At 41.0% G+C, this 70,329-nt stretch overlaps 2 protein-coding genes across 2 annotated transcripts; both read left to right on the plus strand.

Annotated features, from left to right (window-relative positions):
* The first annotated feature begins 1,982 nt into the window (after window positions 1–1,982).
* LOC306703969 (interferon alpha/beta receptor 1b-like) lies at window positions 1,983–29,063 on the plus strand. The gene is made up of 8 exons (XM_079170180.1): window positions 1,983–2,114; window positions 13,697–13,826; window positions 16,296–16,486; window positions 18,871–19,031; window positions 22,175–22,328; window positions 26,072–26,226; window positions 26,475–26,647; window positions 26,734–29,063. Exons 1-8 carry the CDS (start codon window positions 2,060–2,062, stop codon window positions 26,960–26,962), a joined length of 1,248 nt encoding a protein of 415 aa, XP_079026306.1. The 5' UTR covers window positions 1,983–2,059; the 3' UTR covers window positions 26,963–29,063.
* Window positions 29,064–32,831: 3,768 nt separating this feature from the next.
* On the plus strand, window positions 32,832–43,301 carry ifngr2 (interferon gamma receptor 2). Its single transcript, XM_079170786.1, has 7 exons — window positions 32,832–32,972; window positions 34,304–34,433; window positions 34,696–34,865; window positions 37,102–37,247; window positions 38,689–38,830; window positions 40,670–40,815; window positions 41,853–43,301. The coding sequence occupies exons 1-7, from the start codon at window positions 32,933–32,935 to the stop codon at window positions 41,946–41,948; spliced, it is 870 nt and encodes a 289-aa protein (XP_079026912.1). The 5' UTR covers window positions 32,832–32,932; the 3' UTR covers window positions 41,949–43,301.
* Window positions 43,302–70,329: the final 27,028 nt, after the last annotated feature.

The raw sequence follows: 70,329 nt of genomic DNA on the forward strand, positions 1-70,329 counted from the left end.
ATTCTGGAAAGTTTGGTATTAAAAATGGAACACCTCAAGGTAGTATTGTCAGTCCATTACTATTCTCCATAATGATAAATGATGTGTTCAGTAAAATTGAAAATGGAATGGGACTGTCACTATTTGCAGATGATGGGGCAATTTGGAAGAGGGGGAGAAATGTGGAATTCATAGTAAAGAAACTGCAGAGAACCATTTTGAAGGTAGAAGAGTGGTCATATAAATGGGGTTTTAAATTCTCAGTAGATAAGACTAAGACAAGGAGACAAATGAAGTAAAACTAAAACTATATAATCATGAATTGGAGAGAGTAAAACACTTTGAATATTTAGGTTTGTGGTTTGATGAAAGGATCACATGGGCTGTACATATTAATAAAGTAGAATAAATGTAAAAAAGCATTAAATATAATGAGGTGTTTGATGGGAAGTGAATGGGGGGCAGATAGAACTGCTTTGAAAGCCATATACAGTGGATTAATAAGATCTATATTAGATTATGGTTGTGTGGTGTATGGATCAGCAGCAAGCATATCTCTCAAAAAACTGGATATTATTCAATATCAGGCAATGAGAATATGCACCGGTGCCTTTAAAACAACCCCAACGGCTGCATTACAGATGGAAATGGGTGAAATTCTGCTAGAACTATGAAGAACACAGTTAGCATTGAGTTATTGGGCAAATCTACAGGGACACAGTGAAGTACATCCAACACAAGAAACGTTAAAACCTTGCTGGGAAAAGGAGAAGGGGGAGACAAGAAGCTTTGGATGGACAGTAGCACAGAAAGCAACAGAACTTGGCATAGCTAAATTAAACTTCAGTCCAACAGTCCCATTACCAGCAATAGCACCGTGGATACTTCCTAATGCAACAGTAGACTTTACATTATTAAAAAAGAAGAACAAGGGTAGAGCGGATCGTTTCAGTTGGCATACAATACAGGCACATATCGACAGTTACCACAGTTATATCCAGGTTTTTACAGATGCATCAAAGAATTTAGGAAACAAGGTAGGAGTAGCATTTATTGTCCCAGAATTTAATATTAAAATAGGTAAAATGATCACTGTACACATCGGTGTACACAGGGGAAATGCTGGCAATAATGTTAGCATTACAGTGGATGGAGGACACAAGACCATTGAGGGCAATCATTTGTTCAGACTCAAGTTCATCATTAGCCAGCTTACAGGGCAGCCATTCAGACAGTAGACCAGACATCCTTATAGAAATACAACAAACATTATACAGAATTCAAATGATGGGTCTGACAGTCATATTGCTATGGGTACCAGCACATATCGGGGTGAAAGGAAATGAAATGGCAGATAAAGCTTCAGTAAATCAGAAACAAAAAGTATCATTAAACAGAGGATGAAGGAAAGGTGACAGAAGCAATGGGAGGAAGACAGGAAAGGATGATGGTTTTACTGAGTGCAGAGGAGAGTGGGAGAAATGGGATGTGCAGGAAGGAACAGGAGAGAGGAAACGGTGATATCAAGGCTTAGATTTGGACATACAGGCCTAAACGGTATGCTTAAAAAAATAGGTAAACACAAAACGGGGAAATGTGACTATTATGAGAAGGAGGAAACAATAGAGCATGTAATTGTACAATGTCAGACATATGAGCAGGAAAGAGGGCAGCTGACTGGAGACCTCTGCAAGATGAAGGTACGGTTGGATATAGTGGATATTCTGCAAAAGAACTCAAAAAATGAGTGTTATCAAGTATTATTTCAATATCTTAGATTAATTAATATTATTAAGAACATATGAGCCCGTTGTTTTGTTTTGTTTTTCTTCTCATTTTGAATTTTAATTTGTATATAAGTAGCCTATTAGACATCCTGATCCACACTCCATACCAGTTGGTGGCGGTAATGCACCAATTCATTGTTTGCCAACCGCCAATAAACCTCAAACATGAAGAAGAAAGTCCAACCGGAACACTGTTTCCGACTTCTACTCCAGCTGTGGACACTTAGACCGAGACGACGATGATGAGTGCATGTGAAGAACTGTCAGGACCTCGATGAATATAAGGCTAAACCATGTCTGCTGCTTTTTACGTCTGCCTTCTCTTTTGGTACTTCCAAGCCAACGCTGGTAAGTTGTTAATGCTATCAATGCGGATTTCAACGTTATTCCAAATGAGCGCGTTACATTAACTACTGTGTTCGTGATAGCGTTAGCCAATGCTTGATAGGAATTTCTCTTCAGAAGGTATGAACCGTAACTAGTTCCACCTAGCTAAGCTACACGCCTAACGTTAACTTCAAGCTTCTTTGCCTATGTACAGCATATTTACATGAACAAGGAAAGCCCCTTTTCATACAGTTAGCTTGGTGGCGTATTAGCCTGTTGTTATCTGTGTCTGTCGAAATCAAGCTACTCGCACAATAATGTGCAACCGCTCCACGTTAATATTAATTGGCATGCTCAAAAAGTGGTTAGGTTTGCTGACCTTTAAGCTAGACCCAACTACAATGGCTGCTAACAACAAACTTGACATGCACCAAACATGGCGGTGCTAGCGTGAAGTTTGTTATCGTTTGCTATGCTCAGAGAAACAGAAAGTACTTCTGTGAAATGATATTCTGTGTATCAGGTTCAAACTGAGTAAACCCTTGTGTTGTCCTGTGGTCATTTTTGACCCCATTAGACGTTTAACGTCTCTAAATAAATGAGACATAATTTTTTTTTTTTGCTTCATATTTAATGACTTTTCCTATTTTAATGGGGACAACTGGGTAAACATAAACTCAACATGGTGATATGTAAAGCCATTAAAACACCCAAAAAATATCTCTTTCCAATTTTAGGTCAATCAGTGAGATTTGATGGTGATCTGCATATTTCTCCATAGTCCCGTAACAGGGATTCTGGATGTATACAGGTGTGGGTGTCGAGGGGGTTGTTTTATTTAAAGGGCTATTTAGGCAGTCAACAAAAAACAAAGTACCTGACACATAAACTTAGGTAGCAATTTTAATTATAATAATTTTCTGGAGGTTCAAATTGCGGGGTCAAAAATGACCCCAGGATAACAGGTGTTAGTAAATGTGAAGGTAACAGAAGTTTAAGAAGGTTAAATGTTGCAGAAATGAATGTTGACATGTTTTATATGTCAGGTAATGAGTTGGAATAAAGTTGACTAAAAAGTGTAAACACAGAGGTGGGTGATAATTTATACTGTATGCTTTAAAAACAGTCAAACCAGGCGGGGTCATTTCTGACCCCAGAGGACAACAGGTGTGATTATGTGCTGCCATTAGAAAAATTCAAATGATTCAAAAACAGCATCCTCAACTAAACTTTGATATATACCTCTCTGTGATAAGTCAAATAGTCAAAAATAATATAAAGTCAAAATAATTCATTGTTTCATTGTATTTTCACTCAAAAACAGGGTATACTTTTATGTAAACAAGGTCTATTAGCCCTAAATTCCAAAATGAAGGGAAACATGTGTGCTAATGGGTTGGACTGAAGTAAGATTAAAGGTGTAAAACAGAATTGATTAACAATTTACACTATATGCTTTAAATAACAGTCAAACCAGGTTGGGTCAAGTTTGACCCCAGAGGACAAAAGGTGTATGGCAATCGGGAGGACAACACAGGGTTAAGACGTACCATTTAATAGTTTAGACAATTTGAGCAAAAGCATGTTCTCTAAGCAGTACAGTTAAACAAAATTAATTAACCATATATAGGTCATGTACCAGATGAATATGCCGTTGAAATTTCAAAACCTTTTGATAAAAGTAATTTGCACTATAGGTGATCATAACAATCTTAGTAGTGTGATTGTAGAACTAAATGTAAAAGGTGCATTGACTTAAATGTTTGAGCAACATTGAAAATGAAGCAACTAAACAGTTTCTATCCATTGGTCAGTTGTCTTGGTAGGTACCAGCTCCTGTAATACCCACAATACAGCATGACATGACATTGATCCCTAAGCTGCAATGGAATCATTCACATGTTCATTTGCACATTGACAAATAACTGGTGTTAACAACATTGTTGTGAGAACATTTTGTTTCCACACTCAATTTGGGTTGTCAGTTCACCACAGAAACTGAAAAGTAAAGCCAATGTGCATTCTCTCTGCTGGGGCTCTGAGTAGAGTGGGTCGTCCTTCATTCAGAGGATTGGCCCTCAGGCCATTTACCATCCATTTACCGGTCATTATGCTCTCAATTGCTTGTCAAGTCTTTCGTTCATTTTGTAAATTATTATCACATTTAGCGTGAAATAGACCACCAAGCGTGGCTATTTTGTGTAGGCATGGGACAACATGAACGTTTCATGTCACGATTATCCTGGCCCAAATACTTGCGATTCAGAATATTATCCCGATAATCATCAAAAATATGTTCCAAAATCCTAATATGGCACTAAGACATACAGCAATCAATTTACCTTACATTTATGTAATTCAGTGTTTGCCACAGGATTTTGTAAGACTATGGTGGGTGGACCTCGTGGAGGTCCTCATGCTCCCCCGGAAGAAAGTGTTGTACATTTTAAAGTTAAATGCATCAATATAGTGCACTTTGACAGTCAATTTAAGAGGCTAGATGAAGAACGTGGGGCTCCTGCAAACAATTGTGTGCTCTTGTTTTAGCAGAGGTGGAAGTTAACTAAGTACATTTCTTCAAGTACTGTACTAAAGTACAATTTTGAGGTACTTGTACTTTACTTGAGTATTTCCATTTTATGTAAATTTATCTGTGTAGTCCACTGCATCTCAGTGGGAAATATTGTACTTTTAACTTCACTACATTTATTTGACAATGTTAGTTACAAGTTTGGCTACTATTTAGATTTTTAATAAAAAATATAAATCAACAAAATAAATATGATGTATTATATAGCCTAATTATTAAGTTTATAAAGTAGATGAAATGTGCTCTACTGTTACCATCTACAACATAAAGTGATGACCACTTAAATGCATCAATATTTATGATCCAGTGATATAGACCTACCATAAATGCATGATTTGAAATGATCCATTCTGCATCATCATGACTATGTGTTTACTTTTGGTACTTAAAATATAATTTTTGAAGCCAATGCTTATGTACTTTTACTGAAGTTACATTTTGGAGGACTTTTATACTGTGCTCTAGTAAATAATTGAATCATAAACACATTGGTTGTATTTCTATGAATGGTGATGAAACAGGAAGAGAGTCTCTCTCACAACGCATGGTAAACAATGAGCGTGAGCTAAGAGCACACGCAAAGGAGTTAATGTGCTGTTTGTTATTATTCTCTAACCAACCTCCACAATGCAAAGAAAGAGAGAATTATAATTATCTGTAATCTCATATTCATGGGCTACTTTATGGCCTTTGTAGAAGCCCTGTCAAATATAAAATGCATTATAAAGAAACAAAAATATCCTGTAAACTATTTGATTTGGCTGCAAAATATTTAATCAAATGTAGATTTTAAAGACCTCCGGTTTCTAAAGCATCCGTTTCCATTTGAAAACGCATGTTTTGCTACGTTCACACTACGCCGAAGTTTTAGAACACCAAAAATGGATAAGTTTAAAAAAACGCTCCAGAGGACGGATACGTTTGAAAACTCCGCGGTTACCTCTTCGTGTGGATGTTCGTAAACACATACGTTTGGAAAACAATGACGCCCACACCCTCGTTCACTACTTGATTGGTTCTTAGCAGCCATGATGTGTCCTTCCCTGATTCGTCACGCCCCTATCACGTGACCCTTTCCCGGAAGATCACAAACTACATTGAGTACCGATCGACTACCAGGTTAATTCAACATGGACAACTGATTACAGGTGTTGCTGACCTTGTTGTCTTTACTAGCAGCTGTTGTTCAGTGAAAGTAGTGCTGGGCGGTATGACCAAAAATTTGTATCCCGGTATTTTTTTGACTTTTTATATAGGTTTATAGTGGCTTACTCTACTGTCAGGAGTACATAGAATATAAAAATATGTTAAAGGCTTTGATTACTATAGGGTTTGTTCGTATAATGTTGGGATAGCAGTTCGGCTGAAGTATAAGACATACCTTGAATCCAGTGTTTTAATCATTGCTCTGAGCCCGTGTTTCTCGACTGTCTGTAGCGGGACCATGTCATTGCAGAGGTGGATCGTTATTGCGTTCGTATGTCGCGCCACTGCTTGCTTTTGTTGTCATATGCAGCGCTTCGAGCGATGTCTGACCCTTTGGCTTTACTGTTTCACTTGCGTTAACGTTACTGTTTCCGACAGCCGTAATCACACTCTTGGTATTTCAACTCATGTTTTCTGCTGAGGTGATGGAGCAAGTTACTAGTGTTACCACCAGCGGCAACAACAGTGGCTTGACAGTAGGGCTGCAACTAACGATTATTTTAATAATCAATTAATCTGTCAATTATTTCTTCGATGAATCTGATAAAAAAACAAAGCATTCATTTCCAACCGAAAAAATCGCGTGACGCTGTGGCGCGATAGCCTATCAGTGTTGAGATGTTTCTCCTGTCATCACTGACGTCCTGCCGTTGTTGAATCAGGAAATTAATACTGTAGCCGTCTGTGTTCACCCAGAGCTCTACGATCCCTCATATCAATAGAGACCGGACCAAACTATGTGTATAAATGTGTGTGTAAACCATATAGTGCAAATAATGAATAGACGCTGCCATATTTACGTCTAGATTATGTTATTGTGAGTGTTGTTGGAGCTGCTACAATGTTAGCATTGAATAGCACCGATCGATCCGAGCTCCATTGAGAAAACAAGTACAAATCGGCATCATTACGTAGTTATTTCGGAGTCCCTTTTTGTCGGTTTATTGCCGTTAAATCACAGCCAAATCAGTTTATTTTGTGTTCATACAGCTGTAGTAAACAGCCGACGTGTGGCTTGCTAGACACAGTGAGCTCGATGAAATCCACGGAGCTCCTCTGGACTATGTTATGAACCAGACATGACGGTGTTTAGTTCCCCGTGATATCTGGGACTTCCACAACACGTACTAGGCAGAAATAGAGGTGATTTTTTTTTTTTTTTTTTTTCACGGTTGATGGCGGACAGTTGACTGGCTTTCAGGGCAATAAGCCGCGCCCCCTCTCCAGCGTGATTCACGCGAATGAACACAAATAGTGGACCGGCGGCGCGAATGACGTGATTAACGCGATTCGTGCCACGTTCATCATGTTAGATGTGAACACGGCATTATTGAGTGGCGTAATAATCGCGCGACACAACGAATCGATAATGGAATTCGTTGCCAACTCTTTTAATAATCAATTTTTATCGATTCGTTGTTGCAGCCCTAATTGACAGACTTTGCAATATAAAGTCTTTCGGACGTCGGACTTTTTAAAACCAAAACACTTCCAAACAGCAGACACAGCTCCTCTCTTGGGCACAGACTCTAATGGTGCATCTCTGGCAGGGTAGGAAATTTACATATTTTTTGGGGGGGGCAATTTTTCCCCCCACTGACTGAAATCCAGGGGCATTTAAAAAGAATTGTGGGCACTTTTTGAAACTTGTGAAATAACATTTAATCGTTGTTCAAAATAATAAATATACTTATTTAGGCTTACAGTATATGAGCAATTGTCATCAAAGGGCAATAATAAGACTATTAGGCAGTAGTCTACAGATTCAAAGTTTTTTCTTAGATTTTTTTGAAGAAAAAATTATTACATTTTTTTAAACAACTATTAACAATTATTAAGTCAACGATACCTTGATTACATATTCATCAGTCATTGTATGGAATTATTGAGAAATATTTTTGTAGCGCCTCAAATATTGTGATATTACCCATTTTTAGTTCAGACAGTGTTTACCCTTTTGGTTTCAGTTCTTGAGGAACGGTTTCTGAGTCATGTGTCAGACATGATTCATTCCACCCTAAATCAAACACTCATGGTTTCATCCTGGTATAAACTGCACTGTGGCTGAGACAAAAAAGTGAGAGGAACTGAGTCAATGAAGAAAATATTGTGTAACTTCATCAGCTCAAATCCCACACACACACAAACCCACACACACAACCATACAAACACACACAAGCAGCACTAAGAGGAGCCACCCTCATCTAGAAACTCCCTTTATTCCTCCGTCATATTTCCTGTTTTTGTCATTTAGGTGAACAAAACATCTTTCATCTATTTAGGGCCCGAGCAACCGACAACGTCGGGCCAGCGAGGGCCCTATTGAAATGGTAAGGGTTTTTATAAAAAACAATTCAGATTTTTATTTTTACACTTTGGGCACATTTATGGAGTATTTGCTATACTCCAAAACTCACCAAATGTTGCACTGTTGTCAGGTCTGGTGCAAATAGCCATCTGACATAGGTTGCATATTTGTGTGTAAAAAAATGGCTCTCTAGTGCCCCCTACAAGTTGGACCAGTGACGCTTGGCCAGTATGTCCGATCAGACCCCTAAACTCCGCCTGACGAAATTTGAATTTTGCGAACTCCTCCCACATGCTTGGTCCGATTGACACAAAATTGGCTGTGGGTCATTATTGGATGTAGGTCATCAAAAGTTATCAAAAGCTTTTTGATATCACTTTGCGAACGACTTTAAATTTGGTCAGGATGCTCTTCAGACCTTTGTGATGAAAAGTTATCAAATTTGATGATGCTACTTCAAGCTTAGGCACATTTCCATGCATAAATGTTTGCATCGTCATTGTGCCACCTACTGGCAAAAGGAAATGTCATATTTTATACTTACATTTATTACTCCAGTTGACCAGATCAATTTCAAATTTTGTAAGGACAGCTTTTCTACATTGATGATGCATCCTCATGAATATTGGGAGTTTTCGTTGAACGCTGTTGCCGTGGCAACGCATCATTTGCCATGAAAAAGTAGGCTGATGGTTTAGTGGCTTGGGATGCTCAAAGTCATGGAACATTGTACATGTGTCATAAGTGATGGGAAGACATATTTTATTTGGGTTTTTGGCTTGGCTGTTGTAAATTGCCTCCACAATATTTTAAAAGAGCAGCGCCAGTGCTACGTTTTAGGTACATGTATAAAACTTGGTAGGCACATGTATCCCATGGAGACTTTAAAAAAAAGTATCTTTGGACCATGCACCAAACCATACCGCAAGTCGGCCATTTAGATTTTTGTGTCATTTTTCCACAGATTTCGGCCTATTTCTAGTCGCTATACTTTAAGGGACTTTGTCACATCCACTTAAAATGTTGTCAGTACAATCTCAAGACCGTTGTGATGAAGTTATCAAAAGCTTTATGTTTGATCAAATGGCTTAGCCGTAGTGGGCGGCTACTTTATATGATTCCCCATCAAAAATGCTGATGTAACTCAGCTGGACTCATTCCAAACTGTCCCAAACTTCCCATGCTTGATAACACTCATGGCCTGAGGATGTCTACAAGTTAATGTTCACTAATACCCACAGCGCCACCTGCTGGTGAAAGGAAATCTGCGTTTTGTGACAAACGGCATCCGATTTACATGACTTTTACAAAATGTCGTTTACACTTGATATAGAGCAACATAATGCATGTATGCGCATCAGGCGCAAAAACGTTGGACTCGCGGCCGCACTGTCCGACTGTCACAGAAATTCTCGGCCGTGCAGGCCGGAGTCCTGCCGGCACCCCCGGCGTGCGGGAGGATGTGAGGGCCCGCTCATCGCTGCTCGCAGCTTTAATTTTATTATTATTTTTTTTACAGTTTTTCACCTTTTTGAATCTGCATGTGTTATTGCTTGAGTTTACGACCGTCCTTCATAACAGACTGTGAAACTGATTGCAGGTGTCTAGAAGAGCCAGAATTATTCCGAGTCTTTGGTTTGTTCCTCTTTGTTGAGGTCACAGTGTTATGTAACTGAGATTTCCAGTATGGTTCTTCTTTTCTCAAGTCTCAGGCAGAACTAGCACACTTCCCCTCTGTTCTCATTTCAGTTTTGTTATTTGTTATAGTTTCTTTATTCTTTAGTCTTCTTCTTTTGGCTTTTGAGTTCATTCTGAGCATCAAAGGATTCACATCACAGTTTGCAAAATGTGTATCTTTTTTTAAAGTTATTGTTTTACAAATGGTTCTCTTTTAAAACAAAGAAAAAGAACCAGCTGCCACCTTATTTAGGTTTTTGGAGTGAAATGAGGAGCATCGTATTGTTAAAACTCATCTGAACTTCACAGATCAGCCATCCCTCGTCTGTTGTGGCGCTTTCAACGCAAGTGACAGGAGTAAAGAGAAACAAAATTTCAGCTCAAAAAGCACACTGCACAGTGCTGTGTCGCTCATGGCCTGTTGGGTCATATATATGTATATATATATATATATATATATATATATATATATATATATATATATATATATATAGTGCAAGTTAGATATTATTGTAATGTTCCGGACCTTTGCACGAGGAGATTTTCTCAATATGGACCTTTTGGAAATTTAATTGAATACCCCTGTGATACACCCATTCATACTCTGATGACAGGGCTACCATGCAAGGGGCCACCTAATCATTCATACCCATTTCTACACTGCCTGCACAGCCTGCGGGAGCATTTTGGGGTTAAGTGTAACACGGGTCCTCTGATAGGACAGCCCTGCTCTACCACTGAGCCACAGTCGCCCTGTAGGAGCCTAGCTTTAGGTAAAAGACCCCAAATGATATTATCATATGTAGATAATGTTTATAATACATCTCAGCAACCTGAAGATGGTACACATTGTAGTTTTGTTCAAAATGTTCATTCACTTCATGCTAGTCTTGATTTGAACAAGCCTGTAAATGGATGTTATGTGTAGGGATGGGTGTTACGGTCGGTTTGTTTCTGGACCCAAACGCAGACAGCGAGACGGCAGAGTAGGTGAGAAAAAGGGTTTTATTTGGTTTGTCTTTGAATCCGGTGGAACATGCATGTGTAGCAGCGAGGTGGTGTGAGCGGCGGTGGCGACGTGGCACGGGAATCGCTGAGGCAGAGGGTAAACACAAGTTAGTTGCAAAATCGAAAAAGGGTTAACTTGCACTAAAAAGAGATTAAGCTCAAAGGGGCCGAGGTTGTAGCTACCACTGAGTTTGAAGAAATAATCTGGCGATGAGACTGCAGGAAGCCGGGGTATCTGACTGACTGACTGACTGACTGGAACCAGCTTTCGGGGGGCATCCTTAATTATGTGTCTACCATTGCAGGGATTATCTAACACCTTACTGGAGAAATAATCTCTTCCATTTTCCTGCACTGGCATAAATTACATTGCAGTCATTTAGCAGACGCTTTTATCCAAAGCGACTTACAATAAGTGTATTCAACATAGTATTCAAGAGAACTACTAGTCACCAGAAGTCATAAGTGCATCTCCTTTTTAAACAAGCATCTAAGCGCATAAACCAGAGCAACAGTACAGAAACAAACTAATACAATGAGTACAACAAACTAATATGAATACAATAAATGCTAATAAGTGCTATACAATAAGTGCTGAGTGGAAGGCTCAGGGTAGTACTTCTTGAAGAGGTGAGTCTTCAGCCTGATGAAAGATGGGCAGCGACTCTGCTGTCCTGACGTCAGTGGGGAGTTCATTCCACCATTGTGGGGCCAGGACAGAAAACAGCCGTGACCGGGTCGATCGGCTGCAGGGACCACTGAGTGACAGGGGAACCAATCGCCCAGAGGCAGCAGAGCGAAGTGGTCGGGCGGGGGTGTAGGGCTTGACCATGGCCTGGAGATAGGAAGGAGCTGTTCCTTTCACTGCCCTGTAGGCTAGCACCAGAGTCTTAAACTGGATGCGAGCTCTTACAGGGAGCCAGTGTAGAGAACGGAGGTTGTGTGGGAGAACTTGGGGCGATTGAACACCAGGTGAGCTGCAGCTTTTTGGACAAGCTGAGCTTTTTGGACAAGAGGTCTGATGGCTGAACCCGGGGCTCCGTGAGTTGAAGAACTAGTGAGTTGCAGTAGTCCAGGCGGGAGATGACCAGATAAATGGCACGTAAATACCAATGTGCTCCATGCACCAGCACGGACAGTGAGCAGCTGTTCAGCTCTGCTGTTTCTGTCTTAAGGTGCGTTCACACCAAAAGCGTTTCACGCGTCGCGAATCGCGCCAAACGCAACGCCGGCATCGCCGGGGACTATTTGTGTTCATTCGCGTCCAACGCGCTGGACGCGCCAAAAAGGGGGCGTGGCTTATCGGCCTGAAAGCTGTTCAACTGTCCGCCATCAACCGTAGAAAAATAGCCTCTATTTCTGCTCAGTACGTGTTGTGGAAGTCCCAGATATCACGGGGAACTAAACGCCGTCATGTCTGGTTCATAACATAGTCCGGAGGAGCTCCGTGGATTTCATCGAGCTCACTGTGTCTAGCGAGCCACACGTCGGCTGTTTACTACAGCTGTATGAACACACTATAAACTGACTTGGCTGTGATTTAACGGCAATAAACCGACAAAAAGGGACTCCGAAATAACTACGTAATGATGCCGATTTGTACTTGTTTTATCAATGAAGCTCGGATCGATCGGTGCTAGGCTATGCTAACATTACGATAACGTCATATAGACGTAAATACGGCAGCGTCTATTCATTGTTTGTACCATATGGTTTACACACAAACATGTCTACACATAGTTTGGTCCGGTCTCTACTGATATGAGGTATCGTAGAGCTCTGGGTGAACATAGCGGCTACAGCATTTATTTTCTGATTTAGCAACGGCAGGACTTCACTGATGACGGAGAGAGCAACTCAACGCTGATTGGCTATCGCGCTGGAGCGTCACGCGATTTTTTCGCAGAAGTTCAAATATTTCAACTTCAGCGTTTGGGGCGTTTCGGCGTTTCGACGCGTCAAACGCGCCGCGCCAAACGCGACGCCCCAAACGCCCCAAACGCGTCTGTACATAGACTTTGTATGTAATCGCGCCGCGTCAAACGCGTGAAACGCTTTTGGTGTGAACACGGCTTTAGATGAGAAGAGGGATGGACTAAGCTGCAACAAAAAACACATGCATTTGTAGGCCATGAGGTACCACTGATTTTCTCTCAAGTTTTTTCATATTGGCCAAGTTACCTACTGTGAGTTTATGGCAAACACAAGAACGTTGTATGCTGTTGAAAAAAATGCAAAAGTGAAAGACAGCCCTATTTATTAATTAGTTATTATTTATTTATATTTGACTTAGTATTTTATTGCTTTTGTAAAAATTATATTTATGTAATATGTAAAGTAGAAAGTTGTAAAGCAGGCTAAAAATGCTTTTGAAGTTGTTTTTTCATGTGAAAGAAGGTTGAATTAAAGCTTGTTCCATAAATGTGTATGATTTTATTATGTGTTCAAGATATGAATGAAATCTTCTTCTGTGCCACAAAGCTCCATTGTTGTCCAAAAAACAATCCAGACCACATGAATGAGCTCAGTAACATTACCATGGGCACTGTCCTGTTGCAGGGAATGCTCACTGGAGCACCAACCCCAACAAGTGCACTATTTTCACACACTACAGTGAGCAGCTGTTCAGGAAAAATACTGACAATTTGATGCTTTTCTTCATATATGATAATAAATTGAGTAAATTTGGGTCAAGAAATTGGTATTTACAGCCAATATAACTGTTAAAATATGATGAATTGTATTTAGTTCTAAAATATTATTGTAATAATATAGACTGTGTCCTCATGTGGGTTCTCTTCTTGTCTGTTTCAGTCGGTGCAGAGCTGAAACCACCAGAGAACTTGACCATGATCACCATGAACACCAATTACTCACTGAGCTGGGATTGGGACCAGAGTTCATCAGAGAGTCACGCTGTCAGCTTCACCACACAATATGTGGCGTAAGTGTCACTCAGTCACTCAGACATGCATACATTAGGGCTGTCCCCATTCTAAATAGCGATGCCATTGAAATAAGCCTTCTATTTTAACGTCTGAAGTCTTAGGCATGATCAGCGCTTTTCCATTTATCCCCCCCCCCCCCCCCCCCCCAACATACTGGCAGAGATGGGCAAAAATACATCAAAATGTATTTTGATACAAAATACCCCCAAATAAATGTATTACTACAAAATACTGGTGCCAGAACATGTAACAAAATACATGTATTTTGTATTTAAAATATAGAAAATACTTTTTTCTGTTTTCTCACAATTTGGTATAGCAGAGCATTCAGGTTTGGATTATATAATGTACACAAAGCTCTGGTGAACCCCACAAAAAGGAAGAACAGTCACAGAACGTCAGTGTAACTAAGCAAAGCTATTGAAAGACAACAACTTGATTGATTATGTATATATATATTTTTATTAATGGGACTTAACAGCCCATAAACTTTGGCTTTGTATCAACAAGAAAATATTCATCACATATGACATACAAGCTCCCAATCTCCCTCTTCCTATAGCTAGCTACTCGACTGATAAGCTAACTTGCTAAACACTGGCTATGCACTAGCCTAGACAGCATGCTAGCGTCATTAGCATGTTAGCATCGATCGCTAGCTTGATATTATAACCATCACCATGTATATACAATAGGCTATGTAGCCAGACCCAGCATAAGTTATACATCAAGCTAGTTGACATCTGTCACACTCAGATAAAATATTTAACTTGACAGATAATCCGTTGAACTTGAAGATCTGAAGACTGAACTCTGAACTGTTTTTTGATTCGTGGAGAAAGTATTTTGAGTATTTTAAATACAAAATTACTCCACTCTAAAGTATTTTGTTACAAATTACGTTAGATTTTTAATCGGCCCTATCAAATACAAATTACAAAATACTCAAAAGTAATTGAAATACATATTTCAAATACAAGTAATAGAAATACTGCCCATCTCTGTATACTGGCGAGTCCAAAAAAACCCAGAATAAACTTGAAAGAAGACACTGCGTAGCTTACCGGCAACCTGCACTTTTTGAGACGGAGATGACGGAGAAACGACAGAACTGGAATTTCATCGTATTTCCCTGAAGTCTATTTGGCCTTCCCCATGAGATACATGAACAGCTAATGCTTCATTGACAAACACCCTCCACTTAGTATGGCTTGCAGCACTACATGGCTTTGTACGGTCAGCAGGTGGGCTGACAGGAACTTCATGGTGCATTCAGTGTACCTAGTTATCTCAAACTCCAGCTGTTGTAAAGTATCCTCTTGGCATCGAGTGGATCTTCTTTTTGTTTGTAGTTTCACCCGTCTTTCCCAGTGGACCGGTGAAAAGGATGGTTGTTATTACGTATTAAATACATTATTTACATTTGACCATATGGACTTAAAGTGGTACATTCTAAGATGTCCTCATACTACCATGTAGCATCTCTTTTTAAAGAAGAACGTGGAGATGGCGACACCCCTAACATGCATCACTCACAAGGAAGAGAAACTGGCAATTCTGAAGCAGAGCAGCAAGTTTGTTAGCACAAGCTCTCAAGTGATTTACCTGCACAGCTCTAGTCTAACAATGATCCTGGATGCACATTTAGGTTAGTAGAACCAAGATGACAGCTTGCAAAACAAACATTTTGAAGTATTTATGTCCTGGAGAGGTGTTTGCAACATTATCTATGTGGCTCAAATGTTGGCCAGTACACCACTTTATATATTATTTCAACTGCTTACTATAAAAGTTGGGACAGACATTTATGTTTCCCACTAGAGAAATTATAATAATTAGCTAAAATAATAATAAGACTTAAATCTTTCCGCCTGCAAAAATAAGTATGTAAAAGTGTCCTACATATCTGTGATGCTCTCAGCACAATAAACCCATGTAAGTTACTCTGACAATGAGCATCCCAGCCTGTAAAAATCTTGGTTTTGATTGTTTTTGATCCAGCGCTGTCTGGTGAGAAGTAAAACCTCCTTTGAGCTTTGTTAGTGTGAGTTAATGCGTTGAGTGTCTCCGCTGTCCCCCAGGAGAGGTGGGATGAGGACTAGATGGAATCCAAACTATCTCCAGGAAACAACTTGAAGCCTTTACTGACCAAATGTGGATCATAGCCAGCAGCTTCTCATGCTGACCACAACAAAATGATGTATAAACTGCAGTGTGGATGATGGAGTATATTTTTTTATTGATTGGCATAGTTTATTTCAAACTTTGAAAGTGGTGAACAGATGAGATGTCTTGTACTAATTTCAGTTTAGCATCCCAGGCTAACTCAAACCGTTCCAGATTTATTAACTAACTTGTATATCCTTCTATTTTTTATTTAATTTTTATTTAAGGGAGTTCAAGACTATCAGTATTTTCAGATGCAATGATTATTACCTTACATTTGTTGTTTCTCGTTCCCTCAGGAGGTTCAAGTTGATGTCTAAAAAGAAAAGTCCAATGTGGAGCACTGCATGTGAGAAGACGTCGCGTAGGTCATGTGACCTTACAAAGTTCAGTCTGTACTACCTGGGCTTCTACGTACTTCGTGTACAAGCCAACGTGAACGGGCATGTCTCCGACTGGGGGCAGAAGGAATTCTGTCCTGATAAAGATGGTAAGATGAAGGAGAAGATGAGTGGAGGGGGGAAGAGAGTTAGTCCCTCTGGATGTCCAGGCAGGTATTTAAAACCTGTTTACTCCTGTAAAATTAGCCTAAAACGCCTATCCAAGGCATACCCAAAGTAAATTGAAAGCTGTTCTTGAACCATTTGGGGAACATGCATGGTTTTGGTCTCTTTTGAAAGGTAACACTCTGAAGTTTGTTTCCCAACAGAAATCAGAATCACTATAAGTGCTACTGGCATTGAGTAATAGAAGTTTCAACACACTGAAGGAGAAGGTTTTTATTTCTGCCTGGATATTTTTTTGCAAACAGATGCCTGCAGATGACTATAGCTGGGACTTATTACCTGGAAAACACAATGGGACCACAGCATGAAGCCTTACCTAGTCCAAGTTCAAATCTGATAACAATACCACAGAAAATGAATATTTTACACATGTTTTACTGAAGGTATGTCTAGGCGCTTTTCAATAAAGGACATTTGGGGACCCATGGTTACATACCTAGGATGTGTAATAATGTTTGTTCATATTCCGAACTAAAGCTTATTTATCTAAGTACAGTTATCTATAAGTTATTTCACCATTAATTCTTTCACAAATTCTGCAAAAATTTCTAACACCACAGTTCATCTTAGTGCAGGGACCCAAGGACCTGACTCATGGGGTACATGCCAAGTCTCTTAATTGTCATTTCCTCGCTCCTCGCTCGAACCGGAAGTTGTTCTGCGCCGCCATATTGACGGCCGTCCCAAAGCTCTTATTTAGCTCTGAGGATCGAGGAGGGAGGAGGGAGGAGGGATCTCCGAGGAGCCATGAGCGAGGAACCACGAGAACAGACTTCCAGGAAGTGTTTTAACGGCCGACACGCCCCCTCATTGTTAATCAGTTATGTGATTGGACACCGCAGCCGATCGGACTGACTGAGTTTAACACCAGAGTGAAGACAGATCAGATTAAACTCTAGTTTATATTTGATTAGTTTTCTGATTCACCGTCTGGTTTAAATAAATGTTCATTGTAGTCTGAACAACAGAAGGACCACAAACAACTTTCTTCATTTATTAGAAAGATTTGTGTTTTCATGGTCTGATATATCCCTCAATAACTTTTATTATGGAAACAATTAAAGTCAGAGAGCTTTTTACATCATTTATCATCATTTCAATCAGTCACGTGCGATCACACGGAGCTCCAGAGCAGAACTTCTCCAATCAGAGGCTGCAGATTTATCATGTGTCCGGCTGCCTTCAGACGGCTGAACTGAAGGAGAGGGTTTATTGGCCTACATTATAAAGCAGCTGTGGAGAACTGATACCCAAGAATAATTTGTAGAGTAATGCATACTGCTTTACTGATGTTCCTGCTGTAATCACATTCAACGTCTTCAGTAATATTCCATTATTGCAGCACTTTTGCTAAGTATTCAGTTTGTTTTTGTGGACAAAATCACTTGAGTGACGTGTCCGAAACGTGTGATATGAGACTTCTATTCTCAGTGTAACTTTTTATATTTTCAACCAAAATACCAACAACTGGCCTTGCACGGCCTCATATGAATGAACCTGCTTCCTGTGCACCAAAATATTACACAGACAAAACAAAGCTCACTTTAAGTTCAGGAAATGATGCAACTGTCAGAGTGGTTTATGTGATAATGTATAAGAGACGAGACGTTGCTCATATACAGCTAGCACAAACCCCGGCATCCGCTGATCCAGATTATCATGACCACGGGCCCACTGCACACGCAAATATTACACGCCCTCACACAGTTTGGTCGCACAATAGCAGAAGGCAACCCAAAACCACACGTCATTAGGACTATACCAAATAGCTCCAAGCTTCATTCATAACGTTTGCATTCAAGTTATTATTTCAACATACAAAAACACTATGTTAAAGCCTCGATCTTTCTCACATGTTTTCATCAGAAGAATGTCACAGCAGATCCACACATTGTATGAACAGCTGCCATGGGAGACGCATGTAGTATTTAAACCCAAACCTTTGCTTTGAGCCCTCTCCCACGCCTCTCAGACAAATGCTGGAGTATGGCTCCGATGACAAATAAAAACATTTATGAACATAAAACAATTCAAAATAGTGTCCACTGGCTGTAACAATACTGGGAGCTGTTTTGATTGGGGCTGCAACTAACTATTGTTTTGCTCTTCAATCAGTGGGTAAGTTGCTTTTTTGATAAATCATTTAGTCTATAAAATGTCAGAAAATAGCAAATGAATGTGCCGCACAACTTCTCAGTGCCCAGTTGAGGTTCAGATGTCTTGTTATTGATTATTAGTACATGAAAATATTGTTATATTACTATTAAACGGCCCCTAATCTATCCATTCCTCTCTCCGCTCCTGCTAGCTGCTTTGGGTCCGCCAACCAAAGTGGATCTTTCTCCTGCTGGAAGTGACCTGGACATTTTCATCTCTGATCCTCTGACCAGCACTAACGACTCCATGAAGGAAAATCATCCCGAGCTGTATTACCACATCCTTTACTGGGAACGCTCCGTAGACACACAGGTAGGAAACGCATCTCTCATCCTTCTGACAAACGATAGGCCCATGCATACTATATTGCTTTGAAGTAATATACTCCATAAATAAATATAAATCACAATTTTCCTCAGACTTCAACTTGTGGGTTTGAGCAGCCTTTTTTATTGCTGATCTCTTTATTGTCAATTGATACACTCATACAGCTAGACTGATCCACACAGACATGTTCCATTGGGACAAACTACCCAACTGTTTCTCACTTCCCATATTGTCTTCAGTCCCTAAAGACACCTGGTAAACCTCTGAGACTGCAGCAGCCACAAAATCAAGTGGTACACTCACAATCAGCCCGAGCAGAGCAGCTGTTTTCTGTTTCTGTTCTGCATGTTCAGCAGAGTGTTGTTTTCTGGGTTTTGACTTGTGGCCTGTACATCTAGCAGAGGCGTTTCCTGTCTGTCCTACAAGGCAGGTGAATCTCACATGAGAGAGCACGAGTTCTTTTATGGTGCCATGATTTCCTGCCAGGTGCTATTATCTAAAGCAGCCAGTAAGTATGTGTTAGAACTGGTTTGACGAGGAAGACGCAGGTTACTAGAGTACATCCATGATTTCCCAGAGCTGATGCAGAGCCAACGAGTATGTCAGAAGACTTTGATGAAGGCCACAGCATGCACAAAGGATTCAAAAAGCAGCCATTATGAACAGCCTAGAACTTAAATGTCGTCACATGTGCCTGTGCTTTAAAACTGCATGTGCTGCAGAGAGATTAATAGTTTATTATTATTTTCTTAAGTTTCTCAGTTGAAGACTTACACTGCTCCTGTTAATGAATGGGGTTAACACAGTATGCCTAACTAGTAACTAATATTGTCAAATAGATGTAGTGTGACTGTTGGTTAGTCCTGATGGGCAGGTGGTCCCTTGCACGTTAGCTCTGTAATCAGTGTATGAATGGGTGACTGGTGTAGTGTTAAAGAGCTTTGAGTGGATGGAAGACTAGAAAAGAACTATACAAGTACAGTCCATTTAATACAAAATATAAATCAACTAATAAACTGATGTATTAAGTATTATATAGCCAAGTAATTAGAAAGAGCTCCACGTTACCATGTTAAACAGCTTTTTAATACATTAATGCATCAATATTTATAATCTGGTGATATAGATACTTTCTCTTTGAGCCAAACTAGAGTCTGTCGTTGAACAAAGAGAGCCAGCCAGCCCACCCGCTGAGAAGTATACAATTATTTACCAGTCATTATGAAGCTGGCGTGACTTTTTCAGGCCGTCGCAGTCTAAGTAATTATCCTTATGACATGTAGCTTTTATTACATTTTTAAAATGTGTGTTTAACTACAGCAAAACTATATCAAAACATCTGGTTACACAAACTCCTATTTTTGCCCTATTGCAGCGTTAGAGGTCAAAGGTCAATTGAAAATGTGCCTGGTAGATAGATTACAATTTTCGGACGGCGTTTTAGGACCGGATTAGTTCTTAGTCTTAGTTTAAAACTACCATCAATGTAAAAAACGAAAAGATCCATCCGCCCGGACATTTGTGGTCACACTAATGCACCACAGCTCTAAAGTGACTGTAATGGACGTCTGAGTGGACATGAATCGCTTTGTGTTAGCCCAGGACAGTCATTCGCCATGTCAATATATTGTGTAGGGGTTCAAATACAGAATGTTAAAGTTGAATGCATACAAGTGAGTGTTGTAATGTAATGCACACGTTTTGTAATAATGGCGTAGAACTGATGATCATTCACCAGAATCAGCTTTATTGGCCATGTATGCTACACAACATCTCTGGGTTCTCTACACAACATCTCTGGGTTCTGTTATTCGCTCGCATAACTTCTCCTACCATTGTTATGCCGATGTCAACCAGCTGGTCTTGTCATTTCCCCCCGGTGACACTCAAGTGGAGGTACGCATCGTACGCATGCGTGCTTGGCTGACATCTCGAAGTGGATGACGACACACCACCTCAAGCTCAACCTGGACAAAACCGAGCTACTGTTCCTCCCGGGAAAGGGTTGCCCGCACAGAGAGCTGTCCATCACCATTGACGTGGTGACACCAACTCGGACTGCGAGGAACCTGGGTGTGACCCTGGATGACCAACTGTCGTTCTCAGCAAACATCTCATTGGTTACACACTCCTGCAGATTCCTGCTCTACAACATCAGGAGGATTCGCCCCTTCCTCACTGAGGAGACGGCGCAGGTGCTAATCCAGGCTCTGGTCATCTCCTGCCTGGACTACTGCAACTCTCTACTTGCCAGAGCCCTGGCGTCGGCCATCAGACCGCTGGCGCTTGTCCAGAAAGCTGCAGCTCGCCTGGTGTTCGATCGCCCCAAGTTCTCCCACACAACTTCCCTTCTCCGTGCTCTACACTGGCTCCCTGTAAGAGCTTGCATCCAGTTTAAGAATCTGGTGCTAGCCTACAGGGCAGTGAAAGGAACAACTCCGTCCTATCTCCAGGCCATGGTCAAGCCCTACACCCCCGCTCGACCACTTCGCTCTGCTGCCTCTGGGCGATTGGTTCCCCTGTCACTCAGTGGTCCCTGCAGCCGATCGACCCGGTCACGGCTTTTCTCTGTTCTGGCCCCACAATGGTGGAATGAACTCCCCACTGACGTCAGGACAGCAGAGTCGCTGCCCATCTTTCATCAGGCTGAAGACTCACCTCTTCAAGAAGTACTACCCTGAGCCTTCCTCTTACCACTTATTGTATTCGTATTAGTTTGTTGCACTTATTGTATTCCTTTTGTTTCTGCACTGTACGTTTGCTCTGGTTAATGCTCTTAGATACTTGTTTAACAAAGGAGATGCACTTATGACTTCTGGTGACTAGTAGTTCTCTTGAATACCTATGTTGAATACACTTATTGTAAGTCGCTTTGGATAAAAGCGTCTGCTAAATGACTGCAATGTATGCGTACGCAGTATATGAGTCAGTTAATTTGAATGAAACATTCATGAGTAATGTATGATAATAATGTGGTTGAATGACATCTGTGCTTTCATTTCCATCACATCCTCACAGACATCCCATCACCGATCCAAACGTTGGGTTGGACTGTAATGTGCTGGTTCACAAGTAAAGGAAATGAAGTAGCCTCCCTAAAGTCCTCACCTCTCCCATCTGTCCTTCAGGCCTTAAGAACTCAGACGTTGAGTAGCAGTGCCAACATAGTGACTTTGCCAAAACTGAAGGCCTGGACTTGGTACTGTGTGAGTGTCCAGACATGCTATGACTTCTACAACAAGAAGAGCAGCTTCACCTCACCCCACTGCATGCAGACCGAAGGTAACTGCCCGTTGCTTGGAATATTCTATAAAGCTATGTTTGGCTATGAATGACTCCAGCTCGTTTCTCCAAAATATGTTCAATTGTTTATTTTGTAAACCACCTGCTTTCTTAAAATGACATTATCTCATTATGTAAACAGCCAGAGGTATTAGGTAATGGCAATTCCGGGTTCTACTTTTCTGGCTCACTAGAAGGAAGCAGCTCAACTGGTCAAATCCTAGCCGCAGTCAGCAGCTTCACAAAGCTGAGTCACCTCTGTTGGTTTAATTCTGACTGAAGAAAGACTGAAATCAATCACAACAATGTATGCAGCCTGTCAGTAATTGCACACTCAAAGTCCTGCCAGTCATATGTCTTGGCATTTTGGTGACATGTTTCAACACCTTAATTCAAATATGCAGAAAGTTTGGTAATGTTTGGACAAACTGTGATTGATTCATGACCAAAATTGCTCCTGGGTCCTGTTTCAGAAAGCAAGAGTAGTGAAAACCTTGAGATGAGAGAACTTACCATGTGAACCTGACCTGCTCACTAACAAACCCTGAGTTTCTCTCTGGCTCCTCCCTCTTACAGAGATGGACACGCTGTTTTAGTTCCTCATCCATTCAGTCTGTATCAAATCGTATAACAAAGGGTCACTGAGTGTAAATCCTGTACTCAACTATATTTTTCATCTTCAGTTGTTTTGCCCCCCTCAGATTACAGCTGATCAAATCTGTTTCAGATGTAATGTAGGCTACCGTTTATTCCACCCCTTATCATAGTCTGCTAAATGATGAATAAAACGTAGTCGTGTTAACTTATTGACTCTCTTTAGGCTCTTGTTTGCTTGTCTGCATTTATTTCTCTACGTCCAGGCTCTTCCTTTTGTTTACCTGTTGCCATGGTGACTCATGATATCAGACTCCATTGAAGATGCTTTTTTTCATTCACCACACAAGAGCTAAACTCACGGTGAGTTGATTGATCAAACTCTGATCAGATGTTTTAGAACCAAATACTGAGTTTCAGTTAATCAAGTGAGAGTTCAGGGTTAGGCTCAGAGTTTGCTTCCCCTGCCTTCTGAAGCCGCCCCCGGGCCCTGCAAGTGTCGTGATGATTGGACAAATTGTTTCTGATTTATAGTCCGAAATGCAATTTTGCATTTGTAGCGCTTGTGGTTGTTTTTAATAAAACATTAGAAACGGTTTCAGTCACTCTTGTTGCTTGCTGCACAGCATTGGATGGTTTCCACTTCCTCCCTGTTGCTAGGGGCAGTGCAGCATCACTGGTAGTCCCTCAGCAGATGACGCTGATGTCTGACTTTAGATCACTTGTTTTCTTCCATCAAACTAGTGAGAGGTAGTTCCAGGACCATTATGCCATAAACTCTAGAGGCTGATGTTAGTTAGACATCGTGGGACACCGAGCCATTTTTTCACGTATGAGGTGATGGTTCGCTCCATCTTCTCCACAGCTGTTATCGGGACCTCATAGACAGTGAGTTGCCACATTGTCCGAGGGAGGCTGTAGGCACCAGAGCTTCAGTTTTCCAGGCAGTGAGGTCTTGTTGATGTTCTCCAGGCTGTTGATCATTTCTTGCCTTAGTTGTTGCACCTACTCGTTGTCCTTGAGGCTTGCATTGTACCATCTGCCCAGGTTTTTGACAGGCTGCTCAGATACTGTTGGTATTGGGTCATCGCCAATACAGAACCTTGTGTCTTTAAGCATTCCCTTAACAATAGAGATACTTTGAGACTTGGTTGGATTGATTTTCATGCGGGCCCACTTGATGTTCTCCTGTAGCTTTCCAAGTAGCCGCTTGGTGCACGTTGCAGTAGTGGTCAGTGTTGTCATATCGTCACTATATATGAGTGAATGGGTGGTAGACGGAGCCCAGCCGTAGTTCGTTCACCGCCCACCACCCATTTTGATGCTCTGATGATGACTTCCATGGCCATTGTAAAAGCCAAGGGTGAGATTGTGCAGCCTGCAATAATGCCTACCTCCAAGCGCTGCCATGTTGTAGTAAAGTCAGCTGTGGCGAAGCACAGTTGCAGGTCTTGGAAATAGGTTTTATTATTATTATGTTATTCCAACAATGATCTTTGGAAAATGTAGTAGCAAACAGAGGTATGGTTTAGGAGATGTCAAAAATGTGTTTTTCAAAAGAATTCAAAATGGCGTTAAATGTAGTGGGCGGACCTAGAAAGTCAGAGTGGCAATTTTGTAGAGGACATTTATCTTGACCTGTGTGTCAAATCTTAAGTCAATCGGACTTATTGTGTGAGGGGTGGCACGTGTTTTTCACTTTGGCGCCAGCTGTGTCGATGAGTGATGGATAAAGTGTCAGAGATCAACTTTAGTGTTCCACCAAGTAGCACGACCCACTGATGCTTCTGTATTAGGGCTGAACAATGTATCGCTTCAGCATGGACAACATCACAAGCACAATAGTCTAATTCACTCAAACACTTCATGCTCCAACTATTTTGCTGCTTGATACAAGGAAAACTTCCACAGTTCTCATTTTCCTTAATTAATCCAGGGTTTCCCATCAATTACAGTCGAGGTAGGGCTGCCACAGTCATATAATGAACCGTATATATTTTTACACTTGTCAACGGGTGGCCACAGCATGGAAGGTCAGAGAAGGTCGCTCAGTGTGGGAGTCCCTGGTGCTGTGGACCTCCTGAGTGTATTTAGTAGTGTGCTATAGTAGGTTGGTCTGAAAAGGCCCAGGATGAAGGTGGCCCGCGGCTCTAATTTTGAGCTGCAGCACCCCTCCCCCGGACCTCATCACTTCCTGGGGCAGTGGACTCCGCCCTCTTTCCCTGTGGTGCGGGACTGAGCCTCCTGCGTCCGATAGGCTGTCACCTGGGGCAGACTGTCCTCAGTGCGAGGGGTCTGCGGCCATATCGCCAACCAACCCGACCCATCTTCCAACACTGAGCCCGTCTCGTTAACCGTGCTTTGTGGGTGGGACTTTTTTGGAGTGTCATCGTTCACGGCTGCGACCGCAGACTGTAGAGGACTCATTGCATTACGAGGTCGAGCTCTCCTGTGACGGCGCTAAATAAACCCCAGAAAGCATCTTATCCAGGAGGGGTAGGGATAGGTATCATTAGGACTTAATTGATGGGGTTCTAGAATGAAATATTATAGCCCAGCTCAAAGGCTGCAACAAAAATGGGAGACCAGACGAGTTAAAAGTAATAAATAAACACATTTACTGAAAGAACACCTTAAACTAAACGAACATGGGAGAGTCAGTAATCGGTAATGTCATTATGTGTGGCTGTGTGAAAATGTCTAGAGCAGAGCAAACTGAACAGCAGCCGTGTCAGCCACAGAAAAGACGCTCCATGATCAGGGGGAGGGCTTTTATAGCTGGAACTGCACCAGGCTCAGGTGTGGCTCATCAGCTGATGACCAGGTCTGTCGGAGAGAACCACTTCCCCTTGACTGTTGGGCTAAACAGCTCAACATGTTGAGGCTCGTCACGGAGCGGGCTGCAGAATGCCGTTAGGGACTCCGTGAGGTTTGTGTGCTGATTCACCTAATCTGAACTATGTTTGGTCCTTCCAAAAATATCTGGTTTGGGATTGAAATAGCATGTGACGGGTAACGAAGAACACTGCAGAGGCAACTGTAACCTTGAATACATTCATTTCCCCATGTTTGTATTTACCAGTATGTAGGTGATGACAGATGCAACTATCAAATATGATATAGTCTATGTACCTGTGTCCCTTTAACAGGTGCCACTCCGTGGCGGCAGATCATTGGGTACTTCCTGGTCTCTCTGGTATTCTGCTTCCTGGTCATGCTGCTCCTGCTCTACGGCTCTTTTTGGTGCTACAAGACTCTGAAGGCAACGTGGTTCCCGTCCGTCCAGCTGCCTACACCCTTTCAGGTATGTGTGCAGATAGCAGGCCAATCTAGTTTGTTGGCCTTTCTGACATTTCAAGAGAACATGGGTTTTGGTATTATATAAATGAAGGTGATGGTGTAAGAATATATCTATAGATATAGATGCTGACTCTCCACTCTTAAAAGTGAGCCAATTGTTTGCATCTCAACATTAGAATGTTTTTCATTTATCTTGCTAAAGTTTTAATATTCCACCAGAGTGTCTCATGTCGATCTCTCTTCTCCCTCCAGTATCCTTGGGACTCATCTAGGTCTGACATTCCTCGCCTCCTCACCCCGGATTCAGACTCAGAGCTGTTGTGTGATAAGGTGACCGTCTGTCCGGAGCCCCCGGTCCTGGAAATCCACATCCCTCCGTCTGAGGTCCTGCCGGCGCCCCCATCAGGCCTGGAGCCTGACAGCAGGTCGGTTACTCCGTTTCACCTCAGTGTTCACATATTATAAATCCGTTTTTGACAGCAAGTGAATGACTAAATTCTACTTTCTCCAGTGGCAGACACAGTCGTAAGGACAGTAGTGGCAGTGGAGACTCAGGAGTGTACTCCACGGGGGGCAGCTCCAGCCTGATGCAGCCTAACAGCAGCCACTCCTCCACGAGGGCCCAAGTCTCTGGGCAGGGCCCCTTTGACTTGGAGCAGGTGAAGATGCAGGACATGGCTTCAGGTCTCAAGACTCGACTTGTGAACGCAGACGAGGGCATTGTAGACATGTGTGTCTGAAGGAAAGCATGCAAAAAGACGTTTGTAGAAGCAAGGGTGATATTAAGGAAGACAGAGTTTTGTGGTATAATGTGCAGCGTGCCTTTTCTCCAGCATTCACTGTGAAACAAGGAGCGGAAAGCATAAAAAAGGACCACTAAAACCACAAGATGTGTGACACAAGATGCACACAAAGAACAAAACGGATCTGCTGTGATGTCGCCACGTTTCCAATTTCTTCACTGTTGACATTTCTCTTTACAGATGATCCTCATGTGCCCTACTTTTTGGCACCAACCAGGAAGTACTGTTCCGTGGTACTGATTTTAATGTGTTGTAAATTTCCTTCCCCTCGTCTCCACCAGCCAATGTCTAAACCTTCATGCTGCGAGTGCTTGACAGGTGGCTCTAATGTGACTGAATATGGGTGAGAGGATTGGTATCTGTGTAGCAGTCTGCATTAATCATGGTTTTTTATCTCTTTACTGTCCTGTTGGTAGAATGAGTTGACATCAGTAGCTTAAAGGTGCTAATCCGGTAGCATTGAATAAACATAAGCAGATCAAGACGAATAGAGTAATTATCAGTTTGTGAATGAGGCTAATTTGACCTAAACAAGGATCACTGTTGATGTCAAACACTCATCCAAAACAGCTCGGCCTTCTTTTCAACCCTGTTAAGTACTTAAGTGTTGTGTTTGATTTTGTAAACAAAATGTATTTCTGTCCTTTGCTTTTCCTATTTCTCATCTAATCAGCAAAGAAATTTGAAACCCACATAGTGACTACTATGAAGCAAAGGTTTTGTTTTTATGTGCGTGGGTTGTGGGTCTTTCTGAGACAAGCTTGTATTCATTTTAACACAAGCATTTAAATACATTATTATTGTGCCATTTATGGTTCTTATAGAATCTTGGTACCATATTAGGTTTTTATGCCATTTAATTTGTGTCAAATAGATTTTCCTCATATTTGATATTAGAGTTATATTATTTCCACCTCCATGTTTGTTTCTTTGTTTTGGGGGAGAAACGTGGTTATAACCATATGTCATATGCATTGAATGTGTTGTAACTGTTGTTCATTCTGTACACATGACATCTATCACACACTGTCCATCCTGATAGAGGATCCTCCTCTGTTGCGCTCCCTAAGGTTTCTTCCTCTTTTCTCCCCGTTAAGGGTTTTTGGTGAGTTCTTCCTGTTCTGATGTGAGGGTCAAAGGTCAGAGGATGTGTACAGATTGTAACGCCCTCTGAGGCTGATTTGTGATTTTGGGCTACACAAAAATGAATTGAATTGAATAACAGAACTTGCTTCTACACATTGATAGTTCAGAGTTGTCCTTTGTGTTCACATCTAAGTTATTACTCTCACATGTATCCATCAGCAAAGATGGAGCGGGTCATCCTTTAACCACAATGTTGGCGGTTTGATCCCCGGCTCCTACTGTCTGTCTTTCATCCTTGAGAGAGACACTGAACCCAAAGCTGCTCCTGATGGTTTGGTTGGAATCAATGCAGACGTCACATTTCCTCTATATCAGTTTTCTTTAGTTTTTTAAGCCAGCCAGAAGCTAGAACATATTTTGTGAATAGATACAGCGCCGAGAAGGTTGTCTGTTCTGTGTACTTGTACACTTTGTTAGACAACTTTCATTACTTTTCTCTGCTGTTTTCAACAAATGGCCTTTTTCTTGAATCTGCAATGCGAGGAGGATGTGTAGAGGAAGAAATCAAACCAATGTGCAGGTGGAATGTCAACAAAACCAATACCAATTGCAGGCCGGTTATTTGACATTTTCTAACATCAATAAAAGGGAAACCTGCCAGGTCTATCTGAGCTTGTAGAAAACTGCGCTTAACTTTGATTTCATTTCCTGAAGCTCGATCCAGTTTTACTTTGACTCCATTTTCCTTTCTGCATTAGGCCTACCACTCCATATTGCCCATCGCTGTCTGTTGTAACTTGAAATTGTATATAATCAATGTACTGGTGACTTGAGTGGTGATGTCAGTGTACACGTCGCATCCACCAACTATTGCATCTACAGCACCCATGTTAATAGACTATCATGAAAATAAATAAATCATCCCTAATACCAAACTTTGGTGTGAAAATGAGCTGCATGTGAATTCTCTAAAACACACACATTGCAGAGCGAGAGTATGGAAGTCTGGTCTGAGCTACTGGTCTCACCTGTTAGTCTTTGGTCTAAACCAAGTCTAGTTTGATTTCTCAAATGGATGCAAACCTCCATAATATCACAAGCACTGCTCTGAACTCCTTTACACTAGCGAGTAATCTAGCTGGACTTTTCTTTTTAGGAAAAACCCTTGAGATGTCCCATGTCATTTCCAAGGACGTTCGCAACAACAATAAGCACAATTAGACATAACCCTGTGTTGTCCTCCCGATTGCCATACACCTTTTGTCCTCTGGGGTCAGAAATGTCCCCGCCTGGTAGCATATAGTGTAAATTGTCAATCAATTCTGTTTTACATCTTTAGTCTTACTTCAGTCCAACCCATTACCACACATGTTTCCCTTCATTTTGGAATTTAGGGCTAATAGACCTTGTTTACATAAAAGTTTTTTTGAGTGAAAATACAATGAAACAATGAATTATTTTGACTTTATATTATTTTTGACTATTTGACTTATCACAGAGAGGTATATATCAAAGTTTAGTTGAGGATGCTGTTTTTGAATCATTTGAATTTTTCTAATGGCAGCACATAATCACACCTGTTGTCCTCTGGGGTCAGAAATGACCCCACCTGGTTTGACTGTTTTTAAAGCATACAGTATAAATTATCACCCACCTCTGTGTTTACACTTTTTAGTCAACTTTATTCCAACTCATTGCCTGACATATAAAACATTCATTTCTGCAACATTTAACATTTAACTAAATATGATCATTCATAGAAAAGTATTTGTCAGTGCTAGTATTAGTTATAGAGCATAATTATAACAGTTATAGAGGTGGTATGGATATGTACAACTGATACTATAATAATATTTCAGCAAATAATGCAGCATTTAGGCAGATTTATGTAGTTTCCCGTTCCTACCACATTAAGTTGAATCTTTCTGTCAACAAGACAGCAGGATGATATTGTTTAGTCAATATAATCATGTGTATATTAACCAATGACTATATTGTAAATAATTACCATTAACGCTGCAGTTCCGCTAAATTCTACAGAGGTTCTTTTTATTTTTTTAGCTCGTTGTTTTGATTTTACACCCTGCAAAGAGTGATTTAGTTTCACTCTCAACGCTCCCATCAACCTGGCTGCTGTTATAAGTGAATAAGAACCCTCTGTACACTGTTCAGCAGACAGACACAGAGACCAGCTGGTGAACATAGAGGAGCATTCAGCAGCTAAAGAGACACATATTTCTGAGGAGACCAAAAAGAGCTGAAAGAAAGAGAACGCTCTATAATAGTAGTATTTCAGGTGGCCAGTAACACGCCTAAATGAATGCCAATTTTATACATCTTTACTTCCCTCTAGTGGTATCTAGCTATACAGAAGGTCATGAAGATACAATATATTTGTCCAGGTCATTGTGGAGATGAATGGATGAATTTTGCTTGTGGTGCTCACCGCATTGGAAACTTGCATTTGAAAAACACGACAGCTCTGTGTCTTTTTTCAGAAAACGTATGTCTATTACACAGAATCGGCAGTAACCTATTGCCTACTAGGTGCTGAAATTGTAAATGTCATACAACTGATTCCGTGTCTTCTTAGCAAACAACCATGTCCACAATGTTATTACCCATGTTCCCACAAATGACAGCACCATGCAGCAATCTGATATTTTACAACAGGATTTTAACCATCTCTTTAACTAACTCAAAAACTGTAGAAAGCCTGTCTTCATTTCAGGCCCTATAGCCACACTAGGCCGACTGCTCTCTCTAAACACATGGCTGAAGTCAGTCTGTCTATCACACAATCTGTTTTTTATCGACAATTTTTAACTTTTTTAGGGAAAAACCTCCTTTTTAGCAGAGCTGGTATCCACCACAGGTTCCACGGCACAAGGGCACTTGTTAGGCTATTTTAGACCTTACAACCAATTCTATAAAACTAGCTTTGCTAAAAGTTTGATATCCAACAAATACATGATCCTTTATTTTTATATATTATTAATATTACTAGATGCAAATAACAATGACACTGTTATTGAGGCCTGTCCACTAGACTACATTTCCCATCAGTTGGTGAGACAGGAAAAGAGAGGCGGCGGAATCGCCACAATCTACTCCAAATATTTGACCTGCACAAAGGTGGACCTGGGCAAGTTCTCATCTTTTAAATAGGTCGCCCTTGTTCTCACTTTGCAACCTTAAGCCTAATACTAGGCCCATTTTCCTTTTGAAGCAAGAGACTTGAGAAAGTCTTTTTCCACCAGATTTTTAAAATGAAAACAACATCCGAGAAACATTTCACTCTGGTTCCAGAGCTAACCATAGCACAGAGATCAGTGATCTGAGAGTACTGATGCAGGTTTCTCTTGACTGTGAAATTCTTCATGAAAAAACAGAGATTATGAAGAAATCCCTAGATACATATGAGAAACCTTTCCATTATCGTTCAAAACTTATTGTCCAAAGTGTGTGTCAAAATTAGTTTATCCAAGCCACTCTTTTGTTGCTCCTCAAAACTGTTTTTATAAAGATAAATAAAGATTGAAGGGTTGGAATTTCTGCTAAATTTGATTTTATATAGATATAAATATATATGCATGTACTGTATATGCACAGCGTAGCTGCTGCAATAGCGTCGGTTCTATCACAACTGGAGAGTATTTCTTCATTGAAAGAAGAGCAAAGAAGGACACTGTGGAAAAGATGGTTTCTCTCTTCTCCTGACTGACTTCAGGACGAGTTTGAGTGACGGATGGTTCATCCAATTCCTTTTCCAAACAGTTTATTGAAGCTTCTCAGATGGTTCTGTGTAAGAAACCGTGGCTACTTTATTACAATTGAATAGCTTTAAGGAAAAGCTTGATTACATTCAGCTGAATAAGTAAAGCAACACTTGATACAAAGCATGCTCTCTTACTCAAGGTACAGATAGTCATGCCAGATTTAGGAATTGGTCAAATGCTTATCAGTGATAGGAAGTGTAATAGCAATATTTCAGGAAAATTCTCAAATGTAATGTTTCATGATTATAGAAGCGACACAACTATTAGATTAAAGGATAGTAATGTAACAATCACAAATACATATTGAAAATATTGAAAATGGCCAATTTTTCCAAAAGCCATACAATTACAGTTTAAAATCACGAATAGATATTATCCAGCAGCAGAAATGCTAAAAGTAAGATGGATTTGAAGTTGACCCCCAGAAACTATTGAACGTCTCTTTTTTTCTTGATATATATCTTAAATGATATATGGTCAATATATAAAAAGCATAAGCTCTTCATTTGCCAGGTGCAGCATTGAAGTGATGAAATCAGTGATGCATTAGTAATTCATATATATTCTCTATCCTCCTCTGTTGCTCTCTCTAAGGTTTCTTCCTCTTTTCTTCCCGTTAAAGGGTTTTTGGGGAGTTCTTCCTGTTCTGATGTGAGGGTCGAAGGTCAGAGGATGTCGCATGTGTACAGACTGTAAAGCCCTCTGAGGGAAGATTTGTGATTTTGGGCTGTACTCAATTATTTGAATTAAATTGAATTAATTAGGTTTCAGTGATGTAACCACACAGCATATGGATGTAACATGTACAGTAACGTTCTTCTTCTTCTTATAATTCCGTAATATTGGTAACGTTCCCTTTAAGGGGCGTTCCAGAAAGTCAGCTGCTGCAGCTGGCTACAAAAACAAGTAGTGTTCGTAACTTCCCGGTCTATCGTCGATCCCAGGTTTTGCGGAAGTGTGGTTTGCGGAAGTCACGTTATGGCTGCTATGAAGACAAGTGTGTTTGGGGACTCGTCGCACTCTGTGAAATGACGCGGTCACGATGCTGTTCAATGTCCTGTGTATTCTTATCGCCGTCCAAGGTAACGGTAACATTAATACGTCAGCGTAAAGAGTTAAGGTTTCGTTTTTAACGAACTTAACATACTTCTCTGTTCTAGTTGTGAGGCAACATCATCTCTTGTGTGCACTTGTGCTAACCCAGTCTAACGGTCGCTGTCTGTAACTTCGATAATGGTTTCCAGCAGTAGTCTTCAACAGAGTAGGGCTGCGGTCGAATAGTCCTTTTTGCTTAGGAAGGTTCCTCACTGACTGAAAAGACCCGGAAGTATCTAAGTGGCCGCAATGATAAGAGCTGCTCGAATTCTCTAAATGCTAAGGAAAGGTGCTTAAATGCTTCCTTTATTAGCTCCTTTAGCATAGGAAACACTGGACCTTCCTTTACGAAAGGAAAGTAAATAATTCCTTGCGGCGGCAACAAGCCAAGCCTATGATAGAGTATTACACTGTTAAAAAGTACAGTACAACTGAACCGTTGAATCTACATTATTGCAGGGTATATTGATATTGAACAGTTTCATGGATGTTGCACATAAGTGAATTGTTTCTACTGAAGCAGTGTTGATTAAGTGTGACAGCAGCAGGAAGGAAGGAGCTCCGGTTTCTCTCCTCTTCATAAAGCCTGCAGGCATACAGAGGAATAGATTTCATGGAGTCATGTTTTAGTTGCTCTATTTGTAGTCCTTCGCCGTTGTAGTTTCTCCATGGCAGACCTCCGTCAGTGACATCCGCCGTCACATCATAATGACGTATCTTAGTGAAAGTGGAGTCGGATTCTCTAAACACTACGTTGTCTTTTCCTAACTCCTCACGAACTCTCCTTCACATCTTTCCTTGACCCCATGACGTTTTCCATAGAAGTCAAGGAAAACTGGTTAGGAATAGACGTTAGGTCATTTTTTAACTTTTCGACCGCAGACCAAGTCTGTTATTAAGGACAGAGCTGTTGAGGATTAATGGTTTCCACCAGTAGTATTCAGATAGGGCTACATTGTGGTGAAATTGAAATACAGTGACTCGCACTAGATTTCAGTAAAATGTGAACTATTTGAGTAATGCTGTACTATTGTGCACGCTATGCTTCCAGAGGAGGACGAAGTCATGACTACATGTGTGTTGTGTTAGAGATAACAGAAGCTTTACTGCTTTATATTGCATTCGATTTCTATATGTCCAATTGTCACCTGGTGCCTGGATTTAGTGTTTTCCTTTACAGAAATGATGCATGACAATTCACCAGCATGCAGGATAAGACGGGGCAGATTGACCCAATAAACCATGCAGGAAATATGCCTGTCTGTAGTCCTGCAGTGTCAAACATTATCTTCTGATTGGCTGCTCTGTCCACATCCAGTCCCATCTGTCCCAGTACTGTCTGAAGTGCCACCAGCACCGCCACAGAACGTCCATGTTGACAACTGGCTGCTGACATGGCCTCCTGCCCCCGAGGAGGGAGAGGTCACCTACACCGTTCAGTACAGCAGGTGAGGTGTGATGGTTGTGGTGTCTCTTGCAGTGTGTCGGTCTGCAATCTGCATGAGAAGAATCTGAAAAGTTCTTCAGTTCCTGTCTTGTCTGGACACATGTCAGGCAATTATTGAATATGTATATATTGGCATCACAAACAGTATTTTAAAATCACACTAAGTTTTAATTGTTTGGAATGTGTTGCAAGCTGTAAATAAAGGCTATTGACGTCATGACATCATGGTTCTGACTGATTGTAAATCTGTTCCTTGTCCTCAGCTTTGACAGCGATGTGTGGACAAATGTACCAGCATGTGTCCACATATCTTTGAATTCCTGTCATGTTATTTCCACCAAAGCGGAGGGCGAGCACGGCTGTGTTATGCTACGTGTGCAAGTGGAGAGACGTGGTCTGACCTCGAGACCAGTCGAAGCCTGTAGCAGACATGGTAAGAACCCACGACCCGCCATATCAACAGGGCAGTATGCAGCAGTGTAGCTGGTGTATTCTTCCTACCAAAAGCTCTAAATGCATGCTGGGATTGATGCTGTGGTATTGCCTTTCATAATATCCCAAATGTAGCACAAAGCTAAAACACACATTAGCACTGTCATATTGCTACCGTTGTGAAAGTCAAGTGTGTTTCATGGTTGTGAGTGGTCTGACTGGTCTAATATTCAGGAAATGAATGATTTCAGACATGATTTCCCTCAACCCTAACCTGACCCAGCAGACGGGTTGTTACACAGAACCATCTGAGAAGCTTCAATAAACTGTTTGGAAAAGGAATTGGATGAACCATCCGTCACTCAAACTCGTCCTGAAGTCAGTCAGGAGAAGAGAGAAACCATCTTTTCCACAGTGTCCTTCTTTGCTCTTCTTTCAATGAAGAAATACTCTCCAGTTGTGATAGAACCGACGCTATTGCAGCAGCTACGCTAACCTCTTTAGAAGCCTCCATTGTTGTTTAGAACAACAGTCTCCTCTCTGTGCCTGATGATGGATTTTGAGTGAAATGTGGTCCTGAGATTGTCCCCATGGTCCGGAGACATGCTGAGAATCCAGCTGCTGTTACAGGTAGCCACAACCCACTCTATCAGAGACCAGAGGAGAGGAGTACGTTGGATTTTAGAACAAGTCTTCCTGGGATTATGTTCCAATGCCATTCAAAAAAAGTATTTTCTTAAAAACAGAACTTTTGTAAGCTTGAATTATAAAATTCTTACTCTATTTTATCAGGAGCATCCTCTGTTATATTGTTTGTTGGTATAGAAATTCCGTTATATCAGTTATAGGAACAAACTAGGAGAAGTTGCTCAGACGTGTGGGTGCAGCAGTCTGAAGTGAAGCACCTGACCAGCTGACAGTCTGGATGCATCTCCTTCACCTTCAGGGAATCTCCAGACCCCCCTTCTGGTCGCACATACACGCATCCTAAGATCAGAACCAACCATGTCATTCATCAACTTAACAAGCTAGGTGTCAAAAGCTTAAACTCAGTGGCGGCTGGTGGAACATTTTCTAGGTAGGGCCATCCAATCAATTTCAGCAAACACCCCAGTATGATTTAATGTAAACAAATTAAGGTATCAAACACGCATTACTACTTTGCAGTTACATATTTAACATTTATTCCGACACAAAAAAAGCAGTAAATAACACTTTGATAAACACGTCAGGACATCTTATTTTAGTCACCCTCACAGGGAATTCAGTATTTTATATATATATATATATATATATATATCTCATATAACAATATTCAGTATACTATAAAACACACGCTTATAGATATAAGCTATGATGAGTTTTCACTGTTAATTTGCCATCTCAATTAAATGTTGATGCCTCCATGACCAAGTTGTCATGAAACTATGTAGAAGAAAAGATGTTCACTTTGTCTAATATGTAGCTTGACAGAGTTCTCATGTGTGCCCTGGTGTTCTCATGTTTCCTTACCTCCTCATCCCTCACTCACTAACTGTCCGTGCTGGATCTGTACCCGGTGTTTTAAAAAGCTAAATAAGTTATTAGCATGACTGCATCCAGCTAGCCAAACCTGTGTGGTACAGCTAGTAGAGAAGCTTCATGTACTGCTTCCCTTTCCCGCTAGTCTGCTGTCTGATTGTGAGGTCAGGCTGATCTGGGATCAGCTCTTTCACTGTACTTTCTCCTCAAACTTCTCCTCTCAGACGGGTCTTGGAGGAGTAGTGCTCGCGCTGGAGCTCACGCTCGCCTGTAGAGACTTCTCCTGACGAGAACGCGCAACTAGTGAATCTATTTGAGGACGCTGATTGGCTAAATTGTATGTCACTCATTTATATCTTTAATCAGCAATTGGCTAAACTGCTTCATAGACCCGCCTCGGTGGGGCCAGCCCCACTAGGTGCGCGTTCTCAGACGTGCACACAAGCGGAGATGACGAGCAGACCGGCTGCATACAAAATCCCCATCAAAATAAAAGCGCAGGATTTTTTTTTCTTTTTTTTTTTCGGGGCTCAAGGTGGGGCCAGGCCCCATGGCCCTCTATTGACCATCCGCCACTGCTTAAACTCATAGTAAGCTTTCATAACTTAATAAAAACCATTGTGCTAGATTGATTAGTTGTTTGTATTGGGTCTCACACTTTCAGTAGATCTGTCCTGGTTATGGCAACACTCATTATATCTGTTGTGCTCGTCCAGGTGACTCGTGTACTCCAGACTTCAGTCTGACTGCAGGGCCGGGCTCCCTGACTGTACATCTGAGCGGGAACCACAGTCTGGCTCAGGACCATGGAGACCACGCTCTACACCGGGTTTATTATGGCAAGGAGGGAGAGCCCCGGCAGGTGAGTGGAACCATGTCACTTTAGGTAGTAGTAATCTCTACTTAATAGTTGTGAAGTCATCTGACCACCAAAACATTCCACATTGTTAACAGCTGCATTGACTGATTGGCAGGAAGTTGTGTGTCAACAATGCCAGCTTTGTTTATCCAGAAGGCTAAAATGTGGAGAAAAATAGACTTGTCCCACTGAATCTGGCTTGGTGTGGAGCTACCACACTTCCTAAAGTTGGGATAATTTGTACCTCCTCGTATCCCAGCATGCACTGATTGTACGTAGTGCAAGTAGAAACCAGTTGTTCAGGACGTGTCTGCTTTCAACATTTCCCTTTGGCTGTTTGGCACAAGAACTGCCTGTTGCACATTCAGGATGCTTCCTGTCTTTTCTAATGGCCAACACTGGATGAAAATATGTTCATCATTTTACACAGTGTCATTAATACTGCAAGTAGACTCGCATTGTACACACTTAAAGCAAGAAAATTAATGGTAGAAGGTTTAGGTGTTTTACTGTCTGGCTCTTCCAGAGGTTTTTGTCACATTAACTTTAATTATTTATATTTGAACATGGGAATCTTTCACCATAGATATTGCACAAAAAAAAGAGCGACAAAAAACCTGAATAAAGAGCCAACTGTTAGATGTGATAAAATAAATCACAATATAGTCTCACTAACCTATTCTATGGAGTCAGCTAAACTCTGGCCGTATATGTTTATCGTCCTCTGTCCAAAATATGTATTTTGGCTTTGGCAACCTTTCCATGATATACATTTGATATATTAAATCTGTCCGTTCGTCAATGGTGGGTGGCTGATTTGTTTATCCTCATGACAGCCTTTTTGCTTGTTGCGTGACATATTTGCACCAGTTCTTTATCATTTATGTTCCACCCTTCAAATGAGGTGCCATCTAAACCACAGCAGAGCCACCATGCAGCCCTGGAGAACACTATTATATATTTCTGAGATGATCTTATTATATGTTGTGGATTTGGATATTGACAAGAGTATTTTCATTGTTCAAGTTCAACTTGATTTCAACCAGAAGCTGGGTGTAGCTTTAGAAACAGGAAGGTTTCTATAGAAATCATTTTGTTTCTACAAGAATTCAGAGCTCTGGAATATTCACTTGTAAACAAATTTATAATAATTAGTTAGGCCTTTTGTGATCCATTTTGAAATCTCTTAGATCTATTTGGAACACATTAGGTACTGTAAGCACTCCACCGTAACAGTTTAGATGAATCTAATCCACATGTTAGTCTGCTGCCACTTTTCAATTACATAATGATCCAAGAGTTTGACTTTCCTGTTTTCATGAGCTAATCGTCACAAGCCTCCCTTTGTTACTTGTCCCGAGTGTGAAACAATATTCATCAAGTGAAAGGGTTATAGTGTGCTTAGATCTGTAATATGTGTTATTGTTATTCCACTCTTCAACAGAAGTATGTAGATGCTGTGTCCTCGGTGACCATCCTTGAGCTGCAGGAGGGACAGCGTTACTGTGCAGAGGTGCAGTTCGTCTACTTCAGTGTGCCCGTCGGACTGGCCACCTGTGCTCGGTGTGAGCTCATCCCTAAGTCCGGTAAGACCGTGTTTGTAGCTGCTGCTACAAAAAAGAAAAAAATGTTGTCGACACATTAAAGAACCAAATTGGCTGTGTTGCTTGTGTGGTTTGTCCAGAATGTACAATGAGTTTCTACTGTGATTTGCTGTCCTAAAGGCTAATGGATTCATGGTTAAGACACCAGTCGCAGTAAACATTCATGACCTGGTTGCAAGCAGGGACCATTTCACAAAGTCTGCCATGATGCTGTACTTCATGAAGCACTGACTTCCAAACTAAAGTAGCTGCTTTGTTCGTATACATGAACATAATAAGGATGATTCAACATGACTTGGTGATTTCTTATGGGGTCAGATCAGTCTCAATAATTGCAAATGCAAACAAAGACTCACAAATGCGCACAGAACAATTCACAAATATATTCGATTTACAAATGCACGCAGAACAATTCACAAATACATTCCAATGCACAAATAAATAAATTACGATTTATATAAATGTAAAAATAAATCACAAATATATTTCTACATTTGTATGTATTTGTTTGTGGATCGCACTGCATTTATTTGTAAATCGCTTCACATTTATTTGTGGATTTATGAGACTGTCCTGCCTTTGTTGAAAAAAACGCATTTGTGAATCCAGCGACGGCAGGACAGTCTCATAAATCCACAAATAAATGTGAAGCGATTTACAAATAAATGCAGTGCGATCCACAAATAAATACATACAAATCCACAAATAAATACAGAAATATATTTGTGATTTTTTTTTTACATTTATATAAATCGTAATTTATTTATTTGTGCATTGGAATGTATTTGTGAATTGTTCTGCGTGCATTTGTAAATCGAATATATTTGTGAATTGTTCTGTGTGCATTCGTGAGTCTTTCTGTTTGCATTCGTGAGTCTTTCTGTGTGCATTCGTGAGTCTTTCTGTGTGCATTCGTGAGTCTTTCTGTGTGCATTCGTGAGTCTTTCTGTGTGCATTCGTGAGTCTTTCTGTTTGCATTCGTGAGTCTTTCTGTGTGCATTTGTGAGTCTTTCTGTTTGCATTCGTGAGTCTTTGTGTGCATTCGTGAGTCTTTCTGTGTGCATTCGTGAGTCTTTCTGTGTGCATTCGTGAGTCTTTCTGTGTGCATTCGTGAGTCTTTCTGTGTGCATTCGTGAGTCTTTCTGTGTGCATTCGTGAGTCTTTCTGTGTGCATTCGTGAGTCTTTCTGTGTGCATTCGTGAGTCTTTCTGTGTGCATTCGTGAGTCTTTCTGTTTGCATTCGTGAGTCTTTCTGTGTGCATTCGTGAGTCTTTCTGTGTGCATTCGTGAGTCTTTCTGTGTGCATTTGCAATTATTGAGACTGATCTGACCCCATAATTTCTTGCAATGTGGTGTTTGGCAGGTGTTGGGATGTGTTCTAACCACACAGCCTTAAATCAAAAGTGAAGCTGATTACACGTTCGTGCTCATTGTGTATTCATTCAAAGTGTCTCTTTGGAGTATCGTATACTCTGGGCTAAAATGCGGCTCTGACAAGTGAGTAGCAGCTTTTAGTACAATTAGTAAGGTGCATTAATGGGACATGCATTCATATAGGAGACAACAAATCTCAACATAGCTAAATGCATATTTGCAATTTATTTGTGAAGCAAAGATGATTTTGATTATTTATAGTGCTTTAATGTGCTACAACATGAACAACCAGCAGTAGGGTCCTTTTTTATAAGTCCAAACTTCTTAAAGTGTCTCGTCTTATTGTTTGTGGAATCTATTTTAAACGTTGCTAGCTTTAAGTCAAATCCTATGAAGTCAGAACATGATAAGAGTTGTAATGGTGTGTGTGTTCTGTACATTCCCCAGGAAAAGACTCCAAACAATCAGAGATCATAGCAGCTGTGGTGCCTGTCGTCGTCCTGCTCATTCTGATACCTGTGGTAGCATACTTTCTCATCTTCCAGCTTGGGAAAATCAAACGGTGGCTGCGTCCTCAATACCAGATCCCAGAAGTGAGAACCGACGCCGATAAACGCATTCGCCACATGGCCCCTTCCATCAAACCAGTTTACCAGATAAACGAGGCTTATCTCAGTTTTTCAGTTTATTCCCTTCCATAAAGCAAATTCAATGTAGTTGAAGCTCAGTTACTATGGCAACTTATGCTAGGAAAGTAACCTGGTCCGTCAGGCTAAACCTGAGTTGTTGCTCAACCAGAGTTCCTGTAACTCTGACTGGACAGGAAAGTGATAATTTTACCTCAGACTTTCTGGATGATGCCATATGATTTGACTTTATTGACCACTATTAGACTTGAATAAATAATAAACAAAATAAATTGTACAATGATAAATAAGATGTAGACCTACATTGTTTAAATATATGGCATGTGATATCAATAGATAATAATAGATACATAAATAGTTAAAAGTCCAGTTGCAAAAAATGATATTGACCAGAAATGTAGAATCCAAATCCTCAATTTTTCCAGAGAAACCATGTTTAATACATTTAAAACGATGTAAATGTTTAATGACTTTGTATTCTTTTTGAAAACCTTCCAATGGACATAACTTTTCTAGGGTGTCTAGACCTCTGATTACTGTTATCTGACTCCACCCTGATTTGATTGGATATCTGTAAGCCAATCACAGCGTTCCACATAATTTAAAGTGGAATAGTGTGCACACTCAAATATGTTAACTACTTGAGCCTGACTCAAATTAGTCTGATAGCGGGAACTTGAATTGATTGCCGCAATTGATTTCTTAGGTTCATTCACGTCAGGTTTTAGACTTTAAGCCCCACCTTTCTTAGCTGGCTTTATGGAACGGGCCCTAGGTCACATATTTACACTGTGTATCAGACGGCACTAATTTGGTCGATGCAAACACAGGATATCAACCTCCAAACTGCCAAAAACATTATGTGCAGATGTATTCATAACAAGTCACATGTAGTTATTCAGTGTGCACAATGCCTACAGTATCTTCAAGGTACCAGCTTTCTAAGAACAATGTTGCCTTCTTTTTCTTTTTTTGTCCTCCAGTTCTTACTTGATCCATTTCCAGAGGATCTTCCCATCTACAGCAGCCCCACAGAGGAGCACTGCCATGTCATTTCCCCAGAGGAGCTCAGCGAATGAGAGCAGCCGCCCTCCACCTGCTTCTGCACTACACCACCTCTCTGTGGCCTTCGTACTATGCTGTGTGGGATCGGACCTGACAATTGAACTGTTGGGAGACTCACTCTGCAGCCTACTGTCCTGAGCCCACATATTTATATCTGGTCTGCTTCTCCCTGGAGCCAGACTTTCTGCTGAGATAGATTTAGGTGACATAAACTTCATTGCTGGGATGAGGGAGAGAAACGGGTGAACCACTCTCCAGCCCACTGGAGATAAGCTCCACACGGTTTGTTATCCCCACTCTCATTGGGTGTAATATAGGAAATTACAAGCAAAATGTAACAAACACTGAGGTCCAAAGTTGAGGAAGATTTTCAGATTCATAGAAATGTGTATGCCAAATTGAGCAAACTACCTAGATTTGCATTTCTGCAGCATTACCATTTGCATCTATCTGTGAAATACTTCTAAAGTGAGCACTTAGCCTTGTCGACCTATGGACAGCCCATTATAAATAGTTAAACCCACATGCAGACAGCAATCAGTATTAGTGCCACATCTACGTCTACTTGACACTAGTTTTAGTTAAGGTCACCACAGGCCCGTTCTTTGAGCAAAGAACTTTACTGATTCCTTAAAAAGATCACATAGTGTACAGTCATAATGTTTTTATGTGGTACTTGAGCTTATTATGAAGCATATCACTGTTTAAAAAATGTTAGAGTTTTAGACATTAATGAACCAAATGATATTGCTCATAGCATTAACCAAGATGGATGGATGGATGGATGGATGGATGGATGTATTTTTGTATGTATGTATGCATGCATGCATGCATGCATGCATGCTCCCAGAATTAGCAATTTATTGAGTCTGTGATCTTGAGGAAGAAGAGTTTGTCTGTAACTCCAGAATATTTCTTTACATAATCAATCAATAAACTTCTGACCTGAATCCTGCAAGAAGAGCACAAGGTTCAGAGTGAAGACTTAGTCTTTCATCTGTGAGCTCACTACTGGGAATGGAAGATTCATCTTCAGTCAATCCTAAATAAGTTATGACCTCAACAAAAAGGACAGAAGAAGCAAAGGCATTGGCACGGACTTTATTTCTTTAAGTCAGAAAAAGCTGAACACTAACCAGTCAATCATACTGAACCCTATTCTGGCATTTTCTGTTCTATGTTCAACCAGTCTGGAATTTTGACACCACAGTTTTTCTCCATCTCAACATTGCCAAAAGAACATTATGTAAGGATCCTAATCTTTCTGAAGCGGTGAGTTCAAACCATGTGTATCAGTTAGGATGTTGCAGGTCTTTGCTCTTGGACTCTGCAGTCTGACACTGACTCAAAATAAATGACTTTTGAGACTGAAAGCTTTGTGGTTTGGGCTCATAAACAAGCATGTGTCATTCCTTTGCAGGCTGGCTCACTACTCGTGTCTTTTATGTAAATGGTCAGGTCACCTAAACCACAACATGTTTTCTCATTTAACCCCTTGAGATTTCTGCCCTAGCAGAGAGTTTGGGTTCTGAAAACCCTGTTCATATAACATCTCTTACTTTTAGTTTTCAGTTTGAGTTTCTCAAAGCATTAAAAACATGTCAACGAGTCATTTCCCCTCAACATCCACATAACACATTGTCAACTGTCTCCACCAGGGCTATTACGTTCCCAGAACAGTGTCCCACTCAGGACACTGTTTCTAAAATACAAAAGAGTACACTTACATTGTACTGATGCAGAGCTTACTGAGACAAATAACAGCAAAACTGTTATAGGTGTGAATGTTAGTCCTGATGAGCAGGTGGCACCGTGCATGGTAGCCCTGTCATCAGTGTATGAATGGGTGAATGACATGTAGTGTTAAAAAGCTTTGAGTGGTCAGAAGACTAGAAAAGAACTATGCAAGTACAATCCATTTACCATTTGTGAAGTCAATTTGCCATTGGTAAATAGATAAGATCTACACCAATGACAACTGCAACATGTAGAAATACTGGTTTTAACACAACTGGTTTATTGACAGTCAGTTGAATGATGGTCAACTGAAAGGAGTGCCTGAATCCCCCATTAAAATCAAAATGGTAAATGGACTGTACTTGGTTAGTAGGGTTTTCTAGTTATACTAGTGTTCTCTATTCATACTAGTGTTCTCTATTCATACTAGTGTTCTCTATTCATACTTGTGTTCTCTATTCATACTAGTGTTCTCTATTCATACTAGTGTTCTCTATTCATTCTAGTGTTCTCTATTCATACTAGTGTTCTCTATTCATACTAGTGTTCTCTATTCATTCTAGTGTTCTCTATTCATGCTAGTGTTCTCTATTCATGCTAGTGTTCTCTATTCATACTAGTGTTCTCTATTCATACTAGTGTTCTCTATTCATTCTAGTGTTCTCTATTCATACTAGTGTTCTCTATTCATTCTAGTGTTCTCTATTCATACTAGTGTTCTCTATTCATACTAGTGTTCTCTATTCATTCTAGTGTTCTCTATTCATACTAGTGTTCCCTATTCATACTAGTGTTCTCTATTCATTCTAGTGTTCTCTATTTATTCTAGTGTTCCCTATTCATTCTAGTGTTCTCTATTCATACTAGTGTTCTCTATTCATACTAGTGTTCTCTATTCATTCTAGTGTTCTCTATTCATACTAGTGTTCTCTATTCATACTAGTGTTCCCTATTCATTCTAGTGTTCTCTATTCATACTAGTGTTCCCTATTCATTCTAGTGTTCTCTATTCATACTAGTGTTCTCTATTCATACTAGTGTTCTCTATTCATTCTAGTGTTCTCTATTCATACTAGTGTTCTCTATTCATACTAGTGTTGTCTATTCATTCTAGTGTTCTCTATTCATACTAGTGTTCTCTATTCATTCTAGTGTTCTCTATTCATACTAGTGTTCTCTATTCATACTAGTGTTCTCTATTCATTCTAGTGTTCTCTATTCATACTAGTGTTCCCTATTCATACTAGTGTTCCCTATTCATACTAGTGTTCTCTATTCATTCTAGTGTTCTCTATTCATACTAGTGTTCTCTATTCATACTAGTGTTCTCTATTCATTCTAGTGTTCTCTATTCATACTAGTGTTCCCTATTCATACTAGTGTTCCCTATTCATACTAGTGTTCTCTATTCATTCTAGTGTTCTCTATTCATACTAGTGTTCCCTATTCATACTAGTGTTCTCTATTCATTCTAGTGTTCTCTATTCATACTAGTGTTCCCTATTCATACTAGTGTTCTCTATTCATACTAGTGTTCTCTATTCATTCTAGTGTTCTCTATTCATACTAGTGTTCTCTATTCATTCTAGTGTTCTCTATTCATTCTAGTGTTCTCTATTCATACTATTCTCGTGTTCTCTAGTCATACTAGTGTTCTCTATTCATACTAGTGTTTTCTATTCATACTAGTGTTCTCTATTCATTCTAGTGTTCTCTATTCATACTAGTGTTCTCTATTCATTCTAGTGTTCTCTATTCATACTAGTGTTCTCTATTCATTCTAGTGTTCTCTATTCATACTATTCTCGTGTTCTCTAGTCATATTCGTGTTCTCTAGTCATACTAGTGTTCTCTATTCATACTAGTGTTTTCTATTCATACTAGTGTTCTCTATTCATACTAGTGTTTTCTATTCATACTAGTGTTCTCTATTCATACTATACTCGTGTTCTCTATTCATACTACACTCGTGTTCTCTATTCATACTATACTCGTGTTCTCTATTCATACTATACTCGTGTTCTCTATTCATACTATACTCGTGTTCTCTATTCATACTATACTCGTGTTCTCTATTCATACTATTCTCGTGTTCTCTAGTCATACTAGTGTTCTCTATTCATACTATACTCGTGTTCTCTATTCATACTATTCTCGTGTTCTCTATTCATACTAGTGTTCTCTATTCATACTAGTGTTCTCTATTCATACTAGTGTTCTCTATTCATTCTAGTGTTCTCTATTCATACTAGTGTTCTCTATTCATTATAGTGTTCTCTATTCATACTAGTGTTCTCTATTCATTCTAGTGTTCTCTATTCATACTATTCTCGTGTTCTCTAGTCATATTCGTGTTCTCTAGTCATACTAGTGTTCTCTATTCATACTAGTGTTTTCTATTCATACTAGTGTTCTCTATTCATGCTAGTGTTTTCTATTCATACTAGTGTTCTCTATTCATACTATACTCGTGTTCTCTATTCATACTACACTCGTGTTCTCTATTCATACTATACTCGTGTTCTCTATTCATACTATACTTGTGTTCTCTATTCATACTATACTCGTGTTCTCTATTCATACTACACTCGTGTTCTCTATTCATACTACACTCGTGTTCTCTATTCATACTATACTCGTGTTCTCTATTCATACTATACTCGTGTTCTCTATTCATACTATACTCGTGTTCTCTATTCATACTAGTGTTTTCTATTCATACTCGTGTTCTCTATTCATACTATACTCGTGTTCTCTATTCATACTATACTCGTGTTCTCTATTCATACTAGTGTTTTCTATTCATACTAGTGTTCTCTATTCATACTCGTGTTCTCTATTTATACTCGTGTTCTCTATTCATACTAGTGTTTTCTATTCATACTAGAGCTTTCTTTTCATACTAGTGTCTTGTATCATACTGAGGCCTGTACTAAGAAGCAAGATTTAGGGTTAGTGAGGTAACTTCAGGGTTAACTCAGGGTTTTCAGTCTGTCACAGCCCGGCTCAGAGACTGAGACAAAAACAGGGAGACAACGAGCTGGATGCTAAAAGAAGGCAATTTATTTGTAGCAACCATAAGTAAACCAATATAACAGCACTCAAACATTAACCGAAGCAACAGTGTTACACCAGTTACCCGATCACGGCTGTTTTCTGTCCTGGCCCCACAATAGTGGAATGAACTCTTTCATCAGGCTGAAAACTCACCTCTTCAAGAAGTACTACCCTGAGCCTTCCACTTAGCACTTATTGTATTCATATTAGTTTGTTGCACTTATTGTATTCATATTATTTCGTTGCACTTATTGTATTCATATTAGTTTGTTTCTGTACTGTTGCTCTGGTTAATGCTCTTAGATGCTTGTTTAAAAAGGAGATGCACTTATGACTTCTGGCGACTAGTAGTTCTCTTGAATACTATGTTGAATACACTTATTGTAAGTCACTTTGGATAAAAGCGTCTGCTAAATGACTGTAATGTAATGACAACAAGGCTCTTCCTTCCAGCCCCAGGCTGCAGAATGAAGAGGGCTTTTAAGGCAGAACCACAATGGCTCAGGTGTGGCTCATCCAGCTGACGACACCTGTAACAGATCATCACACACACACACACCTAGTGTATGGGAGGAGGGTCGTCACAAGTCCTACTATGGAGGTTAACTTCATGTAGCCTAATTATAGTCAGATCTATCGTGTAGATACGTAGAGAGCTAAAGAAGGTGATTCGGCAGAATACGAAAATCACTTTCTTTGGGTAGCTCCGGCGTTGCGCAATGAGGTTTCCCGTGACAGGTTTGCCCATGTTGCTGAGCAGCAGGGAAACTCTCCCCCCCTGTGGTAATGAGTCCAGCTACAGGTGAGGTTCAGTCGGGCTCACACTTTGAAGTTCCAAAGGACGAATATGAATGTTTGGTCGGCAAATGTCCAACTGTGGAAATTTTTTTGGGTGATGTGAAGGTTAAATGCCTCCTAGACACTGGGTCTAACGTGTCAACTATTGCAGAGACTTTTTTTGAGCAGCATTTTAGGCCAATTCTTAAAACCTGTGAGTGGCTTTCCCTGTCGTTAGCAAATGGGTTGGGCATTCCTTACCTGGGGTATTTAGAGAGGGATGTCTGTGCCTTGGGCAAGATTGCAAACGGGAGGGGCATTCTGGTTGTTCGGGACTGTTACGTTCCCCCTTTTGGCGTCTAAGGGATGCGGGGAGTAACGATGTTAATTTCCCGGGGAAAGAGAGAATGAGCAACTGATGAGGGTTTAACAAAGGAATATTTATTAAGAAAATGGCGAGCTGCTCACACGGCAGCAAAAGAAAACTACTTTCTTATCAAAAGAAAGCGACACTACTTGACGATACACAAACAATCAGCACACACGGCTTAAACACACGCTGGAACACACGCTGATCCACACGTACACACACACAGCTTCACTACTGTGGTTTTGGCCCAAGGGGTTGTCCTTCAGGAGCCCCTCTCCTTTTATACACTGCTAATCGCGATTGAATGCAGCCGCGTCCAATCAGCCGCTGCAGCTGGCATCCGGGACAGAGGGTGGCACACGAAAGGACACTGAGGGTAAGCAGAGGGAGAGCACAAACACAAGACACGTAACAGGGACCCTACGGACACCGCGACATTACATCGGAAAATAGCTGTTCCTTGCATATTGGGCATGAACGTAATCAAGCGTTTTTATGAAATGGAGCAGTCGGCATCAGATGCTGAGCAGGATTCTGTGTCTGATTTGGATGAAGTTTGGGGTTTGCCAGCAGGAGCAGGCTGTTTAAACCTATAGGCTTTGCCTATTCCACCGTACCTTTCCGCGTTCTGGCTGGATCCATGTGTTTTGTACCCGTGTCAGTTTCATCTGGGCAGACTTTGTTAGGCTCTTTGCGTGTGTGGAGTCATTAGGGGAGGGGGAGGGGAGCCTCCCGGGGGAGTTACTCGTTACCAATGCAGTAGTTCCAGTGGAGAATGGACAAGTTGCAGTACCAGTGGTGAATGTAGGGCATGTGGATGCGAACATTGCATCCCAGACCTGCCTTGGTTCAATACATTCAGTGGAAGTGGTGTCAGGTGGTACTGCCCCTGTGGCATTTGAACGAGTAGGGCCGCAGGAAGAGTCTTGTTGTGCGAACGGGCTGGTGGGGTTGCGGAGCGGCAGCAGCTTCCCCCGGAGGTAGCCGCACAGGAATTTCCAGGGCTGACTGTTGAACAGGTACAGAAATTGAGGCAGCTACTGAGTAAATATTCTGGGGTCTTCGCAAGGTCAGACATGGATTTGGGATTTACAAACGTGATAGAGCATGAGATTCCAGTCCTGGATGAAGCTATTGCAGCAGGGCATTATCAGGGAAAGCAGTAGTCCCTACTCCTCCCCCTTGGTGATAGTGAGGAAGAAGGATGGGTCGCTAAGGCTTATGTGTGGATTACAGGCAGCTTAATGCGAGAACATGGTGAGAAGCTTTCCCTCTTCCACATATTGAAGGGTCCTTGGATGCTTTGACCGGGGCAAGGTGGTTTACCACCCTGGACCTGGCGAGCGGTTACCATCAGGTGGGAATGGCTGAGAAAGATCGCAGTAAGACTGCATTCTGCACTCCTTTTGGCTTGTATGAATTTACACGGATGCTGTTTGGGCTCTGTAATGCGCCAGGTACCTTTCAGCGGTTGATGGAACAAATTTTGGGGGATCAGAGGTTCCAGTCGCTCCTCCTGTATCTGGATGACATTGTGGTGTTTTCGTCTAACATTGAGCAGCACCTTGAGTGCCTAGATTTGGTGTCGTCCTGGCTGGGGCAGTTTAATCTCAAGGTCAAGTTGAGTAAGTGCTCATTCTTTCAGTCAGAAGTTGCTAACCTGGGACATGTCATTTCAGCTACTGGAGTAGCTACTGATCCGGAGAAGATTCGGGCGGTTGCAGAGTGGCGTCGACCGCAGAGTGTGGTGCAGTTGAAGTCGTTCCTGGGTTTCGCTAGTTTCTACAGGTTTGTGAGAAACTTTGCTAAATTGGCAGTCCCCCTCCACGCTCGGTCCACACAGCTGTCAGCTAAAGGGGGAGGAAACCCTCTTCGCTCCCCGTGTTTGGCCAGTTGTGGGATGCAACCTGTGAAGAGGCTTTTGAAACATGAAAACAAAAGTTAATTTCCGCTCCCGTGTTGGGGTATGCAGATTTTAGCATTTTCTTCCTGGAGATTGATGCTAGCCACCAAGGGTTGGGGGATGTTTTGTCACAAGAGGGGGAGGGACAGCGACACCCAAGTCGTGGCCTCCGGCTGTCGGAGCGGAATATGGAGAACTATAGCGCCATGAAACTGGAGCTGTTGGGGTTGAAGTGGGCTGTTACGGATACATTTAAGGATTATCTGATTGGGAACAAGTTCACAGTGTTTACTGATAACAGCCCGCTAAGCCATTGGAACACCGCAAAGCTTGGAGCTGTAGAACAGCGATGGGTGTCTGAACTTGCTCAGTTTTACTTTCAGCTGGTATTTCGGCCAGGTAGCCAGAATGCGGGGGCGGATGCTCACTCCAGGCAGTATGCGGAGCAGAAGGGGACAGAGGGGCACAAAGTTTTTAGGACACATGTAGTGTTCTGTCCAAACCCCATCGAACGGCTCTGTGTCAGGAGACCAGTGCCGGCCCCCAGCAAGCTTCTATGTCTAGCTTTCCCTCATTTGACATGTCTGCCTTGGCTAGTCTGCAGCATGTAGATTCCGTAATATCGTCTTTTCGAACATACTGGGTGAGGGGTGTGAAACCTTGTAGGGACGAGAGGTTGCAGGAATGTGACCTAACAATTGGACATTTGAGACAGTGGGGAAGGATTGTGGAGCTGGGGGGTGTGCTGTACCGGATGCTGTGTGATCAGAAGGAAGGACAGATTAAGCAGCTTTTGTTTCCAACGGTATTACACCGAAAGGTGCTTGCTCGCATGCACACTGACCATGGACACCAAGGCGTAGAAAGAACATTCAAGTTGATTCGAAGTCGGTGCTATTGGCCAGGAATGTTTTCAGACGTTGAGGCTTTTTGTAAGATTTGTGAACATTGTATTGTTTCTAAAGCACCACAGCCAAGGGTGGTTGCAGCGTTGGGGAGTTTGTTGGCTTTTAGGCCGCTTGAAGTAGTTGCAACGGACTTCACCGTGCTGGAACCATCATCAGACGGACGAGAGAATGTCTTGGCTTTTACCGATGTGTTCTCCAAGTTTACGGTTGCGGTGTCCACCAGAGACCAGCGTGCAGTAACAGTTGCAAAGACCCTGGTGAAATATTGGATTCAGCCCTATGAGATCCCTTCAAGGTTGCACTCTGACCAGGGGAAATGCTTTGAGGCTGAGGTTGTCCAGTGTCTCTGTAGGTTGATGTGGGATCTGGATGGGACATATGCCATCAGTGGGACACAGTGATTAAGGGGGATGTGACCAAGTGGAACAGTCGGTGGGTTGAGGTTGAGGTTTCTTTTGGGTTTGTTTTCTGTGTATTGGCAGTTATTTGTGATTAATTTTTGGTTTCATTTCTAGTTAGTGGGACACTGCCTTGGTCTTTTGTTTCATTTCTTTTGCTTTAAGTTGTTTGTGGTGCCTATCTTGGCACATGGTCTGTGAACTCCTGCCCGCTAAACCAGCTGTCACTGGTTAAACCACATAGTTATATTTGTGTTAATAAAGATTGATATTTTCATAACACTGCCTCTACGGTGTTTTGAACCGGGTCTTGTGGAGAATTACAGTATTAAGAAGTATTAGTAGTAGAATTAATAACACCCCTAGTGGTGAATAAAATTGTCACAATGATGAGAATGTAAATTATGTTAAGAGTCACAATATATTTACTTATGGAATGTAATATAGGTTTACAGGATGTTTACTTATAGAAGATATTATATGTTTGCAATAAGTTTACTTGTAGGAGTCTTTAACATAATCATTGGAAGTATTGAACCAAAGTACAGTCACATAGGTTAGGGGGTTCTGAGCCATAAGGCAGAGAGATCAGGGGAGATAGGGTCAGTGAGGAATGCAGAGGACAGGCTCTTCACGACCATATAAGGGAATAGGTCGAGGACCAGAGACATCAAAGGGGACATCAAAGGGGACACAGAGGAGCTGGACAGATGACCAACAGAGGAGGAGGAGAACCAGAGACAACTGATGAGAAGCAGACTGCCATAAAACAACAGAGAGGACTCCTGGGTAAGACCATGCGGCCCCAGGTCAGAGGTGATGTCAGAGGTGATGTCACAAGGAGCCCAGCCACAGAGATGAGCAGCGGATCGATGAAGGAGGGGTCAGAGCGATTGGAAGCCAATCACTGACCCCAGAAGACGGCCTTTGTGTTTTACGACAGATTTTGGACACTTTCGGACCATCAAAGGACATAAAAGGAATGATTGCGCGGGCGTGCAGGAGGCCATGGCACTTCGTTTTTCAGAACCCGACTAGGTCGGACCTGTGAGTGGAGTTGCACGTGGTCTCTGCTCTCGAGATGCATACTATCGATAGTGTATTTTAGATTGTAATTGTCATCATCAGTTTACAGTTTTCATCGTTTAATTAAATACTGTTTTGAATTTGGACCGGATCGAGTTACTTTTTGATGCGCCTGCGCAGAAAGAAGCAAACACAGCAGCGGCCTTGCGATTCCTCCAGAAGCTTCAGCCTTTACAGTCTCTGAGGCAACGGGGTGCTACACTATCTCTCTGTCTGTCTCTCTCTCTACACACTGACACACGTACACACAAATGACTTGGAGATATTTAGTCAAAGGCATTGTTAGACCTCCTGTCTGTCTATCTGTCCGTCTGTCTGTCTCTCTCTCAATGTGTGTGTCAAACATTATGATTCTGTCTCCTCTCCCCCTCTCTCCCCCACCCAGTCCCACCCTTTCAAAATAAAAGCCCCTTGGGGTAACTGTATCTTAACATGAAGCTCAGAATAAGATTCATGTTAAGAAGTGTTAAGTTCAAGCCTTTCCATCACAAATACAGAAATTTAATTTTCAAAGGTATATATCTCAAACAAAAATGACGGGAGCCATTTGTGGACTGTCCATCATGAATACAAGATTCAATCCAAGTATATGAATCTAAAATGCAGAAAAGAGAGAAGTGGTATCTCAATTGAAACTGAATGACACTACCGGTAACATTGGCATGTATATATATTGCGACGTCTTCGGGCAGTAAAAGCCACAGTCAAAATTTCTTGCGGAATTTTCCAGTTAGCAATATTATTCATTTTATATTGAGTATAAAATTAATACTTCACAACTGCTATCACATTTATTGACTAGAGTTGGAAAACAGTTAAACTGTACGCATTCTGTTGTGATGATTGAACCTTCTCTGCGCAGACAATAAATACTTAAAAGACAACCTGGTTTTTGGTATTATACATTTCAGCATTAAAAGACTTGCGCAAAGCGGGTACAGGAATATTTTCCACCACACTACCCAGCAGTATATTAAGTACTTAAAATGAGTTCCACTTTACCAGCTGCAACATTAAAGGAATAAACATTAATGCATCCATCATTTTAATACAATCATATCATTTACATTATTCTGCAGAACGAGTACTTTTACTTTAATAAGTTAGATGAGAATATGTTTTGTACTTTTATTTAAGAAAAAGTTTAAACAGAGAATGTTCCCAGGGGTAATCAAGGGTAATAAAGACATCTCTCTGTGGGACAAAGCTCAAAAGAGGAAGGGGATGACTGGAGGGGTCAATGAGGAGCTTGAAACTGCTGATCAATTGTGATAATGTAACCTGATGTTCCCCCACCCTGTGTGCTGAGATGCTAATAAGCAAGAGAGACACTGGATTCTTGGCTCATCCTCTGCAGACTGTAAGAATTCGTACGAATTTGAACGAACGGTATCCCTGGCTAACAGCGTCGGAGAAGCGTTGCTCATCTTATGGCTAAGAATGCGTTTCATTTGCGACTCAGCGTCTTGGTGTTAGGGTTAGGGGTTAGGGTAGAATCGGATTCCCGGAGATCTCCTCACTTTGTCATTGGACTTCGTGGTTGGGTAGAGATCTAAGGCAAGGCACGGGCCAGCGCATATCACTCAGTATCAGACCCACTGTATGTACTTTGATCCCATGCAGTATGAAAGTTTTAGATCTACCAGTCTAACAGGTAGGGGTTACAGTAAGGGACCTAGACCCGACCGTGTCCTTTTAGGGGGCAGATAGTAGCGGTGGTAGGAAGGGTTTGAAACCTGTACCCCGGGACTAAGCTGCGCTCCCATAGGAATCAGGTGGGAAGAGGTCTCAGGAGGGTTAGGTAAGAATCGGATTCCCAGAGATAGGGTTAGGGGTTAGGTTAGGGTGGGGTCGTGACCTCCTGGTGAAGGTCACGGGGGGCACGGGCACAAGGGGAGCATTAATCTAAAAGATCTTAAAGTGTTCTTCCATTTGGAGCATAGATCTTGCTAAAAGTCCCCCCATGATAAACAATCTACTAAAAGAATAAAACAATAAAAAAATGTTAAAATAAATAAATTATTAAAAACAGAGCATCAGAGCAGACGCAAGCCAGCTTTGCCATAGGCTGTGGCTTTGTCCAATGCCGTCTGATCCAGGGGGGGCAGGTCCTGAAGGATCGCCGCTATCACTAGGTCGTAATGTTGTTTTAGGATGTTCATATTGCCTCTCATCCATTCATCTGTTTGCTTTAACTTTGGCACTAGTTTCAGCATTAGGAGATGAGGGTTTAATAAAGTAGGTTAGTCTATTGACCTGTCTGAGCACCCCCCCTGGGAATCTCTGGGACTGTTGGGTCTTTTCTATCACCTCCGCATGATGGACTGCTTGAAGCAGTTTAAAGTACTTTTTTTCACTTTGTCATCTGACTCTCTTGTGCTTGGGGGCCGTCTGGTCCCCCCATCCCTCCTAAATTGTCCCTCAAATTGGTGGCGAAATGGTGGTCGTCTATTATTTCTATAGGCTATCTTCTTACCCCATGAGGGGCCCCGGTAACCGTTTAATGGAGGACTAGGTAAGTATTTGGAAGGTAAGTATTTGGAAAACCAAAAGGGGGAAAAAAACTGAAATTGTGTTTATTCTGGAACCGTGAAAGAACACAATGTATTGACAAACAACGTGAAACACAAAAGGAAGGGAGCGATCTGCTGATTTTTCGGATTGCTCTTTCCTATATACTGTGGAGGTATTTTTATCCTCCTTTCTGAAGATTGAGGGTCTTCTTTACAAGACACCCTGGATTCAAAGGTTATATTTAGCACATCTCTAAAAAAAACCTTGCCCAGAATATTTGATTTAAAAATATTTGTGCTCAAGAGGTTGCCAATGTATTTAAGACATGCTTTAAGGTGTTTAAAACACAAAAATCCCACTTATAAAACTGGCCAAACTGTAAAACCCTTTGCGCACACACACACGCACACACACACGCACACACACTAAGATGGCTGTGGTCTTGAGCAAGCGGGTCTAAGCTAAAAGATCCAAGGATCTAGTAAAGTGCTTTTTAGTGCCGTTTTAAAAGCAGAGATGTGCAGTCATTTGGAGGAAAGAATCAAATAAATGGTTTAAAAACGGATTTAAAAAAATCCAATGATTTAAAATTCAGCAGAAGTCGATCGTAAGTGCCACTAGAAACACCACAAGAAAAGGGTATAAGTGCAAATGTGGAAGCAGTAATAAGCTCCTAAGTGCAAATGTGGAAGCAATGCTAAGCTCCTAATTAGTGTTGTTACGAGATGTGCCGACGCTTCGAAGCGTGTGTCGAGTAATGGAGGGGGCGTTTCCTCGAAGCGCGTATCGAGGCTTGCTTCATGTAGGGGAGGAGCCAAAAATGATGACGTCCGAAGCCTCGCTACCCGGCTGTACCACGTGACTGCTTCGGCAAGCGGAAAACCCTCTGGTGTACTGGGAGAGGCAAACATTTCTTTATCGACATTTATATAGACTAGCTCTTGCGTTTTTGTGCACGCCAGCGTCTTCTGTACCCTGTGAAAGGGTGTTTTCAAAGGCCGGAGAGGTTGTGTCCAAAAAAAGGAATCGCTTAAAACCAAAAACTGTTGAGAAACTGTTATTTCTGAATACAAATGAATACAATGTCCCCTGTCCTGTACATCACTGTCCAAGTTCCACAAGCATATTCAGTCCTCTCTTCCTAGTTCCACAAGCACTTTCACTGTCCTGCCTGCTTAAGCCCATGCCATTTCCCTAAAGTGACATAATAACATTATTACACCACCTGCCTTACCATACGACACTACCATTTTAGGAAAATGTTCACACACAGGATACATTCAAAACATATTTTATTATGCACATATGTGATCATTTATTTACAGAAATTATTTGGGCATACATTTTTGTAATTCAGTCATTCCCAACAGCCATAACAGACACAACAATTCAATGCATCACATTGTGGTTCAGATACAGCTGCCTGTGATTATACTTTTGGCCACTAGGTGGTGTCGTGTGCACATGAAGCTTCGAGTAATGAACCCTTTCTCGAACCAATTGGCTGAAGTGGTTCGATGCCTCATGAGGCTTCATCTCGCCATCACTACTCCTAATGTTTCGCCATGCTGCTATGGCTTCTTCAGAGGAATGAAAGGAAGACTGACAAGGACATACAATATATAGTAGGACGGACAGGGGAGGAGCTCCAGAAGGAGGCTCCTGATTGGCCGGTGAGAACCAACACACCTGTCCTAATTTCTCCCACCTGCAGGTGATCTGCTCCAATCTAAAGGGGCAATCAGCCAGGGTGACTCCCCTGAGGGGCGGGCCCCCACCTACCGACAACCCACCCGCCACTGTTCCACATATCACAAAATAGTGCAGTGGAGCCTGAAAATTCAACAACCGGTGCTGGTGTTTGGCGATTCAAATCTATCGAGGATCCCAAAACATCAGTACCTCTTGGTCCAGATAGATAACTTCCCAGGGGCTCAAATACACCACCTGAAAGAGATCCTGGGTAAGCTAGATCCCTGTCACGCAACCCAGAAAGTCGTCCTCTCTGTAGGCTTGAACAACTGCCTTAGGGACAATCAGCTCGGGACAATGACAAAGCAGTTCCAACAGCTAATGTCACGGGCCAAAACGGTCTTCCCTAGAGCAGAGATTGTGGTCCCCCTGATCCAGTTCTCCCCACGGCTCCAGCTGAAGTACAGAACCCTTTTGAGGGGAATTAAACTTTTTCTGGAGGACAACTTCAGAACCTTAAAAGGAATTGAGGAGGATCAGTTCCGGGTTAGTCAAAAGGACCTCATCCATTGGACATTTGGATATTTGGGACCTTGAGAGGATCTGCGGTGACAGTGAGAGAGAGAAGAACTTATCAACGGGGGAAAGAGAAGCACTTGAGCAACTAAAATCCAATAAGGATATAGTGATTAAACCTGCTGACAAGGGGTCAAAAATTGTAAATAATACAACACACTACTTACCTTTAACCTGCTCCCTGCAACTGGAAACCCAGAAAAAGATCCGGGAGATGGTGGGACGCTTGTATGAGAAAAAGATAATCACAGCGAAACAAAGGTATTACCTGTCTGGTGAGGACCCTCCACGTCCCCGCAAATTTGATCTCTTGCCCAAGATCCATAAGGATCCAGAGACCTGGACGGTCCCACATCAGGTTCCTCCTGGCAGACCGATTGTGTCTGATTGTGGGAGTGAATCATATAGAATAGCAGAATTTATTGATTCCTACATTAACCCCTTGTCACAAAAACATGAGAGCTACATTAGGGACACTTACGAGTTCATTACAAAACTGAAGCAGATCGTGGTGCCACCTGGTGGGATGCTTTTCTCCGTTGATATTGACTCTCTCTACACTAATATAGAGACTCGACTGGGTCTTCAAGCGGTGCGGGACATCTTTATGAGGTACCCTGAACCCACTAGGCCGGATGAGGCCCTCCTCACATTTTTAGAATTAGGTCTCACTAAAAATGACTTTGAGTTCAACTCTGAATTTTATCTCCAGGTCCATGGAACTGCGATGGGAAAGAAGTTTGCTCCGGCCTATGCAAATATATATATGGCGGACTGGGAGCGGACTGTCTTCCCCAAATGCAGCAAATTACCCAGTTTTTATGTACGGTACCTGGATGATATTTTCGGGATTTGGAACCATTCCAAAACTGAATTTTGTGATTTTATTGCGGTCCTCAACGATCATCATACCCCCACGGTCTCAACCACAATTAATTAGAGCCAGTAGATCCTTGTGTGGGTGGGGAGTGGTCCTGATTTGGGGAGAGAAAGTATATATCCTCTTAGGTCATTTTTTGGCACTTATTTATTTATTTATATCAGCACTTTTGTAGCACCTAGAGGATTTTACTTTTTCACACAGTATATTTGCCCAGAAACCCTCCCCTTACCTGAAAAAAACACATTTAATTATCTTTTGACTCACCTGATGATGGCTGGAACACCTCCATTTGGAGATCCGAAATGACACCTGTAAAATATAAAAAATACAAACCCAGTTTTTGAGAACCAAAAGTGGTTTTTATCATAAAGTTTGTGAGCCCGTGCATCCTGGCTGCCCTATGGCAGCCCGAGTTCTTTTCCCCTTTACCTAACCCTAACCCTACCCCTAACCCTAAGGGGTTGTGCTCCAAATTATTATTATTATATCAATGTTCAAACATTGATCTAATTTTAATTATTTATTAAATTAATAATTTTATTGTATATATTTCATGTTATCAAATATTGTGTGCTTTTTGCATGTTCCTATTTTATATATATATATATATATATTTGCATGGTTTAATTAATTTATATTCCTTTATTTTATTTATTTATTCTTTGAGACACATACGGTGGTCGGGTTGCCACATATTTAACTATAATATTCCTAGTTCTCGCACGTAGACGGAAAATATTTTAAATAAAGGACCGTCCATTTTAACTATTCCTCTTAGCCCAGTGTTTCCTCATCTCGTTGTTGTTTTATTTACATGTTTTACCCCTTTAAAGCACTTACCTTTAAAGTTTTACATGTGGTGTGTGTGTATATATATACTATGTGTATTTATCTTTTTATACTTTGTTATTTTATTTATTCATTTATATCATTGTTTTATTAATATATTTATAAAGGAAACACTGTATTAATTTGTTGGACGGTGCCTTAATTTGTCTGACTTTTATAGGAACCTCCACTGAGGGGCGGACTTTGGAGATCCTGGGGTTTCTTTTAAGGGTCTACTCCCGTTGCTCGGCTTGCGCTTGCTACAATGCTCTTTTTAAACCCTTTTAATAATTTACTTATTATTTTATTGTTTTATAACATTTTAATCCTTTTAACACAATTTTTTTTAATTTTACCCTATTTTTAAACTTTTATTCTTTTAGAAGATCGTTTATCATGGGGGGACTTTTTAGCAAAAACTATGCTCCGAATTAAAGAACACTCTTATATCTTTGAGATTATTGTTCCCCTTGTGCCCGTGCCCCCCGTGACCTTCACCAGGAGGTCACGTCCCCACCTCAACCTAACCCATGAGCCCATTTGCTGTGCTCCTGGATCTAACTCCAACCATGTCTACCGGAAGGGAACTATCCGACTTTCAACTCTTGACCAGATCAATTTTCAATCTTCTTAGAACCCACCATCACCTGGGCTACATCCAAAGGGCGGCAAGGACCGACGACGTCCCCCGGGCTCTTAGGGACATAAGGAATTTCCTCTCCCAGGCAGTCCATGCGTCCATCCCCAATACACACACTTCTGTCTTGCTGAATGGAAATGCAACTAATTGGCTACAGGTCAACCTTCAAATTCTGGAAGAACATTACGAAGGCAATATCCGTGATCTCAGAAGACACATATCATCACTTTCCCCTCAGGATTACCAACAAGCCTGGCAGGTAGCCAGCAGATGGGTCCTTACAAAATTCCCCCACACACAAAACAACACTTTCACTGAAGCAATTGATGACCTAGACCGCATTGGATTACGCATCCACCGACAGGACCGAACCGGTACAGCACCCCATCATAACGGACCTTCAACCCATCAGAACACCTCACGTTCACAAATCCGACCCTCCACCAGCAACCAACGACAGCAACCAACGACAAACGCAAGGTCCAACCACCCCAACATACACCATAGACCAGACCCGCTCTCCCCGCCGTGATCAGACCCGAAGGGCACCCCAGCATAACCGGCCCACCCCTAACCAAAAATCTACACGGTCCCAGGGACTTCAATCCACCAGCAACCACCATAGAACACAGGGTCCACAACCAATCCCCCACATAGGACCCCTGCCAAATAGACATGGATCCTCCCCTAACCCCGACAGACAGCCAAGACCACTCACAGTAATGTGACACTGGTATCTCCCTACGTTTGGGGTCTACCACCCACAAAAACCAAATCAGATCAGGGTGGTCTTCGACTCCAGCTCCCAGTACTTTGGCGTCTCCCTCAATGACGTGCTGCTCACTGGTTCCGATCTCAACAACTCCCTCCTTGGTGTCCTGCTACGCTTCCGGAAAGAGAGAGTTGCAATTATTGCGGACATCCAGCAGATGTTTTATTGTTTCTTGGTGCATGAAGACCACCGCAACTTCCTTCGTTTTTTATGGTACAAGGACAATGACATCAATAAGGAAGTTGTTGACTACAGGATGACGGTCCAAGTCTTTGGCAACGCACCATCTCCCGCTGTGGCTATCTATGGGCTACGAAGGGCCATCAGAGAAGGTGCAAAGGAGCATGGTGCTGATACTGTCAAGTTTGTGGAAAGGCACTTTTATGTGGACGATGGCTTGGTTTTCCTACCATCTGAAGCGGAGGCAATCGACTTGCTTCAACGAACGCAAGCATCACTCGCTGAATCAAACCTCCACTTACACAAGTTTGCATCAAACTGTCAGGCAGTTATAGAGGCCTTCCCGCCTGAAGATTGTGCCTCAGTAATCAAGGACCTAGATCTGAGCGGAGAAACAACTCCCACGCAACGGAGCCTGGGTCTGCTCTGGGAGATCAGGACTGACACGTTCACCTACTCTGCATTGACTGCGATTAAACCATTTACTCGACGAGGAGTTCTCTCCACCGTCAACAGTATTTTTGATCCTCTGGGTCTACTGGCACCTGTCACGATCCAGGGAAGAGCCCTCTTAAGGGAACATACTTCAGAACTGTCGGACTGGGATGCGCCTCTCCCAGAAGACAAACAAAGCAAATGGGAATCCTGGAGAGACTCGCTCCAGGACCTAAAACAGCTTAATGTTCCTCATACATACATAACGAGCTCACCCACAAAAGCAGGGCGCAAAGAATTGTGTGTGTTTTCGGATGCATCTACCAAGGCCATCGGCGCGGTGGCGTACCTGAAAGCAGTTCAAGAAAATGGGCATACTGAAGTAGGATTTGTTATGGGTAAGGCAAAGCTAGCACCCCAGTCTGAGCCTACAATCCCAGGGCTTGAGCTTTGTGCTGCCGTCTTAGCAGTAGAGATGGCCGATCTCATCAAAGACGAACTAGACCTAAAGTTGGATGCCACCAAGTTCTATACGGACAGCAAAGTAGTGCTCGGCTATATCTGTAACGAGTCGAAACGATTCTATGCATACGTCCACAATAGAGTTCAACGCATCCGTCAATCGTCAAAGCCCGAGCAATGGCGTTATGTATGTACAGAGGAAAACCCTGCCGACCATGCATCAAGATCTTTACCAGCATCCCGCCTCGTACAAACCTCTTGGTTCTCTGGACCCTCCTTCCTGCATCAGCCATGTACAGAGGAAACACAAACGAGTGAAACATTTAAGCTCCTTGCACCTGAAAGAGACTCTGAAATCCGACCACAAATATAAACCTGTGCTACTTGCCTATGTAACCTCTGTGAGATGTCTCCTGGCTGATTGAATATCTTGGAGCTGGTGGCTTGTGGTAACAGGTATCAAGTTTATTCCACATCTGCAATCATCACAAAGGACAGTAGAATTTCAGCACCTGTGGACTACTGCGCATGCTCTATCTAGCAGTAAATCCTCCATTGCGCTGAGGATTCCCCATAGAAACACAGTGGTCTAATAATACAGTGATCGTATAGTGTTTTTTTGTATTCATGTAAATAAAATAGCCGAAATAGAACAAAAACTGTCTTTCTTAAATGTATGAGGAGAAATAAAAAGATATATATAACCAAAAATATAATTATACAGATTTCTCTCACTGGACTGTTACCTTTTTCATTTTATAATAACAATTGTGATACTATTGTAAACATGCAGACTATATAAAACACTCCATCTGCATGTTTAAAATAGTACCACACTCTATAGAACAACATACTGTAACATACCTGCAATCATCACAAAGGACAGTAGAATTTCAGCACCTGTGGACTACTGCGCATGCTCTATCTAGAAAGACGGCATAACAGTAATGTTAGCTAGCTACAACGGACACATTTTTACTGGCAATAAAACACATAGAAAACGTATAGTTAACTTAATAAAAACATGGCGAATATAATCTAAGACAATTATTATTCAACAAAATAAAGCCAGCTCAACTCTTATGTACTTTTAAAACTAGTTAACATTATATTGTCCACGGACATTCACAGAAACATTACCTAGCAGTAAATCCTCCTTTGCGCTGAGGATTACCCATAGTCCTTTGCGTCTACTATTCAGTGCAGGTACATATTTACAACAGCAGGTGGCGTAGTTTTCCCATTTAGCAGGATTTAATCTGAACGTGTTCAACTATGTTACACCTGGAAGAACCAATACTAACCTCTGCCCGCTTCCAGCGCTTCTCCACCTTTGCATCTCTAGTAAGAGGAGTAGCATTTCTGGTTCACATGGCAAGATCCTTCAAACACTTGAATCAAACCAGCAAATGCAAAGGTTGGCACACATGCAACTTACCTCGTACTCCAGAGGAATTGGACCAAGCGAGGAATGTTATCCTTAAAGCCACACAAGAGGACGTTTTTGCGAAAGACCTGACCGCTCTCCGAGTCAACAAAACAGTATCCAAAAACAGTGCCTTGTTGAAAGTCGGTCCAACCTTGGAGGACAATCTCATCTGCGTTGGAGGCCGGCTAAAGCACTCCAACCTAGCAACTGCAGAAAAGAACCCAATAATTCTACCCAAAGATAACCACATCTCCCTACTCCTCACCCAACATCACCATGAGCAGGTCGTCACCTGACAGAAGGAGCGATCAGGGCAGCAGGACTGTGGATCTTGGGAGGCAAGAGGTTAATCAATTCAGTACTCCACAAATGCATAATCTGCCGCAAGCTGCGTTGAAAACTGGAAGAACAACGCATGGCAGACCTGCCACCAGAGCGTCTCAAAGCTTGTCCTCCTTTTACATATGTGGGGCTCGATTTATTTGGACCTTGGTCTGTCACAACCAGACGCACCAGAGGAGGACATGCAGAGAATAAGCGATGGGCCATTATGTTTTGCTGTATTAGTTCAAGGGCTGTACACGGCGAGATAATCGAGTCTTTAGACACGTCCAGCTGCATAAACGCTCTTAGGAGGTTCTTCGCACTGAGAGGTCCTGCGAAACAGCTCCAATCGGATTGCGGTACCAACTTTATTGGAGCGTGCAAGGAGCTTGGGATGGACAAAACGGTGCAGAAGTACGAAGTAGCGAGCAGGGGTGTAGCTGGGTATTTAACCCGCCACATGCCTCTCACATGGGAGGCTCTTGGGAGCGCATGATTGGCATCGCCAGAAGAATCCTCAATTCAATGTTTCTTCAGCAAAACATTCGCATAACCCATGAAGTGATTTGCACATTAATGGCAGAGGTCACAGCCATAATGAATGCACGACCACTCCTACCTGTGTCAACGGACCCAGACAAACCGTTTATATTCTCGCCAGCAATGCTCCTTACACAAAACACAGGCACTCAACCTCCACCAGGAGATTTCTCAGACATGGACCTGTACACAAAGCAATGGAGACAGGTCCAGGCTCTAGCCAACCAATTCTGGAATCGCTGGAGCCGTGAATACTTGCCTACCTTACAACACAGACAGAAGTGGACGGTGCCATGTAGAAACCTTCAAGTCGGAGATCTAGTTCTCCTCAGGGACAAGCAGACCGCAACTGCTGGCCTATGGCGAGTATTGCTGCAACGTTCCCTGGTAAGGATGGGCATGTAAGAAAGGTCCCCAGGCGAAAAAAAAGTGTATTTTTTTGTACTTAAAATATACTAACAATTTCAATAGTACACTTCAAATATACTTTCAAAGAATTGTACTTTCTGAAAATATATAAAAAGTATACAAAAGTCACGCTTTCACCCATTTTCAAAAATCTACTTTTAACACACTTTAAAATAATTGTACTGTAGTATACTTTCAAAAAATATATTATAAGTAAAATATACTTTAAGTAAAAGCTCTGTGCAATTACTTAAACATATTTCTTTGAACTTTGTTTTCAAACATATTTTTTTGTATATTTCAAAATGTATGATCTAAATTACCATTCAAACAATGTATTTAAAGCACATTTTATAAATACAGATTTTAAATATACCGATTTTTTGGTATATTTTAAGTAATATTTTAGTGTAATTGGTAAGTAAACTTATTCATGCTATTATTTCAATATATTAATTGTACTATTATTTTGGAACGTGTTAAAATGTATTACTGTGAAAATGCACCGAAAGCACATTTACAAATATATATATTTTGATATCTTGCCATTTTATAAAATATTATATAATTTTTATTATATCATAATATAATAAATATTATATTTTATACATGCGCTTTCTGCGCATGGGCAGAGTGCTAGAAATTCAAATTGTGAAGGCGGGAATTTTTTTCACTCTGGGGGATTTCAGTTGGAAGCTCCGGCATTGCCATCTGTCCACAGGTCTCAGTTTTCGGTAAGTAAGCAATTTATAACCATATGTGTGTTATATTTGTTCTAAACAGAGTTGTCTTTACACTTTAAAACAGTGTTTGATAGAAACAAGCATTTAGCTGACACTATCAATTGTGTGTTTGCTACTTTAGCTAACGTTACAATAGCTAACGTTAGCTTAGTTGCTACTTTAGCTAACGTTACAACAGCTAGCTTAGTTGTGTAGTAGCATATCGTGAAGGTGATATGTATGTTAACGTTAAGCTAACATGATATTGCGCTCAAGTGGAATGCTAGGTGAATTCAATTGTAGTAGCTTTTAGACTGTTTTAGTAGCTTGTGGCCTTCACTAACATGCATGCAAATATTAATGGGCTATTTAATGAGTTGTGACCAGGTTGTGCTTTATGAGAATAACTATAAGTAAAAGTAGTAGATTCATGTACGCAGAATTAAGATAATTAATTTTTCCATTAAGAAAATGTATAATGAAGTCAGTGTATTTTTTAAGGTCACCATAGGTCTGTAGAAATATGCTAAAATATATAGAGGCATTGAACTTATAAGAATTATGTATGTTCTCAATTGCAATCGTGTTGCGTGGTCATTGAGCAAAGGTCTCAAGCGCTCTGGGCGAGGCACTCTTGCGCTCACCGTACAAAGAAGAAGCTCTGACTCACTGGTGGTTTAGCTTAAATTGTGTTATGAAACGGATAAGTCCATTGAATATTGTGTAGCAACATATGGGTGCAGGACCAACACCTTGAGAATTCTCTCAGCTGGCAGAACTCCCACAGGAGGAAGACTCCCACACACACAGGGGCCTCTACCCTGGCGTGTGTGTGTGCGAAGATGATGCGTCCCTGTGCAGGACAAGGTCAAATCCTCATCGGAAAATATAAGAAACAGGGAAATGTTAGAACAGGGCTCACAACCACCGAGACGAGAGATACGTATTCTGAGCCCTGACTTTGTGTCTGATGCCAGGGATACTTAATCTTTGATGGTGTTCTGTGAAACCATAGATCGATGCATTATATGTTCTGATGCTTGACTTAATAAATTGTTAATACTTTTAGACCGTCTGTCATCTGTTGTTTATCAGAGTAATTCCAATTCAAACGATCTGCGCGGGGTCCTTCTGAAGGTGTAGTCTTTTGGAGTCAGATTATACAGTGGGCTGTTTGCCCGAGGTGGAATCCCCAACAGGTCTTATATATATATATTCTAGACATTTTGTGTAATTATTGATGTTTTGAGGGATATTTCAACAACTGTAATCCTTTTCTACAGGCGACAAGTGCTTTCAACCCTTAAAAGGCGGCCATCCTCTGGGCATCCAATTTGAGGAAGCTGATGGGCATCTCATTCTGAAGTATATGGTAAGTCAATGTAACTGCATATGCCAGACACATGTACTGTTTTGTATTACAGAAAATGTTTTAAGATCCTAATATCACTAATAGTTACAACAAATCATTGCGACAGCACAAATAACTCAGTTCACACCTGCTAAATAGGTATAGAAAATGTCAGATTTGAGTAACGAAAACAATGCCGAACTTTTTTGCTTTAACTTGTCAATGTGAAGTAAATGTTGATTGCACAGTGTAAGAGCTATAGAAAAATGACACCACGTTCCTTTTATCTTCGCCAGCATCGTCTGCTATTCAAGTTAAGATGTGTCAGAAATAAAGTGATGAGATTTACTAGGTTACATGTGTCACACATCAGTCAAGTGAATTAGTAGAGTGTGGGAACCTCCACACCACTGGTGGTACCGCTCCATAGAGGGATGTACAGACTACTAGCAGTGTTTTAAATAATGAAGCACATTGTATTCATATTTGAATAACGTCTATTAATTCGTAATAGGTAGGTAGAGATCTTCCAACTGTATATTAATGTGTTCCATTGATTCTCTCATATACAGCACGCCTTGGCTGACAGCACAGTCATGGTTTCAAAGAGGGCCTTCCTGCGGCTTAATCGCTCACGGATGACCCTTTTTTGCCAGGAGCTGGCTGCCCTGGTATTCACCAAGGAGGTCCTTGCTGCATCCACCATGACTGGAAAGTCTGGCAAAATGGGACCTCCTAAAAGGCAACTGGACGTTGCCAAAGTGCAAGCAGTAACAGGTAGGTCATTGTCTTGAGTCGTATGTAGACAATTTAAAGCTTCTGTGATTTATAAAGCAGCAGGATCACATGTTCGTGATAAACACACCACCAGTGATGAAATATATGTTTGACCTGCACTGGTAGGAATATTGGCATATCCTATTGATATAGTTCCTCAATGTTAATCCTGATTTACTGTTCAAAAAAATTATATTGGTTCAACAGGATTTCCTGTGTAGTCAAAATAGAAGAAAATGTTGTATGAATATGCTGTGTGACATCATCTCTCGTCTCTTCTCTTAACAGATGCTGTTATTGCGGAATTTCCCGAAACCAGAGCCTCGGACGTGCGAGCGGCCATCCGGAGGAAGTGCAACAATGAGCATTGTAACCCAAAAAAATGAACATGTTCATATTTAGAGAGCAAGAGTTTGGGGATGTTTCAGTGTTCTGTGTTTTAATGTTTTAATGTTTTGCTCTCTGTTCACTATATTTCTCTTTTTTTGTTCATAAATGTGTGTTAGTCAATGTTATATAATACTATTTTGGTTTGTGTATTATAAATATATTATATATATATATATATATATATATTATAATAAAATATATTTGAAATTCAATAAAGTGTTTTGGATTAATATCTGGGAAGTTCATTCCGTATTTGGTAATACATTTGTAATATTGTAATGTATAATACTATGTAGTGTACAAAGTAATACGAAAGTGTACTTTCTTAGTAATTGGAATAAGCCAAAAGTATAACTTTTGGTATATTATTAGTGTTATATAAATATATTTATATTGTGCTAATAGTATAACTATTGGTATACTATTAGCATATGTTAAATATACTTCTATTGTACTAATAGTATATCAAAAGTATACTTTTGGTATACTATTAGTACAATATAAATATATTTATATTATAATGTTTATATATTTATAAAACACTTATAGTATATTTCAAATATAATTCAAACATAAAAAAGTATATTTTAAGTTGGCTATAAGCATGTTTATTAGTACATCCACAGTCATATACTTAAATTGTAATAAGTATACAATAAGTTGTTCCAATTTAGTACGCAAAAAGTACAAAAAAATATACTTAATACACTTAGAATTGTCCACAACTACTACTTAATTACTACTTAAGTATATTAAGTACAAAATAAGTTGTTCCAAAATAATACTCTTTAAGTATACTGATGATAAGTAGGGCTTCAAGTATACTTGAGTATACTTAAGTATACTAAGATTAAATATACTTTTCATACTTATTTTTCGCCTGGGTCGAGGTGAAAACGACTGACCAAGGCAGTGTCAAGACTTTTCTTAGACCAATTACAGAACTTGTTCTACTGTTAACCAAAGACTGATTTTGAATGTTGAATGTTCTTGAATCCTGCAAACTTGTAGTGACCTCACATTGGTCAGACGGGGAGTGTGTTGCCTTTAAAGGTATTTTTCTACTTTGTTGAGATAATTTGTTTATGCTCATTACCAGATGAAAAGATGGTTATTGTAATGTTGTTTTTCGTTCACGTCATGATGTCACTTCCGGGTGTGTCACTTCCGGGTTGTCACTTCCGGTTTTGGGTAGCTTCATTGGTTCTAGTCAAACAAAAGAGAGCCGCATGCTCAGAGGAGTGATCGGCTCGCATCCACCTGGAAGCATCCTAGGAGCAATGCTGTAAGTTACTTTACTTGACATTGGACAAAGTGGGCATTTTATATCAGTAAAGATTTGGTTGATGGGTCATTTAAATAGGTTTGTCTTATATGCAAGTTTGGAACAATGCCAGTGGTTTCTATAAATGTTTGCTGATGTACAAATGATCTATGTATGTTTGTATTTACAATCAGACTGAATATTTTGTATTGTTTGTATTTTCAGTTTTCACCACACAACATGTTAAAGGAACAGAGTGACAGTAAAAGGGTGAAAATGACTACGACTCTGTCTTCATTGACTGTGGTTTAGCTCGGTGTTTAAATCAGAGTTTCGACACACTGAACGAGAACACTACAGGCTTACTTACAGGCTTACTTACTTACAGGCTTACTTACCTACTTACTTACAGGCTTACTTACCTACTTACTTACAGGCTTACTTACTTACAGGCTTACTTACCTACTTACTTACAGGCTTACTTACCTACTTACTTACAGGCTTACTTACTTACAGGCTTACTTACAGGCTTACTTACTTACAGGCTTACTTACTTACAGGCTTACTTACTTACAGGCTTACTTACTTACAGGCTTACTTACCTACTTACTTGCAGGCTTACTTACTTACAGGCTTACTTACTTACAGGCTTACTTACCTACTTACTTACAGGCTTACTTACTTACAGGCTTACTTACCTACTTACAGGCTTACTTACTTACAGGCTTACTTACCTACTTACTTACAGGCTTACTTACTTACTTACAGGCTTACTTACAGGCTTACTTACTTACAGGCTTACTTACCTACTTACTTACAGGATTACTTACTTACTTACAGGCTTACTTACTTACTTAGTTACTTGCTTGCTTACTTACTTACAGGCTTACTCAATTACAGGCTTACTTACCTACTTACTTACAGGCTTACTTACTTACAGGTTTACTTACAGGCTTACTTACTTACAGGCTTACTTACCTACTTACTTACAGGCTTACTTACTTACAGGCTTACTTACTTACTTACTTACAGGCTTACTTACTTGCTTACAGGCTTACTTACTTACAGGCTTACAAACTTACTTACTTACAAGCTAACTTACTTACAGGCTTACTTACTTACTTACTTACAGGCTTACTTACTTACAAGCTAACTTACTTACAGGCTTACTTACTTACTTACAGGCTTACTTACCTACTTACTTACAGGCTTACTTACTTACTTACTTACAGGCTTACTTACTTACAAGCTAACTTACTTACAGGCTTACTTACTTACTTACTTACAAGCTAACTTACTTACAGGCTTACTTACTTACTTACTTACAGGCTTACTTACTTACAAGCTAACTTACTTACAGGCTTACTTACTTACTTACTTACAGGCTTACTTACCTACTTACTTACAGGCTTACTTACTTACTTAAAACAAAGCTTGAGACCCAAGATAAAGGCAGAGGAGGCTCCCTCAAAAGCTAAAATAATTTGTTCCACCGCCAAGGCCTTTGGGCCGCTTGTTGTGGTTGCTAACTGTTTGTTTTTCATTGTTCCTATCAGTCTGAGACCAAAAGTCTGAGACCGAAATGTGTGTAACATTGGCCATCGGCCCCCACCTTTGCGCATTCTGTATAAAGAAAGCTCGTTCACTTTTTTCTTGGTTCTTCCTCACTGAGATTGTACGCATTCTGTTGTGATGATTGAACCTTCTCTGCGCAGAGAATAAATACTTAAAAGACAACTTGGTTTTTGGTATTATGTATTTCAGCATTGAAAGACTCACGCAAAGCGGGTATAGACATTTTTTCCATTACAATTTGCGTCATGAACAGGATCCCCTGTAAGATCGTCAGAGGCCAACAGGGATCGGTGAACTGGCCCTTCTGCTTCAACTTACCTCCAGACAAAATTTAAGAGAGAGAGAGGCCCGATCGCTGTTCTGATTGTGTTCACTGGGATCCAATCTTGATGGACCT

Source organism: Pholis gunnellus (genome assembly GCF_910591455.1).
Source record: "Pholis gunnellus genome assembly, chromosome: 12".
In the NCBI taxonomy this organism is placed as follows: Eukaryota; Metazoa; Chordata; class Actinopteri; order Perciformes; family Pholidae; genus Pholis; species Pholis gunnellus.

Coding starts and splice junctions, on each gene's coding strand:
- ifngr2 (XM_079170786.1), top strand. CDS start 32,933: ATGCTGTTCAATGTCCTGTGTATTCTTATCGCCGTCCAAG. Junction 32,973..34,303: donor TATTCTTATCGCCGTCCAAG/GTAACGGTAACA, acceptor GTCCACATCCAG/TCCCATCTGTCCCAGTACTG. Junction 34,866..37,101: donor CGAAGCCTGTAGCAGACATG/GTAAGAACCCAC, acceptor GTGCTCGTCCAG/GTGACTCGTGTACTCCAGAC.
- LOC306703969 (XM_079170180.1), top strand. CDS start 2,060: ATGTCTGCTGCTTTTTACGTCTGCCTTCTCTTTTGGTACTTCCAAGCC. Junction 13,827..16,295: donor TTCACCACACAATATGTGGC/GTAAGTGTCACT, acceptor TCGTTCCCTCAG/GAGGTTCAAGTTGATGTCTA. Junction 19,032..22,174: donor AACGCTCCGTAGACACACAG/GTAGGAAACGCA, acceptor TCTGTCCTTCAG/GCCTTAAGAACTCAGACGTT.